At 44.5% G+C, this 57,987-nt stretch overlaps 1 protein-coding gene across 3 annotated transcripts; it reads right to left on the minus strand.

Moving 5' to 3' along the window:
* Positions 1-17,327: 17,327 nt before the first annotated feature.
* PAXX (PAXX non-homologous end joining factor) lies at positions 17,328-57,522 on the minus strand. Of its 3 annotated transcripts, none has more exons than XM_029612195.1 (8): positions 57,419-57,522; positions 46,236-46,396; positions 42,562-42,622; positions 36,922-36,971; positions 32,047-32,237; positions 30,087-30,158; positions 26,806-26,896; positions 17,328-18,804 (listed from the first exon to the last, which is right to left on the minus strand). In XM_029612195.1, exons 2-8 carry the CDS (start codon positions 46,322-46,324, stop codon positions 18,765-18,767), a joined length of 594 nt encoding a protein of 197 aa, XP_029468055.1. In that variant the 5' UTR covers positions 46,325-46,396; positions 57,419-57,522; the 3' UTR covers positions 17,328-18,764. The 3 variants fall into 3 exon arrangements, with proteins under 3 accessions (XP_029468055.1, XP_029468056.1, XP_029468057.1); XM_029612196.1 differs by lacking the exon at positions 57,419-57,522 and adding an exon at positions 47,447-47,632; XM_029612197.1 differs by lacking the exon at positions 57,419-57,522 and having other exon boundaries at positions 42,562-42,642; positions 46,236-46,388.
* Between the last annotated feature and the right edge of the window lie 465 nt (positions 57,523-57,987).

Genomic DNA, 57,987 nt, shown 5'->3' on the forward strand with positions numbered 1-57,987 from the left:
CAGTTATAGATATAAATGCAAATTTCCATGAATAGCAAGGGAATCATTAACCACCAAACCCCAATTTAAAAACCAGATCATTCCTAAATGGGCTGTTGAATGCTAATACATTTTTTTTTTTTTGCTCCCGAACAGTTGAGGGAATTCCTAAATGCCAGAGTTATGAATCTACCAAAACAAAGACCCAAATGTATAGCAAGTGTTAGAAACACAGAATATATAATACTTGCTAGGCAGGATATCTCTATTGAGGAATTAGTCAACCTTCATAGGATACCAAATAAATTGGTTATCGTGCTGATAAGCCCTTGTGATTAAAAGGCCTTGTAATCATTAGGTGACTTAATATTGTGTGATTGTTCCAGGAAAAGTTATTCTTAAGTAAGGTTATCCTTGCACTTATCTTTAAATCCACTTTCATTGATTGATATCGCCATCCAGTTTCAGAGCGTGTAGCCCCTTCTTCAAGGACATGGCGTTAAGTGTGGTGGTCGGTGGATGCAAGGTAATTTAAGGTGCCGAGCGGCTACCGGCGCTAGGAAGGTGCATGTTTGAAGAAGGGGCTACACGCTCCGAAACTGGACAGCGATATCTATCAATGAAAGTGGATTTAAAGATAAGTGCAAGGATAACCTTACTTAAGAATAACTTTTCCTGGAACAATCACACAATATTAAGTCATCTAATGATTACAAGGCCTTTTAATCACTTATCAGCACGATAACCAATTTATTTGGTATCTTGTGAAGGTTGACTAATTCCTCAATAGAGATATCCTGCCTAGCAAGTATTATATATTCAGAGTTGTGAATCTTGCATCCAACCCAGAGTCTTCCTAAGTTTTATCTGAGATATAATTCAGGGGTGGATAGTTCTCATGTTATCAGCCTTCCATGATATTTCTTTGTTTCCTTTGTACTCTTAAATTTCTGAGCCCTCCTTCACTTTTGTTGGTATTTTGGAGAGAGCAAGACAGATACGTTATATTATTATTGTTGTAAACATTTATATTTTGTGTGTTTTGTCTCTTTTGTGGTTACTGTGTAGTTTCATCTTTGTATGTATTTGAAAAATTCTAATAAACAGATATGTTAAAAAAAAAACCAACCCAACAAAAAACCAGATCAAACTAAACATCAAAAACAGCTTAGCTCAAATTTATTAAAACAGCATAGTTGATAAGGAATGTGAAACACAACACAAAAGGTAAAACAACTCTCAGACATGAAGCAGAGAGAGACTCTCGGAGAAGATTTATGCAGCAAACTACTTTCCCAATCTTAGAAACTACAAAACAAACCCTAAAATGCAGGGGGGAATCAGAATACATGCAGAAAAAACTTGTCTAAAATAGGAGGCCATAGATAATTTCTTCTGGGGCATGTGAACGGACTTAAAACCAAACCATAATTAGCAGTCCAAAATAAAAAAAATATATATGAGCTCAGCACTTCCAGCACCTAAATCAAAGATCAAACCTGAAGATTGCACACAAATCACCCATACACCAAAGACAAATTAAATCTGCCTGAAAAGGGCAATGAGAGAATATCAACCAGCACTTGACTTCCCTATAACAATATAGGAAAAGAAAGAATGCCTCTCGAATGTTAAGCCCAGAAAAGGATGGGCTCCAGTAGGATACCAAAGGAAATGCTGAAAGCCAGGAAGCATGAGGAAAGCTATTTAACCTGATTCTACATTCTGGCCACTTCCCTAAGACATTTGTTAGAAGGGTTAATTACACCAATCTATAAACAGTAACACTAACCTAAATTATAAATAAATAAATGGGATCTGTGTGAACAGCAATGTTAGCAAACTGTTCTGTTATTGTCCTCAAATTCCTAAAGAATTGCAAAAGTCTGCACAAAAGTTAGATTGGGTTCTTTTCAAAATACCAAACCGCTGACCACACTTTCGTGTTACAGAGACTGATCAGGGAGAATATTCACATGTTTTATAGACTTTACAAAAGCCTCTCTTTCTATCTGCCAGCCTGGCCTCAACCTTAAACTATTACAAACTGGAATTAGGGGGGGGGGGGGGGGGGGGAACCTATGATATAATTAAATCCTGTATTCATCCAGACAGATAGCTTCAGAAAGCTGAGAGGGGTGACAGAAGGATGTAGCATGAGCCTCACCCTTCTCAATATCTACATCACTGATCTCCCCATAGTACTGGAGAGATCCTCAGTTGCCGAACTAAATAACTCAGAAATCAAATGCCTGCCTCGTTTAGATGAGCTGCTCATTAAATCCTCTACTTCAGAAGGTCTATAAGAGAACCTAAACCTAACGAGACTTATTGCAAATCACGGTTCCTCCAAGCATAGTAAATCAGAAAAAGAAAAACATCTGATTTTCTAGAAAAGACTGAAAAATCAGCATAAATTCAAATTCTTCCGAAAAGGTGAGCATACTCTAGTAACTATACATATATTGAACTGAGGTAGGGAGGATAACTTTAAAACGAGTGAGTGCACGAGCACACAAGCGAGCGCACCTTATGTTCTTATGTTCTTATATTAAGTCGGAGGGTGTACACTTTCCTGGTGCTGGCAGAAATTAACGCCTACCTTTGGGTAGGCGCTAATTTCTGAAAGTAAAATGTGCGGCTTGGCTGCACATTTTGCTTACCGAATTGCGTGGGAAGAACTAAAAGGGCCATTTTCAATGCACTATTACCCCTTACTGAATAAGGGGTAAAGCTAGCGCGTCGAAAACGCGCGGCCAAACGCGGGTTAACAGTGCGCTCCGTTAAGTCAAAATTTATTGGACAAGTGGCTCACATCTGCTATGTATACGTATTTGTGCTCCTAATTTGAATCATTTACACAAGGAAATTTAATTTGTGTATTTTCCTTAGCACTTGGCTTTTACGTGTGTAAATCATCCAATTTTATTACATGCACATGAAGGAAATTATATTTTACCAATTTGTCCACCTGTTTGACCAGTCTATCTCTAGGACATCAAGACCTCCTACCCCCTGGTTCTTCAGCCTAAACACTCCCTGGTTTACCCAGATCTCTCATGCAGTCAGTGTTTGCTTATAAATAGTTTTATTCTGACTTAACACCAGATAATTAGCAGGTGTAAATGTGTGCAGGTAACAGCTGTACGCGTTTCGCTTTCGCAGGTTATAAAATAGCACCTTATACACATAAATGTTGGCACTGCTCCAAAACACTCTTGGCCCACTCCTAGCCCCCCCCCCCCTTTTTATATGTGCAAATGTATTTGTGCACCATTACGTGCACGTTTATGTCTGAGGTTTATAAAATAGCACTTATTTGCATATGTGCTATTTGCACATACAGGATGTTCTCATTTTTATGTGCGCAAATCTGTTAAAATTCACCTTTAAGGGCATCTGGGAGTTTTAAACGCTTCTCTACCATCCATCAAGGAACACACCATAGTCCCTTTTCCCCCCACAATTAAAAAATATGATATTCTAGATCTGGAATAAAAGCCGCATTCCCTACTAGAGCGAGATCTGGAGAAACAGAAGATGGAAGACAAAACTATTTCCTATCAAAATCCCATACCCACTGAGTAGATTTTCCATTTTATTATATTCCATTTATTAAATCAAGGAAGACCCTAAAATCTTCCTCCAGGTCCATAGCCAGCAGTGACGCTGCTCAGCTTGACAATCCAGTTTCACTAATAAGTACCCCATGGTGGGAAGGATCCAAGATTGTAGAAAGCTGCTAGGTTGCTGAGCTCCCAATTCTTGCAGTATTTATGTTACTTGTTCACTTTCTTCTGTTATGGGCTAAAAAAGAAAGATGCACTTTGGAGCTTTCCCTGCAGCTCTGACTGCTCTGTTAACGTCTCAGGGATCAATGGATACTCATGTATTCCGGGGTGCTTTGCAGTAGGTGGGAGAGCTGGGAAGGACAGTGTATCCCCATCTACCCCAGGCTTGTACGTGTCATGAAATCTGGCTGCCAGAACGCCTCCTCGGGATCCTACATTCAGTAGAGCTTCCACACTGCTATTAGGAGGGTCGCTAGCTGATAATGTTGCAGTAACACCTCCGAGTGCAGGGAATGCTGTATGAAGCATTGCTGCTGAGGAGACCAGCAGGTTGGTTGGTTCAGATATCATCGCAGACCGACGAGTTTTCCAGATGCAGGGTAAAGATCTTGGAGGTATTCCAGGGTCAGTTTCTTTGACCAACCTAGTTTCCTCTATGGCAACTCCAGATTTGCAGAGTGCCTTCAAGTTGGTGAGCCCTGCTGAATTTACTTTAGAATCTATCTGGAATACTATAGAAGGGTTGGGGAATGTTATTATTCCTCCAAGTATCTTCATTAGCTGAAAAATGTTGTGCTTTGGATACATATTTCTTCTCTGGTAGAAGAAGCAGAGCATAGGCCCTCGCGAATGATAACTTGTTTAAACTAAATAGAAGCTGCTTGTGGAATAAATTATCACTTTATTCACTTTCTGTTCACTATCATATGAATAAACAATGTTTTCTTGAAAAGGTTTTGTATAACTTGAAAGTGTTTCAGAGAAACATCCCAGGTTTACGGAGTGACATGGTGGAATAGGTGTAGTCAGACAGACCTGTTTTACCAGAAAGTATCTGCAGATCAGGTGGTGCAGTGAGGCAGCTGTGCCAGCACGGACTGGGAAAGGAAGCAATTATCCTTTCCCAAGGGGGCTACCTCAGCTAGTTGTAAACAGTCCCCAAGATGCCAGTTCCCTGCACTTTCAGGATTATTTTCAGGCACTGCAGCAGCTCCGACCTCACTGATAAACAGCTTTGTTACTCCAGCACCAATTATCAAATTCAGCTTTAGGTTCAGAGCTAACAGCAGCTGCTCAGCTTGGATCAGCATTTCTCCCTCTGCTCTACTACTGTGGCTTACAATACAAACTGGTTTCTGAGGTAGGCTGCCTCCTTTGCTCACCTTCAGGTTTCCAGCATTTTACACCTTATGATCCATCCATGTCTGCAACCTGAGCTCTGATACAGCAGTAATCACCCGACCAAGGCACACATGACCCCAGTTCCTTGCAGCGTCCCTTAGCAGATCACGCAGTGGGTGTTGCTCTACAGTGGCATCCAGGAAACTTCCTCCAACTCATGGTCTGCACACACATTTTACTGGCATTTATTCTTTCTACCTGTTCCACTTCTTTAGCTTCTGTTCAGTCCTAGAGCTGATAAAACTCTCATAAGTGAGACTGAGAACAGTCAGACTGAAGGAAAAAATGAAAGGAACAAAAAAAAGACCTAAGAAGATCTAGTTATTCTGGCTTTTGGTTTAACTGAAGATCTGTCCTGTGACATGCTCCCACATCAATCCGCCTGTGGTGTGAAGGCACTAACACAAGACAGCATGGATCATGGTAGCAACAGTAGGAGGATCCTTATGGAAACCTGTAGCATTATGTTCTTAACAAGAAAATTTGAATTAAAACAAGATAGGAACGTAATATCCCATTCTGGGGAAGTGTGAATGCCTTTAACTGAAAGTCATGCCCCTCTTTTTCACCTTCAAAATAGCATTTTAAAAAGTGATCACCTTACCTAGCCAAAGCAGCTGTTCCAGATGTTAATTGTTAAACTAAATCTAGATTTAAAATAATGTTTTCTTTAAACAATCAAAATAGTGAGAAAACACCAATCCTAGCACATATTCATACCTGGGAATCTCCTGGCACCAACGCGTCAATCAAGGTGAGAGAGAGAGAACTATAAGAAGGTAAACACGATGACTATATATACACACCACAGTAAGAGCACACTTTCAACTCAAGGTGGGTGGGTTGGGCAGGGTTTCATTGGTCTGCCTGATGAATCTATGATTAATATTATATATTGATACTGATTATATTGATTGAATAATAGTGAATTGAATAATAGTGATGAATTGGTGATTAAAATAATGATTATGAATATATGAATGATAATTAATGATGTGATAAATCCCCCCCCCTCACTAATCTTGAGAAATCTCAGAGTGAGCAGGAATCAAAAGTTCCCAGGTATGCACATACTGCAAGAGGAACTGAGTCCCATTACATCATCAGTGATACCTCATAAAAGTGCAAGATCTGTAGTGCACCCTCAATCCTAAGCACCAGCTCAGTGAGTGCTGGGGTACCCTGAACTCTTGCTGATTGGGAACTGAGAGCTCTATGCAGAAGGGGCAAAAGAGGTAGTAGGCAGAAAGTATTTGCATTATCTTCTGCTACTGTCCTGCCTTCCTCTGTAGCCTATTGGCTGGCTGTGGAATGTCTGACCAATGGGCTTCAGGGAGACCAGAGAATATCAGCAATGTAGGTCAGACAGGTGTCCTGTCTTTGGCCTGCCTAGAGGTGCTAGTAGAGATACCAAGGGCTGCTGATAGAGGGATAGAAGGGGGTGGGTGTGTGTGAGAAGAAAGGGATTGAAGCATAAATGCCAACTCTATGGGTGCTTAAGCACCCCCAATATTGTCTCCTACATTCCTGTAGATTGGGAGCTGAAAGCTCTATGCTGCAGGGCTGTGGGAGAGGGCAGTAGGAAGTGCTTCTGTCTCCTTGCTATTGCTCCTGCTTTCTCCTGCAGCCCATTGGCTGGCTGTGAAATATCTAACCAATGAGCTGCAAGGGAAGGCAGGGACCATACTTCTGACTCCCAGTTACTGCTCCTACCTTTTCATGCAGCTTATTAGCTGGTAGTATAATGTTCAACCAATGGGCTGCAGAGTGACCAGAGAGTAGCAGCAGTATAGGGCAGACAGTCTTCCTGAGGAGCAGTGGAGATGGGGGGGGGGGGAGGGGTTCTGATAGAGGGTCTTGGAAAGGTAAAGAGACAGAGTAGCTATAAGGAGTATGAAAAAGGCTGAGAGAACTGCTAGAAGATGGTTTAAAAGGGAATACTGACTGACAGAGAAAATGCTGCAGTGAGGGTCTGAGAGAGGAACTGAAAGAAGGAATTCTGGCTGGGAGAGGAAGAGGCAAGAAACTGGGAGGGGAAGAGAGACTGGGAGAGGATTTGTTGGAGATGGGAGGAGTAGACACAGGCTGTGAAGCCAGAAGAAGCTGAGAAAGGGGACCTGGGCTATGAGAAGGGGACAATAGCTGAGAGAAGGGAAAAGAGGACACAAGCTGGGAGAAGACAGGGTCTGTGATAAGAAGAGGAACAGGGCTGAGTAATTAGGTGAAGGAAACTTAAGAAGGAACGAGATGTGAAGGTGATTGGAAAAGAAGCTGTGTGAACAGAGAAGAGGTGGCTCTAAGGGAGATAAACATAAGAGCCATGTTTGAGGGAGGAGGTTAGGAGAGAGATGAAAGTAGCAGGAGGGGGAGCCTAGGAGGAGGTAAGAGAAGATAATGAGCTGTGGAGAGACAGCTGGTGGATAGAAAAAGATATACACATGGAGGAAAAGAAATGAAAGGAAGATCAGAAACTAGGCTTTAAAAGAAAAAAAGGCTTGAGGAGGCAGAAAGGAAGCTAAGAAAAATCTAAGTGCAATCAGAAACAGAAGATAGAATCAAACTACAGACACAAAGGTTGGAAAATTGTTTATTCAAACGGGCCGATTCAGTAAAGTCTGTGGAAGAGCATCTCCCGGCGCGCACACAGGCCACTCACCTGTGCGCGCGATTCAGTATTTAAATGAGGCCCGGTGGTAGAAACGGGCAAAAGGAGGTGCTAGGGACACTAGCGCGTCCCTAGCATCTCCTTTTGGTCCGGAGCGGCGGCTGTCAGTGGGTTTGACAGCCGACGCTCAATTTTGCCGGCATCGGTTCTCAAGCCCGCTGACAGCCATGGGCTCGGAAACCAGATGCTGGCAAAATTGAGTGTCCACTTTCGACCCTAAGCCGCTGGCCGACTTCAAATTATTATTTTTTTTTTTTACTTTTGGAAGGTTTCGGGACCTCCGACTTAATATCACCATAATATTAAGTCAGAGGGTGCATAGAAAAGCAATTTTTAGTACTGCTTTTCTGTGCACTTTCCCGGTGCCCAAAGAAATTAGGTAGGCGCTAATTTCTGAAAGCAAAATGTGCGGCTTGGCTGCACATTTTGTTTTCTGAATCGCGCGGGAATACCTAATAGGGATGAGGGCGCTATTAGGTTCGGCGGGTTGGACGCGCGTTTTCGGCCCCTTACTGAATATAAGGGGTAAGGGAAAACATGGCAGGTTAACAGTGCGCTCCATCCGAGTGCACTGTACTGTATCGGCCCGAAAGTTTGGTGAAGATTTCTGTGCTAGCTGGGCAAAGTCAAGGGAGGGGTACAGGTGATACCTTTTCCTCCAGCCCTGTAGTCACCAGGATAAGTAAGGTATTTTACTGAAAAGATGGGGAAAGGAGGAAGTTGTGGTGGCATGGGATATCATAGGCTCAAAATCTATTTTTAAAATTGGCAGCTCCAGTATTGTGAGGGGCTGTGGTGTGGGTTTGAACTGAGGGGGAATTTAGGGGAACATCATTCCCCTTGTTCACAAAAATAAATAAAACTTCCCTGTTATATCCCATAAGACAGTACTTATCTCTGAGGACAGGAAGCACCACATGCTGGGGAGATACTGACTGCTGATCTGCTAAGGCTCAGGACATGCAGCTGGTGGAGTATCTTAATGTGGACTCTGCAGGAATAGGACTGGCTCTGGCATGAATCTGTGAGTGCCGGGAAGACTGGGGAGATAGGAGAAGTTCCAGAAAAAAAAAAAGTGCCTGGGCTCAGGGAGTGCAGAGCAGGGAAGTGTTGAGCCTGCTAATGAAAGGAAACCTAACAAGTTGATGAGGGGTGGGAATCAGTGAAGGAATGGCTGAACCAAGCCTGCAGAGGTGGACATCTGGCTAAAGGGGAGAAGGAACCTGCTGGGAGAGCAGAGGGAGGGGGAAGAGGAAATGGGAGGGGAACAGTGAAGGTCTGATCAGTGGGAAATGGGTAGCAGAGCAGGGCGCCGGCCATATGGCCATACAGCCCTGCAAAATGGTGCCGGCCGTATGGCCGGCGCCATTTTGCAATACGGCTCGAGTGCAAGAGGTTGTTCCCGGACCCCCGCTGGACTTTTGGCAAGTCTTGTGGGGGTCAGGAGGCCCCCCCAAGCTGGCCAAAAGTCCCTGGGGGTCCAGCGGGGGTCCGGGAGCGATCTCCTGCGCTCGTGACGTCGGAGGACAGGAACCAAAATGGCGCCGGCGCTACCTTTGCCCTGTCATATGAGGCGCGATACAATAGGAATGCATATGACATATGACAGGGCAAAGGTAGCGCCGGCGCCATTTCTATTAACGCAGCCATGGCCCGAGAGTGGAAGATCACACCGGGACCTCCCCACTGGACCCCAGGTAATTTAAAACATTTTGGGGGGGTTCGGAGGGTGGGGGATTTATTTTAAAGGGTCAGGGTGGGTTTTAGGGTTGTTTTAGTGTGCCGGTTTTCCCGCCCTCCCCCGATTTACGATTTAAACGATTTAAAAAAAAACAAAAACCAAAAACCGCGACAATCAGATTCCCTCCCCCCCAGCCAAAATCGATCGTTAAGACGATTGATCACATGATTCACATCTCTAGTTTCAAAGCCATCATGCTAAATCTTTTAAGCTGGGCTTGCCAGTGAGTCAATTTTTTCATATCCGACAGATATGTTCGGACGACATTGAATTTGAAGCCCAAGCCGCTGTTTTGAGCCAACGTTTTTTAGACCGAGGTTATCCCCGAAGAGCTATCTGTAAAGCATACAAAAGAGCTAAATTTTCAGATCAACAAAATTTGTTAACATAGAAACCTAAAAAGGAAAGGGCTCAATTAGTATGTGTTTTGAAAATAATGATTGCAACATCGGCTATTGCTGTTGCTGCTATTAGAAAACATTGGCATGTTTTAGCATTGCATGATATATTCAAGGAATTACCATTAATTGCCACATCCAGGGGTTCAAACATTAGAGATTTAGTTGTTCATTTTCATTTGAAACAATCTAATTATTCTACAACAGATATTGGTCACTTCAGATGTGGACACTGTTCTTTTTGTTAAGCTACAATTGAAGGTGCAGTGGGAAAGATCTGGTTACCAATTTCCTTGTTAAAAGATAACATCGTACCAATTGCACCTCAGTTGGAGTTATATATAGTATAATCTGCCCATGTCCTAAGATATATATATTGGGCAGACATTGCAAGCTATTAGAACTCACTTAGTGGAACACCGTTCGTGCTTAAAAACGAAGTGACTGCGCCGATAGTGCAACATTGTGAAGATTGTAACCACATGTTTATGGATTTACAATGGACCATTATTGAATTGATCACAATGGAATATAGTGGCGGTGACATCAAAAAATGCTTAAGATATCATGAAGCGTTTTGGATCTTCACGTTGAAAACCCAAACTCCATATGGATTAAATGAAGAATTGGATTGGATGTCGATTGTGTCATAAAATCATTTGGCATCATTAAGTAAAGTCTCTTTAAAAAAGAAGAGTAGCTGCGGTGGATAACAATGGAATGACCAAGGAGCCAGTAATAGCAGTGGTGACTCCCTCCTGAGCAAGCGCTGTTCCAATGACCTCCTCATCCGGCACCACAACCGCCGCACTGTGGAAGCTCTTTAACGCTGGCAGCAAACGTGTGTCTGAGGGGCTGAGCGACACCTGCTCCCGGGCAAGAACAGCACTCCTTTGCCAAAATCACCCATGGGGACCTCGACAGCCTGTTCTTCACTTGCAGGGACTTCAAACTTCATGATTGCACGCTATCCAGGGAGCAGGTAATCAAAATTAAACAGAGTCCAACCAGGCAGACTGAGTTCACGGAGGTTTCACGCTCCTCCTCCATAAACCGATGTTTTTATTTTTAATTATGTTTGTGAACACAAATTTGAATGTCTAAAGTGTAAAACGTGTTGACTGATTGAAAACCAGTACAGAAATAATGTGCTCTGAATTGATCCAAAGGAACATAAGGTTCAGCTTTCAGTTACCTAGTGAGATTGAGGGTGTGGCTTGGAGGCAAGAGTCAATTTATGAAAACGGCATCTGAAGTGAAATCCTTTCTGTAGAACTTCCCCGAGTTACATCTCTGAGCACACAGAGTTTACATTTGCCAGTATTGCTTGAGGAGGGTAAAATGAGGTCTGATATGCAGCGTCTACTCAGGGCTTAGCAATGGTTCAGTTGAAGTTTTGACTGCTCTCTATCTCAGTTTTAATATTGGACATCTGTTATTTGAACAGAGCTGCTTGAAAGACTGATAATTTGTGTGCATAATTAAGACATTTTGTAATGACAACTCACGGCCTCTCTTGAACTGATGATTTGGCCCTGACACAATGGGCCTTTTCAACAGCCACCTTGTCAAGTAGCTCTGCTTCCTGAAGTAGCTAAGTCTCTATAAATGTGGAATGCTCAGAATCTGATGCAGCTTCTGAAATGCCTATGAATCACAGGCTGTTATGTCAGGATCAGTTTTTGAGATGCTCAAATTTCCCTGTATGGCCATTCACAATCTTTTCCAAGAGCTTTACTGTTTTCATCTTCTAGCACTGACACTCAAGACTCCACTTCAATTAGGCACTTCCCAATGTCAATCATTTTTGAGGGTCGTGAGGGTGGTACCCGGATGCTGTGACCTCTTGATTCTTTGATGAACCCGTTGGCATATTCTGGTTATGGGATGTTATTTTTTTTGTAGTTGGGAGAGGAGGAAGAAGTGGGGAGGGAGTTTTGGGAGAGTCTGTCATAGCGAGAGACTTGGGAATCGTGTTAATTTACTTTGTTTCTACGTTAACTTTGCAAGCAGACTATCCTAACTGGAGAAGTTGCTGCTCGTTTTGGGACAAGTGGCCCAGCTGCTTGTATGTATCACTTTTTAAAATACTGTTGGTTTAAAGGTATGACAATGATTAAATTATTTCTGGAATGTTGTGGGACTGGGCACGCCCATCAAAAGGGAAAAAGGTTCTTAGTCACCTTCAGAGACTTAAATGTAACTTTACACTCTTGTAGGAAATGCATTTTTCTGATGTAGAACATCAGAAATTAAAAAGAAAGACAGTGGCTTTCAAACTGGCATGTGGGTGCACATGTGTGTGTATTCATCAGCCCACACCCAGGGATGCTGCCATTTTATAATATATGTGCATATATTCATGCATGTTATGAAATATCCTGACTGTGCACACCTGGCATTGCAATTTTAAGTGGACATGTGCCTGTGTGTGCAAATGCCGCTTCAACTGTGTAACTGGGGGGATTTTAAAAGACACGTGCGCTGACGCCATTACCAGTTTTCCCAGTTCATTCCCAGTTCACCCAGATAAGGACTAGGACTTCCATCTGCAGCAGCCATCCCTTGCTGTGGGTGGTGCTGCTTTCTACATTGCCTGCACAGGGCCGACCAGTAAGATTTTTTTTTCTAACTTTCCTTAGGAGATGGTTCTATCTTTGATGGTCTGGACTTAACTGTACCCACAATATTTTCTGAAAGATTGACTTTTGGGGGGAAATTGATGTTAAAGCTTTCAGAAAAAACTTACAGCTGTCTTTTATGTGGAAGCATTTTGTTGATTTGTGTTTTTTGTTTGTTTTATATCACATATTTATATTTTATGAATGTTAAGAGCGTAAACTGTCCTCAATACAATGAAGAAGTCGTAGAATATAAGAACTAATAAATAAATAAATGGTAGATACATTATTCTTCTGGGTGAGCTACAAGTAGCCTCACGATTTTAGTGTCTGTTTATGCCCCAATATTTTAGCTACTAATATTCTGTCTCTGGGCTCTTACACAGTTTTTTGGGAGACTTAGGCCTGGATTTTCTAAGATCGCAGACCTTAAAAAATCCGACGGAAACGGGGGGGCGGGCAAAGCGGGGGGTGGGCCTGCGAAAGCCAGAAGCCATCACACCACTGTGGTGCGCTGGCTACCAGCTTTCGCACCGAATAATTACACCATAAAAGGTGTAGTTATTCGGCGCGAAACTGGCGGCAATAAGGATCCTTACCTTTCGCCACCAGCGATGTCTCCACAGAGTCGGCCCCAGTTCCGCCCCGACTCCTCCTCTTCTGGTGCCGACTCCGCCCCCATATAGTGATCACACACAAAAAGGGATTTTTCGTGTGCGGTCTCTTTTCGCGTGCAATCGCTTTTGAAAATGACCCCCTTAAATTGTATAGTAGACTCAGAACTGAAAAGGATGGCCTGTGGGAAGGTAAAAGCACTGAGTAATCAAAAGGCAGTTAATTTTTTATGTAATCTTTTGAGTTTAATTGATGCACAGAGAACCCTTAATCCTTTTGTGAAAAATTTTATCCATCAGGCTAGAGCTATATACACACACACACACAAATAGACTACATCCAAAAGGCAGATGAAATTTGTTGAAATCTTTTTATTATCAGCATAATAATAATAATAACATTAACATTAACAAAGAACTCCAATAGCACAAATTGTAGAGAAGCAAAATTGCAACCTGTTGGTTTTGATTCTTAACACAACAGGAGCATAAAATACACAAAATAAGGTGGAAACAGTTGGAATAACAATGGAGATGAAACCCCCAAACCCACCCTCTCCACTAATCATAGGTGTGAGTCCTATTTTCAGCAAAGGTCCATCAAAAAGTATTCAAAAGTAAACTTCTAGTCTGTGTAGGTAAAGAATCCAAATAAGGGGACCATATGTTCAGGATTCTCTGCTTCTTGGTAGGGGACTTTGTCTACCCAGCATTAATTCCATGATTAACAGACAATGGATAGCGTTTCTCCAAAAATTAAATGAAGGGTCCACTTCCTGTCTCCAATTGTGCAGAACAGTGCTGTGGGCAACCACTAAAGCCTTAGAAACCTACAGCATTTGCTCATCCGTATAAGCTCTGGTCAAAGGAATGAACACAAATACAACAAGTTGTACAGAAAAGAGCAAATGGATTGACAGATTATTTATTTATTTATAAATCTTATATACCATCGTTTGGAGCATGCCGTCACAATGGTTTACAATGATAAAAAATAAACACAAGAAAATCATGGACTGTAAAACAAAACTCGCTATCAAAAAAATTAATTAAACATCAAGCTATAAAAATAAGATGATAAAAATTATTGAGCATTAAATAAATAAATACATAAAAAGATAAAATAAAATATACTAAATATTAAATACAAGCCTTCAAAATCATATGAACCTTATAAATAATTACTAAGATAGAAATAAAATCAAATTAGATGGTTCGGTAAAAATAATCCTAATAAATAACATCATAAAATAGTGCAGTGTGTGTGGAATGAGGTTTAGCCAATGCCTTCATTATAACTTTGCTCGAACAGCCGTGTTTTAAGATGTTTTCTAAATAGTTTTAAATCACTCTGTAACCTTAGATTTGTTGATAATGTATTCCATAAACCTGGGCCTGCTAATGAGATTTCTCTCTCTCTTACAGTAAGTAGTAAGTCGTGCTGATGCTTCATATAGCTAAATATTTGCTTCCAATAAACTTGAACATTAGCACAGTACCAAAAAGAGTGTCCTAAGGTTTCCTCTTTGATCATACATTTGTTACATAAATCAGACTCCGTTAGACCCATTAAAAAGGTTTGCCTTTGAGAAATGTATGCTCTAGAGTAGACAATTTAAATTGCATCTCCCATAGTTGTGCATTTTGCTTGAGATTAGAAATACGCTGAAAGCAAGTCTGGAAGTCCAACAAAGGGAGAGAGGTGTGCAAGTCTTGGTTCCATTTAGACCATATAGATCCCAAGGAAATAATGCCAAGTGAGAATTTCAAAGATTTATGAAAAAATGACAACAAATATTTGGACGGATCTTCTGTATCAAACCATTCCTTGGCTGCAAGGGCATACTCATCCAAAGATCTTACATAATGTTGCAATTGTAAGTAACTAAATGTTGGGATAGTAAGATCAGGAAATGTTTGTCCCAAGGAATCTAAGGCCAGCATTCGCCCTTGTGCATCCAGAATATAGATTAATAGAAAAGCATGTAAAACTGGCCCCTAAACCAGTACCAACACCTCACCTGGAGCTATTAGCTGGCCCTCCTATAGTCCTATAAGAAAGCTCTCTAAAAAAGGTGTGGTTAAAACCATGCGATAGTATGCGTTATGCTATCGCACAGTGCGATATTGCCCCTCCCTAATCCCACCCCTTCCAAAAATTTGCATTTGCGATGTGTGATAGTATGATTATCGCATGCGTTAATGCCATAATGCATTTTGATGAATGACTCTGTTGGTTTGGTATTATTTCTCTGCTCAGCCATCTGTTACGAGTGGCATATGCAGCAGGAACAGAAACAATGGGTGATCATTGAACAGTGCTTAGTGGGAAAGATGCCCTTGTCCGCGATGCTTTGGTAGCCAAAACAGATGTGGTGGCCTATCCGTGATATGTCTCCTTGAATTAATAACACCTTACGCCTTTGGCTGCACTGGAAGGAGACGCCCATTGGTCACAGAAACTATTTTTATAGTACCTCTATTTATCATAACCATGATTATGCTCCAGGTTTGGAGACTGTACAATATAGCATCTGGATAGTTAGGGGCATCTCCTCTCTTGAGCAGGTTTGGGAGGGTAGCTGATTATTATCATGGAAAGAGTTTGAAAGCAAATTTGCCTTAGATAATAAACATTTTGTGTGTTATGTTCAATTACACCACTTTTTAATCACGCCAGATGGACATCAAGATCTTGTTCCGGGGAGAACTCTTTTAGAGGGCTACTGCTGCATGGCCAATAAACTTACAGGTGCGATCTCCAAAATATATAATTTATTACATAAAGAGTTGAAGGAAAAACCTTCCCATATAATGGCCTGGGTGAGGGATGTTACATCTCTCTCCAAGCACGATTGGGACTTGATTTTTTTATACACAGCTAAGAGTTCCATCTCGATGGTTATTTTAGAAAACCCTTATTCCGATGGTATTTAATGCTAGAGCGACTTCCATCGTATGTACCCCAAAACTAGCAATAGTTGTTGGAGGTTATGTGGTGCGATGGGGGTCTTACTACACATTTTGAATAATCTAGGGGTTAGCTCTCAGCAAGGGTTCCCATTCCATGCGGCTCCTGTATAACCAATGAATTACTTTAAGCCACTTTCATTTAACCTTTAAATATAATTCCTTACAGCCAACCTAGTGGCTCAGTAGCAAATGCTGCCCAATGCCATGCCGAGGACCTGTGTATATTTCCAGAGTTCACTGGGGCTGCGGAGGCAGCATTCACAGCCCCAGGGGCTCTGTTGTTGCTCAACCCTTAGAGGTAGATTTTCAAAATGTTCGCGCAGCAGGCGCGAACAAAAGTATGCTGGATTTTATAAGATCCGCGCGTAGCTTATAAAATCCGGGGTCGGCGCGCAAGGCTGCGCAAAATCGGCGGCCTGCGCGCGCTGCGCCGCACAGCCTGCCTTCATTCCCTCCGCCCTCCCCCCACCTTCCCCTACCTATCCCACCCCCCCAGCCCTATCTAAACCCCACCCCTAACTTTGCGCGCGTCGGCCGGCAGCCCCGATCCGTCCTCCAGTCCCGGGGGCTGGTCCGGAGGCCTCGACCACGCCCCCGGGCCGACACCACGCCCCCCGTGCCCGCCCCCGAAACGCCACGGCACGCCCCCCGGACACACCCCCTCCCGCCCCTTTTCGAAAGCCCCGGGACTTACGCGCGTCCTGGGGCTTTACGCGCACCGGCGGCCTATGCAAAATAGGCGCGCCGGCGCGCACGGGCCTTTTAAAATCCACCCCTCAGTGTTCAGACTTGGGTTCTATGTTAACTGGTTTCTGGAGGAAGCCGTGGGGTTTGTGGCCCCTGGTCCAGGACTGTCACAATGGCTGGGCTGACGTGTGAGGAGGATAGTGAGATCGGGGGGGAATTGCTGGGGTTGTGAAAGCTCATGGCACTGTAACCTAACAGAAGGCTGAATTATTTATATTCCACCTTTCAGTCATTTCAAAGCAGATTACATTCAGGCACTGTGGGTATTTCCCTGTCCCCAGAGGGCTCACTAAGTTTGTACCTGAGGCAATGGAGGGTGAAGTGACTTGCCCAAAGTCACAAAAAGTGGCAGCAGGATTTGAATCCTGGCTTTCTGGATTGAGCTGGAAGCCCAAAAAAGCAGAAAGAAACTGCCGGGCAAAACCAAAAAAACCAACCGTGCTTTACAGTAGTACTCATGTCCTGTGCACTTTGAAGCATGTGATACACACAATGTACGTTAGCACACATCATGTGTGCAGCACACTTATCAAATGTATTAAAAGCATGCACGCAGTATGATTTCTCAAGGGATTAGGAAAGGTGACACAAGAAAGAAAAAAACAGACCCACAGCGCTGTAAACAAATTTAAATTTTATTTAGAATAAGTTATAGGGCATAAGATTTAGCAGGAAAAACATTAAAAACGCACACAAATTTAGTCATAAAAGCAAAAAAGGGGAGCAACTAAGATAATACATTTGGGACGTCATAGAGGCTATATGGTTTGATGTGTTTGGGTGATAAAATTACTTTAATGATACAGAATATGCATGCAGGCTGCACTCTCAAATGTACTCCATTACAGATTAAAAACCATTTCTTAGTGGACAGAAAACACTGAGCATGTTCTCTCCTGGCTCCATGTCACACAATATAAGCACTGTCCATATTAAAAAAAACACATCCTGAGCATAGTATTCTATTTTAACCATGCAGTGGCAAATTGTAAATAAAAGGAGCACTAGAAACCAATTACGGTAAGTAGCGCAGATTCTATAGCAGAGATAAGGGCCTGAAGCCTCTCTAAGGGGAATGAAAAAATAGACTTGAACAGCTGCGGTTCATCTTCTCTGTCCCCCAGAGATAAAAAGTAAAGAGAGTTTCTACAAAGATAAGCCCTGGAGAAAAGAGGAGTTTTGTTGACCAGCTGCCACCTGCAGCACACTTAAGCTTTTAGGTGAATGAATGAGACGAGAATTTCATGCTACAGACTTAAAAAACGGTACTGTCCCGTCTGTAACTATTTCTGAGACTGTTCAACGTGGCCAGGACAGCATCAGGGACCAAGCCTCCCAATCAGCCAGGAGTATCCCCAACTTACCATGGCAGTCAAGGTCTCTCACCACTCATTACAACTTACAGGCACTCAACCTCTAAAATAAGGAACACCGCTAAAAGAAACAGAGTGGCCTCATACTATTTTCTGAGCACTTTTCCACCACACAACCCAGTGAAGGATACTAAGCCACAGAGACCGGTGCTGGTCAGAGATAGCGTGTGAAAGGCAAGCACCTCTCTTGCAGCTAAGGAACTGCCATTTGAGTGACACAAACAGTGCTTCCCAATCCTATCCGGGGGGTGGAGAAGAAGACACATCCACCCAGTATCAGTCGAATTTTCAAGATATCTAATGAATATGGATGAGATAAAAACTGCACTGGAGACCCAGCGTGTGGAAATCTATTTCATGCATATTCATTGTGGATATCCCAAAAAGCAGACTGGCTGGGTGTTCCAAGGTTTGGGAAGTCCTGCTCTATGGTATATCCCTCACCTCTCACCCAACCAGATATTCAAAGAGCACAGTTAACTAGGCCATGAACCTCGATTCCCAGATTTCATTCTCTAACTGTGACAGGATACCATCCTCCCAGTACAAAAACTCTCTTTTTCCAATATCTGTGGCAGAAAAAAAAATTCCTGAAATAAAAACAAAGTTCATTGAAGTCTGCTTAAAACCTTCATTTAAAAAAAAAGTCTTCATGTTCCTTCTCTTCCTCATAGCCTTTGTCAGGAGTCCTCGAAGTCTACTCCTGAAGCTGCCTTTTTACTGGAAGGGTCAGAGAAAAAAAGATTATCAGAATTTACAGAATAAGGAGTTAGAGCTGTGGATGATTCTGACATCTTCATTAGTAACTGGCATTTGAGAGCATATGGCTTTTAGGAGAGAGAGAGCGCACAGAGAAACATCCCACGGCACTCAGAGGAGGAAGGATAAGAAGGACTGCTGGGATACATAGAGGAAGACATGGGAGGCAGAATAAGCCTTTCATATAAACCAGGGCAAACAGTGTCTGTGTGATACTCATCAGCCCAAAAGGATGGCGGGTACAATTAAAAATGCTTTATCATATGTAGCAGAAACATAAATATAAACAGTAAAACAAAACTTTAAATACATACAAAAAGGGAAATAACCCTAAAGAGATCCCACCATGCTCATGTTTTGGCAAAGTTAGCTGCTTTTGAAGCATTTCTGAGAGGACGACAGTGCACTATTTATATTGTCCCTTCAGTGCTCCATCTGCTTATCCCATCCTGCAATTCAGGATTATATTTTGCCGATTTGTATTTGTCATTCAGTTTTGTTTTTTTTTTCTATTTTTGTCAGGGAGGGTAACTATCAAACAACTACACACACAAGTACATAGCCACGTGGAGCTCTAGTACAGTATTGCATATAACTTGCACGTATCAAATACATGCAGATTATAAATACACAAGTCTACCCCCTACCATATGAGCATGAGTTTCCTTATGCATGACTATCTACACAGCATTAAAAATGCATATTTTTCCTACCCATTTTAAAATGTGTGTGTGTATTTTATTCACAAAAAAAAAAAAAAGATTGACTTGCCTACGTTGCCTTATTTTTATGTGCTGAAGTTGGTAGGTTTTTTATTTTTACTTTCATTTTTCTTTTTATTCAGAACTTGCTTGTTAGAGAATGATATGGGTAATTTAGAGTCAATCACATCTGGGTGCTTTTTGTGTACAGTGAATATACCACAAGAGAGGGTGCCTTTTGTGTACTCCATCTGGGCTACTTCAGCCTTATACAACTTCTCTACTGGGTTACCCCAAAGATAGTTCCTTGTTTTGCAAGTTAGAAGATGCAACCCTACAAACAATGGGCTTCAGAGCAACTGTCAGCTTTCACCCATGGTCTAGTTTTAAAGCTGCTCTATCGCCTTTTTAAAATGTTAGCACCAGCAGCTTGATTCCATTCTGGTTAAAGTGGAACCCATCCTGTTAGAACAGGCTTCCCTTTCCACAGAATGTTCCCCAATTCTTAACAAATCTAAAAGCCTCTTCCCTGAACCATTGTCTCATCCTCACATTGAAACTCTGGAGCTCAGCTTGCCGCTAGGGTCTTGCAATCCCTTGGAATAGGGATCATTTCTCAGAATGCAACCCTGAAGGTTCTGGATTTCAGTTTCCTCCTTACGTGCCTAACTTCCAGAACCTCTCTCCTGCACCTTCCTGTCACTGGCACCCATATATACCACATGGGTCACAGTTGGCTCCTCCTCAGCACTCTCTAAAATCTTATCTAAGTGGCACATGAGATTTGCTACATTCACACCAGTCAAGCAAGTTATCCTCATGCCCACCAGCTACCAACATTCCTAATTTATTAAATCACCCACTAATATTGCCATCTTAACCCTTTCTCCCAAATGAATATAGCCATAAATTATTTGCCACTTTAGTTAATACCCTATATACTACATATCATGGGGACCCCTTTTCTTGATGGGAGATCTTGTGTACAAGATCCCCAATCGGATAAATACCCAGTTCCCGCCAAAATCCGGAATCTGAAAGGCAAACGTTTTGAGTTTCTTTGCCAGAAACTACAATCATGGGATGTTCGGAGGACTCTTCATCCCGGGGTCAAGGAATTCACACATATCTCATGTGCCCATGACACCTTATCCAGAATAGATAACATCTTAATTTCCCGGGGATGTTTTCTAATATTGTTATGGCAGATATAGGAAATCTAATCATTTCAGATCTCTCGCTGCTTTGGATAAATTGGAAAGGTGGAGACACAGAATTTAAGGAAAACTTATGGAAGTTTCTTAATTGGTTATGAAATGATGTTGTGTTTCTTTGTCAAAAATGGAAAGATTTTGAATGCAATAATGCTCAGCATAAAGACACGCCAGCGCTTTTTTGGGAAACTAGCAAGGTGGTGATGCAGGGGGAAATAATTGCTTATTTTATTGCAAGGAACAAGCAGCTGAATACATCTGTTATTCAGTTAGAACAACTGGCAATGGTAAAAGATAGAGGAGTATGAAATGGCTGTACATTGGCTAAAATTGAATATAGGAACATCTTGGAAAATTTAAATACTCTGATCCCAAAGAACATTGAAAATGTTAAATAAGTCAGAGCATAATCTTTTCTATTTTGGCAATAAGGCAGGCAAATCCTTAGCCAACGTAGCTCGTGTATGGAGGGAGAAATCATTTATAGAATGGGTAAAAAATGCTCAAAATTTTATAGTGACCAGAGAGTTTGACATCTGTGCGGTCTTCTGACATTTTTATGAACACCTAATATTCCTCCACAGACATAAAGGAAGAAAAATTTTTTCAAAATGTGGTTTTGCCCCAATTAACAGAACAAATTCATTTGCTGAATAAGCCTATTCAAGCATTTGAGGTTTCCCAAGTAATTAAGGGCAGTAAATTCTGCAAAGCTCCAGGTCCTGATGGGTTTTCATATGACTACTACTACTACTACAAATTGTTAAGCCCACAAGTTTCTGTCCCCATGGAGAGCTATTTTAGACAGGCCCTTCAGGATGATTCTTTTCCTTCACATTTTAACAATGCCCATATAACGATACTAGCCAAACCAGGGAAAGACCTGTTGCCCCCAGCTTTGTACCCACCCATATCATTTTTAAACTGTGATTTAAAAATATTAACCAAAGTCCTGGCAGATTGTCTAAGTCGGGTCATTTCTTCCCTCATCTCCAACAATAAGGTGGACTTTGTGAAGGGTAAAGTAGCCTGCTCCCATATAGTTAGGCTAATAACTACTGTGTCACTATGTAAAACGAATCCTACCACAAACCACCTTAACCACAAAAATGTATACAATTATAGAAAGACCGTCATAATAGGCTTCATCAGTAAAGTGTAAACACCTTGGTAGCTGAAGGCTAAATAAGGCTACCAAGGTGTTTAATACGCTTTACTGTTGAAGCCTATTATGACTGTCTTTCAATAATTGTATACATTTTTGTGGTTGAGGTGGTTTGTGGTAGGATTATTTTGGTTTCCACGCACATTAATTAATATCTGGGGACGTTGATTGTTTTAACTATGTAAAACTAAACATATCCCTGCTGTAGCCATAGGGTTTGATTCTGAAAAAGCCTTTGATAGAGTCTCCTGGCCCTACTTATTCTTGGTATTGGATCTCTTTGGTTTCAAGAGCTCTTTTCTATAATATCTCAATCTTTTATACTGATCTCCATGTTCTAATATTATTGCCGATGGTTTTAAGTCAGATGCTTTCCAATTGCAAAGGAGGGTCAGGCAAGGTTCCCCTTTACTGTATATCTTGACCACTGACCCATTGTTTTGGAAAATTAAAGCAGAGGATCTATAAAAGGGCTTGGGGAGAAGGGCATGAATTCAAAATAATGGCCCTTTGCCGATAACTTCTTAATTTTTCTTTCGACACCAAAGGAATCTTTGGAGAAGGTCCTTCAAGTCCAGACTCTCTTTGGGGTATTTTCAGGCTTGAAAATTAATAGGGACAAGTCAGAAGTCTTAGACATTTCAGGTACCTTGAAGAGTTCATGGGATGGGACTTTCCCGTTAAAGTGGATAACTGGAGACATGAGGTATTTGGGGATCAAAATCCCAGGGGATATTAATTGAGTATATGAGACAAATGTTCAACCCTTATTGAAAAATGTGAGAGCTTCTCTCCAACATTGGCACGATCTTCCACTCTCCATCATGGGTGGAATACAACTTGTGAAAATGATGGAAGTGCCTAAATGGTTATATGCCTTACAAATGCTACCCATCTGGTTGCACAAACAAGATCTCCAGGAGTTACACCAGGCTTTTAGGGCTTTTATTTGGAAAAGAAAGAGAGAAAGGATCTCTATGAAACATTTGATGGGCACGGAGCACGGAGGGTTGAAGTGTCCCAATATGCAATTTTATAACTTAGCATGTATGCTACGACACATGTTTGATGGGATATTTGAAACTTCTAATTTCTTTTCTCAGACCACTTTGTACCACTGGTTGGATCCCCTCTAATTGAACTCTTTGATTCAAGTTTCTGGGATACATATTCCAGGGGAACTTAAGGGACATTTATTTATTAGATCCTAGCCTGGGCATATTTGTGCAAGACGCTATTACACAGCGACACATGCTCCTCATTTCTTACTGTTAGGGATAACCCGCAGTTCTTGCCAGGCCTGACCAATCTGATCTTTCGAAATTGGTGCGAAAAGAGTCTTCAGTATTTGCATTAGTTTTTCATGCCGGACTTTAGCATGATGTTGAGCTTTCACGACTTACAATCTAAATTTTAGTTGTCTTCTAAAGAATTTTATGCATACCTGCAAGTGAGACACTATCTATCAGGTATTTTTAAAATACACCCAAATTTCAGGATGCTGGGGCCCCTTGAGGAAGTATTAGTTGAGAGTAAAAGAAACTACCCAACTTATACTAAATGTATGTGCAGATTGCTGCTTATTCCACAGGAGAATATCCTTCTTTCTATCTTTAATAAGTGGGCAGAATGGCCTGAATTTCAATTGACATGACAGGAATTTTAGTCTTGTTTTTCCAAAATAAGTAAAATCACAGAAAATGTTACTTTACGGGAAACGCAATACAGATTTTTGCAACAATCTTACTTAGCGCTAGATAGGGCTTATAAAACTAAACTTAACACGTCTCCAATTTGTGGGAAATGTGGAGGGGTCACAGGGACCTACCTACATTGTTTCTTGAGTTGCCCCAAAATTTATCACTTTTGGACTCAAATACGACAGCCAAATTCACTTCAGACTCCAAAATAGAACACTTCAGGGTTTGGCAGGATTACATTGACTCGCTATCTCCTTTACCCAGAAATACAATCTTCAATTTGTGATGAAACTCCGACTTGATCCCTAGACATGTTTCAGTGCTGCATCCCTTTCGAATAGGTTCTCTGGGTAAATTTAGTGTCAAATGTTGCCCCCCCAAGAGAGGACTCTGGACCTTGCTGGTATGTTTCATTTAATTTTTGTGTTTCTATGCCCTCTCTTGTCTATTATAATATGTGACAGAGGTTTGCCATTCACTATATGTACCTGTCTACAATTTCTACCATAGAATGCCTGGGAACATGGGGGGAGGGTGGGATTAATGCATCAAAGAGACTCATTCAACTGCTTATTGACTAATGTATTGTCTCGCTGCAATTTTCTTCAAATTGTCTTTTTCATTCATTCAAGAGACTGTAACTGTTGACCTGTTTATTGCACTGCTTTGTATAAGTAGTACTGTTTATGGTCTCTCTGATGGGAAAAATCAATAAACATGTTTAACACAAAAAAACCAAAATCATAAGCAAATAAAATAGCAATAATTAAACAGAAACCCAATAAAACAGAAAAACACTAACACAGGGTCAAACACTAAAAATCAAAACTAGAGGCTTCAACGAACTAGCTTAGCCCAACCAAACATAATTCATATCCTCATGCAACAAGGGATGAGTCACTAAAAGCCTGATTAAAAAGCCACATCTTAATAGCTTTGCAGAACCTGAGATATTTCGTTTCGCGATGACATAACTCCTCACCCCTCCCATTCCTCTTCCCCCATCCCCTGGAGGAAATACTGCCAAAAACCATCTGAAAGGTCACACTGTTCATCGTTAGATCCAACAAAGGCAAATAGTAGTCAAACTAGGAACCCAAATCATATACAAAGAGTGAATGTTTTTGGTTAAAGAGACTAATTTTGAGATTACATAGCAATTATACTGACAAAACCTTATAAAGGTTGCACTTCCTTGCCGGACACTTCCTTCCTTTTGTCTTTCTTACTCATACTAGATCTGCAATACAGATAACTGTATTTCATTTTTCCTTGGAGTGTGCCAGAGTGCCATAATTTATCTGCCTCCTCCCAGGCACTGATTCACACCCACAAGCTCTCACCCAGGTTGCCATTGACATCCACACACACAAGCTCTCACCCAGGCTTCCATTCACATCCACACACAAGCTCTCACGCAAGCACCCATTCACACACAGACACACCAGCTCTCACCCAGGCACTCATTCACACACAGACACACCAGCTCTCACCCAGGCACTCATTCACACACAGACACACAAGCTCTCACCCAGGCACTCATTCACACACAGACACACCAGCTCTCACCCATTCACACACAGACACACAAGCTCTCACCCAGGCACTCATTCACACACAGACACACCAGCTCTCACCCATTCACACACAGACACACCAGCTCTCACCCAGGCACTCATTCACACACAGACACACAAGCTCTCACCCAGGCACTCATTCACACACAGACACACCAGCTCTCACCCATTCACACACAGACACACAAGCTCTCACCCAGGCACTCATTCACACACAGACACACCAGCTCTCACCCATTCACACACAGACACACCAGCTCTCACCCAGGCACTCATTCACACACAGACACACAAGCTCTCACCCAGGCACTCATTCACACCCACACCCACAAACCCTCACCAAAAACTTCTTCCTTCACTGCAGGGATGGGCTCCAGTTCTGCCGTGGCTTTACTCCAGCGGGCTGCCTTTTTTTGCCGTCACGGGGATGGGCTCCCGTGGTGGCCTCCGTCTGGGTCAGATTTCCTCTTCACCGCCACGGGGATGAGCTCCCTTGGCGGCCTTGCTTCGTTGGGGCTCGATACTGCCATTCCTCCCACCCCACCTCCGGGCTATGCGATGCCTGCCTCACCGACCAATCAAAGGCTTCCTCCCTTCTTCCTACTCCCACTGGCAGGTAGAAGGGAGGAGGCTTCTGACTGGCCTGTGCGGGGGGCAAGCAGAATGAAGGACGCTTCCCATTGGGCAGTGGGGGTAGGAAGAAACGAGGCTTCCAATTGGCCCGCAGGGGCTGGAAAAAGGGAGAAGGATAGTACAACGGGGTAGAGGGACACCGGGAGACGCGACACACCTGCCGGTGTTTGGCGACACACCGGTTGAGAAGCGGTGCTTTAGATTGGGCCTGGAATCTGGGTCAACACCCCTTTCCAGATCTCAGTGTCCAGGTTCTCAGAGCTGTGGCTGCTCAAAAACTACCAGCACTAATGAGAGAGCAGCCTCGCGGGAAGCACATCACTCCAGCAGTACTTCTCCCGCTGAATACCAACATAGAGTGAAGGAGACAGCAACACAGTGAGGATTTTCTGCCCCTGAGTAGTCTGGCATGGCACTGCTGCTGTTTAGCACACTGGAATGTGTTTTATTTTATTATGTTTGATCTGGCCTGTGTTTTCTTGGCTAGAGATCCCAGGTACCACCCACATTTTCAATCAGAATTTCTGTGTCTTATAACACTCACCATAAGGACTTTGCCCTCCCTCAGGGCCCTCAGCAGTTCCCAAACATTCTAACAGATATGAAGATTGGAGTCTCAAACTGATGAGGTGGGGGCGGTGCTGACAGAAGACCGTTCATGCGAAGATTCCAGTAGGGCAAGCAGAGGGTGCCACAGGGCAGGACTGAGTTGTGGTGTCAGTACTGGAATAGCAGAGTGCGGTACTGAGATGCATTGGTAGAGCTGGGTGGAAGAAGTCTGCACACGACCTCTCTTACCTTGTCCAGTCTCTAATGTTATATGCCTGAAGCATGAAAGTATGACTAGTTGTATAAAATCATCAGTAGAGGCTTCCTCCTGGCAGTACAGAGTTCATGGGAAGCTCTAGGGTCTTCAGCATCAGCAGAAAAATTGTCATTTCCCTCTCAGAGGATTGGGGCTTAGACCTTTACCTTTTGAAGCCAGGGTTAATTAGGGACTCCCCTGGGATTCTCTTGCTGACTTTAGCTGACCCTCCTCTGCTGATTTTTCTGAAATCCAAAGCTGAGAAAAAAATAAAAAATAAAGTAGTGGACATAGATGAAATTAAAAGACCCTGCAGGAGAGGGGGAGGAGGGGGAAAAACACACATCTGTAAAGGGACATCTATCGCCATCTGTGCTGGAAAGCAGCAGACATGGACACGTATGCAACAACTTTCAGTTTGCATTTTTGCCTGTAGAGAAAAACTGTTGTTTTTTTTACCCAGTAGCTTCCTCCTGCAACTTTGTATCTCCATCTCAATCAGAACCATGAGCCTTCATTAACAATTACCTGGAGATTTCTCTATTTTATATTCTCTCCTAACAGATGTTAATCTAATCATCACAGTGACAGTGCTCAGCCAGGGGCCAGGCACCAGGGCTTCTTCCAGAACCTTGCAATCATGAGTCCCAAATCTGGCCACTAGATGTCACCATTGTGCAGAGTCTGGAATCCCTTTCCCCTGGGCTGCGAATGCTGCCACTGCAGCCCCCCCAGCCAGCTATGCCTTGGCCCAGGAAAAGAATCCAGGCCCTCCACACAGTAGTGAGCAGCATTGCCACCAAAAAAAGGCCAAACAGCTGGAGCAAGAGGTGTAAAGTCAGAGTTTCCCTCTCCACACAGGACAGCTTTTCCAACCCTAGGTTTTCTTGCTTAACTAAAGGCCTAGAACCAGCATTTGTGGAGTTATGAAGAAAGAGTTTTCTGTCAAACTTTCTTAGCTTCAGCCCTCCCAATTCTGCTCTTCTTCTTGGTTCACCTTCCTTTTTAATCCAAGAGTTTTATTTTGGGGTTTTTTGAGCTGCACTGGGGGAACCTCATAGAACTTCATAGGCTGGGTGCAAGAACTTTATACCTATTCTAAATTAAGGAGGATTAGAGGATTATGATAATCCACATGACACAGCAACTAATGTAGGGGCATTTCTGAAGGGAGACTTTAGCCCAGTCTTGGCTTTCTGACATCACCTTGCTGAAGCACGCTAGCACCTGTGGTGCAGATTTCAAAATGGAAGATATAGGACTAGGCATCCAACAAAGCACTGGGATGCAGGCTCTAAAGACAAGGGTAGCTGAGCACCTCTTTTCGACTGCTGGATCACCTGCGCAACTCCTGTGTATCTGGGAACAGGTTCCTGGTGAAGGGCGGAATAGCAGCACTGCAGTGTGCCAGCACTAGTGAGCCAGTCCCACTGTGATGTAACAGCTTTCCCAAAACATCACACACTTGCTTCATTCATGAGGCCACAGACATCAGAAAGTCAGGGATGGGCTGGCCTAGTAGCTTGCTGTGATCTGTCAGAGGGACCCAGATTCAACTCCCAGGTCAGATCTTCCATTCCCCAGGCCAGGGCTGAAAATGTTGTGGAGGCAGCGTTCACAGACCCTGGGGAGAGGGAGGGCAGAGGAGTCCCAGTCATCATGCAACAATGACTCTTATGGACCGGGTTGAGGGCCCATGAATGCGGGGTTCTGGGAGGAGCCCTGATGCATAGCCCCGGGCCAAAGACTGAAATGAGTGGATTAAGTGAGTTGGGAGTGCACACGAAGGCCCATGGCACCATAGCCCAATAGGGACCAGTGCTGACTGAGCTGGAAGCCTAAAGAAGCAGGAGGAAACTGCAGGGCCAAGAATGGGGAAATCTTAGTGATCTGTGGTTTGTTCCAAGATCATCAAAAGCAGCAGACACACCCTATGCTGCTCAAAATGCTTACCCACCCATTGCTCAGCACTCTTACCATGGCTCCCATTATGGCTTTATTTCTGATGTTCATGTTTACCTATTCATATACAATTTTTCTGGTCATTTGGCCATTCAAAGTGAACAATTAAAAAAAAGTCAGTTACAATAAATTCAAAAACAAAAATTAAAAAGCATAATGACTACAGAATAATAAATCTAAAGTTTAAAGATTAAGCATGGCACCAAGCTACTATCCAGATGCTCTCTGAGATTTTGACAATTTCATCCCAAAAAAGGGTGTGCACCGATCATCCCCTGTCCACACTACATTCAGGCCTGGCATGGATCAGTGTGATACCTCCATGGGGATCAGTACACCAGCACCTTGATTGAATTAGATTTAATAACTGGGAGCGGCTGAGGAAGCGCTTTCAAAGACTAAGAAACATCTCCTCCAAAATAAACCAGGACAGAAAAATAGGGCGATGAATGATTCCTTTTCTTTCAGTGCTAAATAAAGTATCTTAAAACTCTAAAAGCCAGATAAACTTATCCAGCTAATTTAGCCGGGATATTCAGCAGCACAGCCACACCACTGAATATATCTGGGTAAGTTTAAAAATTGAGCCCGATAAGTTTATCCAGTTAACTTTAGACCTGTTCGATAGCCAGATAAGTTGGATCTGCTAACTTGGCTGGATAAAGTCCTAATATCAGCATTTATCTGGCAAAGGCCTAGATTCATCATTCCACTATAAAATATAGTGGAATGTTCACCTGTGGCCAAAAAAGGGGCAGGGGAAGAAAGTGTACAGCCGACCCCATCGTGGTGGTGCGGTATCGCATGCCGCAGTTACAGCCACGCTGAGCGCCCGTAGCGCCAGCAGTAAAGCTGTAGTTATTTCCAGTGTGTGAAACATCATCACCCGCAGTGCTACCGGTCCCTCCTTATTCAAAACCCTGCCCAAACTCCTCCCTGTTTTATTTTAATTTCAAATTTAAATATTCAAAGCATGATGCGGTAATGTATTATTTCCCCCCCCCCCCCCCCTTAGTTAGGTGGATAAGTAGCTCCTCCCTGTTATGCCCTCATCCCACCCACCACTTAGCCGGCTATGCAGTAGCCGCTTGGTCCGATCAGATATTCAGCCGCCACCACTTAGCCAGGTAAGTGGCAGTGAACATCAGTCATCTCCGCCCCATCATTTTTTCTCCCACCATATTCTGCTGCCACTATTTTAATCGGTTCTACAGATTCTTGCCATGGGAGACAGAAGTACATTATACATCTGAACACTAACCCAGCTGAATTTTCAGCCACTCAAACACTCGGCTTTTTACTATGAAGCACCAACTCAGGGTGGAATGTGCCAGCACCTTGATAGAAAAACATGCAATTCCTCTGCATTACAGTAACATGCTCTGGATGATTTGGCATGTGTGACTTCTATGTCTTAATTCACTAGAGAAGCTGAGGATTAGAGCAGGAGGGAGAGCAGAACGTGGGCATAGTAGAAACCAGGTACCTGGTATCAGAAGCCTCTGGCTGCTCAGAGAGTTCTTCCCAGGACTGCAGGAAGCATCAGCACCATCCGCAGCTAGACAGGAAGACATAAGACATTTCTCAACACACGTCCAGGCTCAACACAGTGCCACAGGTTTTAAACTGGGTGGAAGAGGGGGACAGGGGAATGTCATTCTCCTTCTAACCCTGTCAGAAGAAACCACAGGCTCAGCGGAAGCTGGTACTGCGAGCAGAGGAGGGAGCACGAGTGGGTGGTGAATGCACGAGAGGCTCTTTCAACATCTTTGCAGTGTACATTGCTGGCCCTGCATTCTGCCAATCGCATGGACTGGCTCAGAACCTCAAGGAGTGAGACTGAGGGTTAAAAAGCAGAGAGAGATGAAGGCGATTTGAGAATCAGAGAGATCTAGGGATGATATGGAGGACTTGCTTAGAGAAACAGGTGAGAGAGAGAGAAAGAAAGAAAGAAAGACTGCTGGGGGGGTGTAACTAGTTTGAGAAAGAGAATGGTAGGGGTGTGACTGGTGTATGTGAGAGAGAGAAAGTGTGTGGAGTAGAACAAAAACACAAATCAGTTGTTTACTCTTACAAAAAGTACAAAGACCAGGGATACAAGTAGACAAGTACTGACCACGCCATTCTTCAGTATTCTGGATCTGAACCTGCAATGTTTTGACTCAAATCAGCAGCTTAAAGATTTCTACTTTTCTTTTGCCTTTGAGCTTATCGGTTAAGTATTGTTCTTTTAAACAATATTTTTTTATGTACATGACATGTATATCATATGGTTATTGTGGGCCAGATTCTATAATATGCGCACGGGCGTAGATTTGTTCGCGCAACCCGGCGCAAACAAATCTACGCTCGATTTTATAACATGCGCGCGCATGTTATAAAATCCAGGGTCAGCGCGCTCAAGGGGGTGCACAATTGTGCAACTTGTGCGCGCTGAGCCAAGCAGCCGTCCTCCGTTCCCTCCGAAATCTGAGCAGCCTCGGAGGGAACTTTCCTTCCGCCGCCCCCCCCCCCCCCCCCCCGCACCTTCCCTTCCCTTATCTAACCCACCCCCAGACCTAACTAAACCCCCCCCCCCCCCCCCCCGACCTTTGTAGAAGAAGTTACGCCTGCCGGCTCTCCATTCCCCGGCCTGGTGGCTGTTCCGGAGGCCTCAGACCCGCCCCTGGAACTCCCCCGGGCCGGCTCCCTGCCCCCAGCCCCACCCCCGGCACGCCCATTTTTTCAAGCCCCGGGACTTACACGCGCCGCCGAGCCTATGCAAGATAGGCTCGTCGCACACAGGGGGAGGGGCAGGGGTAGGTTTTCGGGGGTTACGCGCGTAACCCTTTGAAAATCTACCCCTGTATGTTTTAAACCTTTAATCTGCCCTGAACTACTTGGATAGATAGAATATATTTTATTTATTTATTTATTTATTTATTTATTTATTTATTATTTTTGTTATACCGAGTTTCATGATAGGGATCACATCAACCCGGTTTACAAATAACAATGTGTGCAAAGTATAGCGTAACGTAATAAATATTTCCAATACAAATTTGAACTTTAAATACAGAGAATCAATTAAAAGGTGTGAGAAAGTTACAATATAACAGGGAAAATTAACTTGGAACTGGAAGAGGGGAGAGGTTAAACAATGCAATATTTACATTTAACACAATTAAAGTGATAGTGCAGCAGAGTAAGTAAATAAGCCTATTTGCATGAATGTGACGGTACATAAATATGAGCGGTAATATAAACAAGAGAATCAATATGACACAGTAGAGTATGGTGATGATATAATATAATATTATAAAAGTGAGGATTCCACAATGGAGTAAAAGCAGTGGCTGTCCCAGCTAAGATTACAGAGGTCACAGATCTCAATCTGCTTTAGCCCCAGTAATTCCATGGTTGGGCTCATTTACTCCCTTCCTCCTTGTTTTCAAGGACCCAGATACCTTTGAGACGTTTCTCCAAGTTAGTGACTTGATCCACCAGGTCAAACATCAGAGTTTGGAGCCGCACCCTGCTTTCAGAGAGGGGTAACTTGTACAGGTCAAAGGTTGAGTTCCAGGAGTCGTCCTTGATCTTCAGGATCACCCGGCTGTCCTGCAGCACCAAACTAGTTGGACTACGCCCCAAGGCTTCTCTAAAGGAGATTAGATACCAAGATAATAATCTCACTTATAAACTCTGGGATTCTGATCAAGAGGGGCTCAATACAGCAGAAATCACCAATGGCATGTGAAATACACAAAGAAATGTCAAAGTAGCGAGGAGAAATTGTTTAGTGTATTTGAAATTGCGCCCTTCTTAGCTTCACCGCTATTTCATGCAAGCATCACATGGATACAGCATGAATAAAGGAGAAGTGGAATGAGTTTTTATAACCCCTCATTTCCAGATGGTATGGGCCAGGTGACATGGGAATCCCTCAGCAGCCTTGGAAGGGGTAAGGGATGGGGCCAGAAAAAGTGCTCTTCAGGGCCAACCCTCAGTGCCGTTCCTTTGATACATCCAAGTTCTGCTCTCTCCTTGGGTCTCTCACGGGTAAGAGACCCAAGGGAAAAGGGGACAGGAAGGTTTTTGCACAGTGGACATAACCACAATAAAAAAAACCCAAAAAACTAACCAATACAAAAACCTAATGATTTAAGATATGTTGGGAATGAGTTAGATACGAGCTTAGCTAAGGAATTAAAAGAGAGAGTCATGAACCGGAAATGCTGCTATTCTGGAAAAAAAAAACATTTTGTGGCATTATGAGGGATGATAGCAATATATACGCAAAAACACAGTGCTTCTATTAGAGTGGGCTCACCACAGCAGCCATCACCTCTTGTGCAGGGTTTATACTTAAATAAGACAGATTTTTGTCCATTCTGTGCCTAGAGAATAAAATCTTTATTGAATAAGGCCCTAAGAATCTTTGGCATACAAGGCACCAATATTACAATAAGTGTGAGAGGTGCAACAGGGCAAAAGACATTTGAGGTCACCGATCAGGGTCTATACTGCAAGCAGGGAGACAGAAAATTAGAGATGTGAATAATGTGACTGCTACAGGTATAGAAGCAATAGTATGGTCAGATCATGCTCCTATTTGGATGAACATTGTTTTTACCAACTCTGATAAGGGACATAAAATCCTGCACTTAAATTAGTCCTTGTTGCTAGATCAGGATTTTAATTTTTCTCTAGCTAAAGACATTAAGGATCTTTTTGCTCGTAATGACAATGGGGATGTTTCGTCTGTTGTCATCTGGAATTGTTTTAAGGCTTATGTTCAGGGCTTACTAATTTCTAGAGCATCTTATGTTAAAAAAAAGCAGAGGGACAAAGAGAGTGATGCTTTGAGGCATACTATTCACTCACTATCGGTGGATCACCTCGCATTCTGTTAAAGTTAATTAAGGCATGCAAGGACTTGAAGAGTCTCGAAGTGTCTAAACTTGCTCACTCTCTTAATTTGATTAAACAAGACTATTTTGAAGGGGGCAACAAGGCAGGGAAATTATTGGCCAATAAATTAAAATAGGTTTCCTCACAAAATCATGTGTTAAAAATTAAGGATGATAATCCATTTATTTATTTATTTTATAATTTGTTTATTTATTTATTTTTTATTTTTATATACCGATGTTCCTGTATAATATACATATCACACCTGAGGATATATTATTTAATCCTAGTGATATTTGCAATAGATTCCTCCAGTTGCGATGGAGAAGGTACAGAGAAGGGTGACCAAAATGATAAAGGGGATGGAACAGCTCCCCTATGAGGAAAGACTAAAGAGGTTAGAACTGTTCAGCTTGGAGAAGAGACGGCTGAGGGGGGATATGATAGAGGTCTTTAAGATCATGAGAGGTCTAGAACGAGTAAATGTGAATCAGTTATTTACTCTTTCGGGGGCACTCCATGAAGTTAGCATGTGGCACATCTAAAACTAATTGGAGAAAAGTTATTTTTCACTCAACGCACAATTAAACTCTGGAACTTGTTGCCAGGGGATGTGGTTAGTGCAGTTAGTGTAGCTGGGTTTAAAAAAGGATTGGATAAGTTCTTGGAGGAGAAGTCCATTACCTGCTATTAAGTTGATTTAGAAAATAGCCACTGCTATTACTAGCAACAGTAACATGGAATAGACTTAGTTTTTGGGTACTTGCCAGGTTCATTTGGCCTGGATTGGCCACTGTTGGAAACAGGATGCTGGGCTTGATGGACCCTTGGTCTGACCCAGTATGGCATGTTCTTATGTTATGATATTTCCCGAATGTTCACTCCTTGAAATGCTTACTTCTGGTTTTGATGTCTTAATGTGCCAAAGTGTGTCATATTATGTACTAAGAGATTACAGCACCTGAGTATAATCATGACTTGTGTTGGGGGGGGGATTCTATGTTCATTAAGTCAGTGTTCTTATTGATTTTTGTGTAAATTTGATTTGACAACAATAAAGAGTTAATTGTGAAATGATATGGAAACACCAACAAAAGCTTCCTGTTTTGTGTTCCCATACACCATCCAAACCGAGGCAAGACGAAATTGTGTGCCCCTATACCATTTTAGCATGCGCTATTTGCAAAAATATAGTGCATGCTACAACAACCAAAAATATGATAAATAAAACAAAAAAAATAAATGTAACAATTTTTTCCATGCACACCTCTAACAAAAACTGATTGAGGCTACTGAACAAGGCATGCTTAGTTCTGGGTAGGTTATTTATTTGAAACTTTTGAAATAAGTTGCTTTGGAAGACCTTCTACATGTTCTGCACACAGAACAAAAGGGTTTTAGGAAAGATCAAATCAGGAAAAAAACCAGTAGTTATAAATCCTTGCTTGAAAACACAAAAAGAAAGATGTAGTTTGGACATGTAACAAGACGGCCCTTACTATCTCCTTCCTGCAGGGAGCTGTGGATGGACAAAGAAAACAAAGATCTAGGAGAAGCTAGACCACCAATATTAAAGATTGGAAGGAATTATAATTGATTGTATAAGGATTGCAAAAGAACAGAAAGAACAGAAGAAAGCAATTGTTACATTTAAAGTGCCCTAATGGTTAATATAGCCACAAGATTGACTGGACGATTATAGGTTTTTCCCAAAATAAAATTTAGTAGGCATGTGATTTGGTTTGAAACTATGAAGGAAATTTTATTTTCACAATGAAACCAAAGAAAAACAAAAAGGTGGTATTTATTCTTACCTGATCATTTCCTTTCCTTGAGTCCTGCTATACCTGTCCTTACTTCACGGATTTCCCTCCTCCTCAACTGCTGGAGACAGAACACACCACTTTTTCTCCCTCGTGACAACCAGCTACAAAGGGAGTTGTCACTTCAGACAATTGCACAAGAAAGGGACAACTACCTTACAAGGATTTGAGATTTAAAAAAAAAAGACAAAACCAAGCCTGTTCCAGAGAGAGGCATGCCCCGATTCTCTCCGGGTGGTTCCATAACAAAAATATAGCAACTTCTATGCCTTGCATATTATACTTTGTGTTTTTTGAAAGACAAGGATGAAGTCTGGAGCTTTTATTCCTTCTTTGGATAGAGAAATAAAGTAGTATATAAACTGAACTTGCATTAATTCATAGCTGTACCCTCTTCCTGGGTGGGTGTCTGAACTGGTCTAGCAGGAGTCAAGGAAAGCAAATGATCAAGTAAGATTACATTTCACCTCTCTATATTCTGCTAGATTATTTATTACTTCAGGGAATTACCAAAACAGTTAATTCCTCAGGAATGCCACCATTAGGTCACCTGTACCAAAGGATGAATCAGCATTCGCCAACATGTCCAGTCTATAATGCTTAGTAAACGAATGTAATGAAGACTTGCAAATTTCTTCTGGGTCCAAAGAGACCTCCACCCATGACGCTAATCTGAACTCCGGTCAAATGCGCCCAGAGCCCTGCCAGTACCCATTTTCCATTGAGGATATATGCAGAGGTGATTGCCTCCTGCCAATCTGTCCCTAAAGGCTAGAAGTGAAATGGGGACATCACTTTGTGAAGAAAGGAGGGAACCAGTCAGAAGGCAACTGAATCCGCCATAAGTGTCAGGTACAGGTCTCTGAAGGATAGAGCTTGTATCTCTGAAATCTGTCTAGTCAAGCAGATGGCTACCAAAAAGGCTGCCTTCATGGAGATATCCTTTAAAGATGCCTGCCTTATTGGCTTGAAAGGCTCTGCCAGGGCCCGAAGCACCACGTTGAGGTTCCATTGTAAGGCTACTGGTGTAGAGTGGTTTGATATGGTTTTGCCCCCTTGAGGACACGGTCAGTGTCCGAGAGTGTGACTATGTATAAGTGCTTAATTAATTTTTTCATGTTACTCTCTTTGAAAAAAAAAAATGTTCATTCTAAATAAACAAAAACAAAACATTTTCTAGCACACACCCCTAAAATTTGCCCATCTGAGGGTACATTCTATTCCAGTTTTGTCTTAGCATGGCTCTGGCAATTAATCACAATACTTCAGTGCCGCATCTTAAGAGCAAACACTCATAATGTTGCTGAAAATACACAGCCAGGTCTCAGGGTGAACATACACAGTAGAGGCAGAGAAAGGGTGGGGGGCGGGGTGTGGTGTTTTGGGAGAGGAACACCTTCTCTGAAGAGGTTTACAGGGTGGTATTACCGATTCTGGGGCACTTTTGTCTATCAGACAAGCATTTGAAGTAATACACTCCAACAATGAATTACTTTCAATAAAAATGCCTGCTTCTGCTTTGGAGATGGTGCCTGAAACAGGCTTGAAGCAGATACTTGGCTAATCTGAGGAGCAACCTGCCTGTGGTTCCTTCTGCACAGAGCTTACCTGATCTTTTCACTGTAATTCTCCGAGGCGCTCATCCCACTCTTGTGTTTCTAGAACAGATGTAACAACCAAGGTGTTCATTAAATAGAAATATTCATAATGTAGTGTGGGTAACCTACCCACAACTTTGCACCAATTTTCAAAGCAAAAAATCCCCTTGCCATGGATACAAAGTACATGTGATCGCCTGCACTTGCTTTTTCCTGGGAAAGCTGTGCAAAGATGCAACATGCCATCTGCCCGCATGCTTTTCCTCCCCGGACCTAAACAAGCCCTGGGAACGCCTCCTCTCAACATGGTTAACAGTGCACGCGCTGTTCCACAATATGCACACTTTTAAGCACACTGAGGGAGAGCAATTTTAAGGCGGCTGATTAACATGGCTAAGGGGCTTTTTATTCATTTGAAATTGCTTTTAAAAAATTTCACCAGTAGGTTTAGCAAATTGGTAATTGGGTGGAAAAAACAAAACAAAACAGCAAGGTTTGGACAAATTGCCCTCTCCTTAGCAGTAACATGCAACCTAAAGCAGACCAGGGATCAGGGTGAAACTAGAGGGACATGAAGTGGCTTCCAAACGCCCAGCACTAGTTGGATTGCTCACCATGAGGACCTGCCCATTTCTTGACTTCTTGCTATTATAGGTTTTTTTCTTCAATACCACTATATTTTATTTAACTCTAGCTAGCACTGCTGCCTTCTAGCCTTTAAAGTTACCTCCCATGCCAAGTTATATAGACAGATAAAGATGTAGATATATACATATAAATATAAGAGAGAGAGAAAGATATTTATATCTATATGTACACACACACACAAAACCAAGGCTTATTTGGCACCTATGGCAAAGTGAAAAAATGCACCCTCACCCTGTGCACAATATATGGCACCATGAGCTAGAACAGTGTTTCCCAACCCATGTGCCATCAGGCCTGATCAGGTATGCCATGGAAAAGTCATCACTGCCTGATGCTTAGCACCTTGCAACAAAAAGGGACACCAGCCATGTCTGACTGCCGGGTGGAGTGAGATGGGGGAGAGCATGCACTGAGCACTGGATGTCACTCACTCTTGAGTGTTGAGCAGCAGCAGTGGAGGTGCTCTGTCAGTCACATGCAGCAGCCAAGGTAACTAGCAGCATCTGTCTGCATCACACTGATTTCTCCCTTCTCCTTTTGATTCATGTGCATCTTCGATCCCTCTTCCTTTGTTTTAAAATTTGGAAGAGAGACTGGTGAAACTTTCCATGCTTCCCTAGATCTTTTTTTGGTTATATAAGTCCTCCTCATGTCTGGACTGTCTGCTTCTGTGGTGGCTGGTGAACTACACAATATATTTGTGCCTCAAGCTTGAAAAAGTTGGGAAAAATTGAGCTAGAATACTCTGTTAAATGTTCTTTTTTTCTTTACAACATAACACTATTACTATTATAATCTGTAAGTAGATACAAGTATGACCTTGGTCCCAAAAATGTGACACCAGGCCCTAAAACACCAATAAACTTCTTATTGAGAGAACAGGACAAACCAGGCTGCTATAGATCTTTACACAGAAACTACATGTTGGCAGAATACGTCACCTCTGTCACACAGGCAGACTCTCAAATACAGAATAAAGAGACCATAAAGTATAAACAGATATGTGTAGGCAAAAACTAAATAGGACACCGCAACAAGCCACACACTGCATGCAGTGCAACAACAGAAACATTACCATCTCTCAGAAAACAAAAACAATACAATCAAGAAATATAAATCAATAATTGTAAAACCATACCAATAACAATAAAATTTTTCAACACACCTGATGAACAGAACATTGAATAATTAAAAACTCATGTTAAAAAAAAAAATTCACCGCTCTCCATATCTTGGAACTTGATTGCGGTCATCCTGAGATTGTTGTGGATTACTGGGAAGATCTGTTGTGTTTTTCCCTCTCTCATATGCATACATGTGCTCTTACACACTCTCACTCTCTGTCAAAATTTTCTCCTTTCTCAAAGCGTGGGGGGGGGGGGGGAGGGGGGGAAGGGCAGCAGCATCAATCTCCTCCTTCAGTCCCCATGGCTGACAGGACAACTTTGGTCCACAGGGGTCAACCCTGATCTGAACTCCTGCTCCTTCCAGAAGCACAGGATGCCCTGCTCCAGCATTCAAGGCCCTGGTGGCCATGCAGTTTCTGTTGCTGAGGTCCTGCCAACCTAGCAATGTTGTCAACCCTATCACCAGGGATGTGGGAGCAAGGTGCAAGTGGGAATGGGGAAGAATTCACAAACATAGGTAGAGCTATGATGCCTATGTCCAAGGCCATAATAGCCACAGGCATTCTCTGGCTCTGTACACAAGTTTTGGTAACAAATATTCAGGTTTGGCCTCAGTTATTTTATTTAAGAAGATGACATTCACTTGTTAGAACCATTGAAATGATATGCAGAGCAAGTTACTGTTTGGAAGCCATTGCCAACTGTATGATTCAGAATAAAATGAATGAGGCAAAATATGAGGTATTATGGGTAGACTGATTATTGATTCCGATGCTAAAGGGGATGCTAATGATTGACTGTGTGGTTTGTGAATTTTCAAGCAAGCATGTAACCTAGGTGCTATACCGGATCTCAGCTTTACTTGTGAACCACATAGCCAAGAGATCGCAAGAATGCCTCCCTCAAGCTGCATCTGGTGTGCCAGCTCGGACTAATCTCAAGACGATCATGCAAGTGTTGGTAATGTCTGAAATAGGTTACTGTGTTCGTGGGTTTGCCTAGTAAACACCTGCACAGGCTGCAAACCATACAGAACGCAGTAGCCACGATTATCATGGGCAGATTCCAGAGGAAGAAAGTTTCTCCTTTATTACACAAACTGCACTGTCTGGCAGCGATGGCGTGCAGTAGATTTAATTTATTTTTTATTTATTTATTTAAGTTTTTTTATATACCAACATTCAAGACAATAGTCCCATCATGCTGGTTCACATGAAACAGGAGTGCAAAATAAACTTAAACTTGAACAAATGGTGCGGAAAAAGCAGTTACATTTAACAAGGAAAAATAGAACTTGGAGTAAGAAGGAAAAGGAAGACCAGATAATTACATATAATTACATTGTAAGAGGTAACTAATAATGATGTTGCTGGTGAAGTGTATTGATTGTTAGGAGTTAGATAGTATTGGAGTTAGGAAAGGCCTGCAAGAACAGCCAGGTCTTGAGTCTTTTCTTGAAGGTTGAGAGGCTGGGTTCCATTCTAAGGTCTGGGGGGATGGAGTTCCATAGGGTTGGACCGGCTGTGGAGAAGGCCCGATTTCTTAGTGTAATGTGTCTAGTAGTTTTGGCTGGGGGTACTTGAAGTGATCCTTTGTAAGCATCTCTTGTCGGTCTTGTTGAGGTGTGTAGTCGGAGGGGGAAAAGAAGGTCAATTGGGGCAAGTTGATGGATGTTTTTGTATATGGTGAGGATGGCCTTGTAGATTATTCTGAAGTGGATGGGTAGCCAGTGGAGGCCCATTAGGATGGGGGTTATATGGTCTCTTCTCCTAGTGTTAGTGAGTATACGGGCAGAGGCATTTTGAACCATTTGCAGTGGTTTGGTGTATGATGAGGGGAGACCAAGCAAGATGGTGTTACAATAGTCCAGCTTTGCGAAGATGATTGATTGTAGAATCGTCCTAAAGTCATGGGTGTGGAACAGAGGTCTTATTCTTTTCAGCACTTGGAGTTTATAAAAGCAGTCTCTGGTGGTTTTGTTGATGTTGGCTTTCAGGTTCAGGCGATTGTCAATTAGAACTCCTAGGTCTCTCACTTGTGTAGTTTTTGGTATGGCTGTATGAGTGGGGGTGAAAGAGCTGTTCTCTGGTGTGATGAGTAGTAGTTCCGTTTTGGATGAATTAAGTACCAGGTTGAGGCTTGTGAGAAGTTGTTTGATATTTTGGAGGCATGTTTCCCAGTGAGACAGTGTTTTTGCGAGTGACTTCTTTAAGATTTAAGATTCTACCCTTGACCTGCTAGGCTCTGACTTCCTCTCAGGTGGCCTCATTATGCATCTTTTCTGTACAGGATACCCAATAAGTACGGACACAGAACTCAGTCCTTCTTTACCACAGCACCACACTTACAGAAATTACTCCCAATTAATTATCAGCTAGAAAAAGGATTACATGTCTTGGGGGTGTAGGGAGGGGAGGAGGCTGTATAGATGTAATTCTTTAATAAAATTGTTTAGTAGATCTGAAAGATAAAACTGAGAAGTTTTTCAGATTCGTCCCATGGAGCCATTTTAAGGTAGACTTTATGATACTTTGTCTAGCTGTTTGTTATCAAGAGGTCCATATTCAAAAGGGATTTGTCAGTCACCCGTACAAAAACCTGTAACTGAACATTCCTCTCACAGGCTAAGTTTTACCTGGGTAAAATGTAGCCAGGCAAAGAGAAGAGGGCAGGGCATTCCAGGCTTAAGTTTAACAAATATTGACCGCAACCCAGATAAGCTCACTCAGTAAGTCTGGTCAGCAAAAATCACCCGGGTAACTTCAGGCGAGTGTAGTCAGTGGCAGACTTATCCAGGTAAGCCTCTCTGAATCTCTCACCAGAACTTAGGCAGGTAAATTACTGCTCCTCACGCTTCTGAATAGGGACCTCTATATTATCACTATTACAGATATTATTAAATGATCCGTTAACAGGTAGCCTTCCTATCAGGTGATCTATAATTCACCTTGGTCAGCAGCACCATAAAGGCAATTCATAAATATAATTTCATTAAATGCTGAAATATTTCATCTCATACGTATGATGCCTTAAATCACCATTTAAAGATCACAGGGTGGTAGCCTAATGCATAGGCATTGGTGATCTCAATGCAGTCCAAAATGACAGAGATTGGGCCCCAGCCATGATAAATATCCTGTCAAAACAAATTCTTTTTCGGTCACACCACAGCCAGAAAGTAAGTTTAGCTGGGATTTCAAAGCTGTGAACAGAGACCGGCTCACTTTCGCATCTTTTACTTTCACTTCTTGTGTGGGCAGCAGCAAATCCAAGCACATTTAAGGACAAGATCAACCCATCCCATCGAGCACCATTTAACACTCAGAACCTATGAACAAGACCTTAACTTATTTAATTAAAAAAACAAGAACACAAGGCAAAAGAACCTCTAAAGCAGGCTTCCCAAACCTGTCCAGGGGATCCCACCATGAATATGCATGTGATAAGTCTGCATATAACAAGTCTCCATGGGATGCAAATTTATCTCATGCATATTCATTGAGGATATCCTGAAAACCCAACTGGCTGTGGGGTCCCCAGAACAGGTATGGGAATCCCTGTTCTAAAGTGCATAACATTGGGTCAACCCTTTGTAAAAATTCCTCTTTTCAACCACCCGGATCCTCAGAGCCATAGCAGCCAACTTTTCAAGATGATTAAGGATGCTAAACTCAATGCAAATTGCCCTTCACTGGACAATTGAGGGTGCTCAAGCTGCTGCCTATGCTCATATCATCTCTCTAACAAAATATTCTTTACAAGTTATGCAGGTTGAAAAGTTGACATGCAACGGAGAGGACGCTGATTTGAGGGATTTGAATACCAAACCTCAATATTAAAAAGAAAAAAAACCAAACCCTCCAACCCCCACTTACATATTCTTCCAGCTTCTCTTCCGTGAAGTCGGTGCTCCACATCTCGCTGGCATCTGTTACGCTGAAGAACAAAGCACAGAGCTGAACCAGAAATGAAGAAAAGCCTTTTAGCGCGGTGCACAGAAAAGCCACCATTCATGCAGGCTGTTGCAATATTGGTGCGTGTTAAATGGGCGCTCATGATTGAGCGCGCGCTTTCTTAATGCGTGCCAATCCAACTCTCCCAGGCACCTGATTTAATATTTAAAATCATCCGCTGCGGTAAAAAGGAGGCACTAGGGAAAATTATGCGTCCCTAATGCCTCCTCAGCATCGGACACCCAGGAAAGGTGGCTGTCAGCGGGTCAAGAAAATGGATGCTCGTTAATTGAGCATGTTTTTTTATTTTATTTTTTTTATGGTTATCCTTTTTTTCGTTTTCTCTGACTTAATATTATTAAGTCAGAGGAACTACAGAAAAGCAGTATTTTGGAATAGTGTGGGTACCCACAGGAGGCTCCCACCTTCTACCTCTGATACATAGAGGTATGGTGACTGCCATTTAAAAACAACAACCCCATTTATCTTTAAAATAGCAAGATGCAGAAACATCTTTTTAAACAGGTAAAAGCCATGGGATTAAATTGCAGCAGATGCTATTGTAGCACATAATTAGGGACAACTTCTTAACTGTAAAAGGTAAATAAGCACTGGAATATTTACTTGGGGAGATGGCAGAATCTCTGACACTGGACTTTTTAAAGAACTTATCTGTCTACAGTGGATCCTGCCTGAGGATAAACTGGATGACTGAGCTCCCTCCCAACCTCCTGTTTTCAAGTAGCCAACTGAAAGTTATTTTCTCTATGGTATCGGGTGGGGAGATTATGATGCACCAAGAGATAAATACCTCCTGACCCCATCACCGCACTCCCACTGGTGGAAGAGCCATGCCCGTCCAGAACATCTCAGGAAGTCACACGCTCCCACTGCAGCTCCCCAACAGGATTAACAGGGCAAAAGGGCCTGGAGGCCAGCCAGCTGCATGGCGCCCAGAAACAAACTACAGGGAAAATAAACCTTACACCGAAATGTACAGAACTACAGCTTAGTAGCATAGACCCCCCTCTCGAAGTAGTAGTGCCTACCAAGCTGATATCCTGCAAACAGGCCGATACTTTAAAGTGCGCGGGAACACGAGTGCTCAGTGCTGAGCGCCCGCTTTCCTAACGCGCACCCAGCCACCTCTCCTGGGCACGCAATACCATATTTAAATGAGGGATCGCGCTGAAAAGGAAGCGTTAGGGGCAATAGCACACCCCTAACACCTCCTTAGCAGCAGAAGCCCAGGATGGATGGTTGTCAGTGGGTTTGGAAAACGGATGCTCAATTTTACGAGCATCTGTTTTCCTAACCTGTGCACAGCCACGGGTTAGGAAAGTAGACGCTCATAACACTGAGCATCCGTTTGCCTAACCTGACCTGTTGGCACTTTTTTTAACTTTTGGTTCCTCCGACTTAATATTGCCATGATATTTTGGATGCGCTAAACCCCTTATTGTATAAGGGGTAGTGGATGTGCTTCCAAAACGCGTGTCCGACCATGGGTAAAACAGTGCGCTCATCTGAGCGCACTTTACTATAAATCGGCCTGAAAGCTTTTACACCGATCCCTTAATATGAGCTACAGATGGTAGATTATTTTATATTTATTTAAAAGCATTTATTTACTGCCTATGACCAATCCGAGCTAAGCGGTGTACAAAACAATATAAATCAGTTTCACAGTAAATTCTTAGTATAATATAAAATTCAACTTATACAGCTAAATCATTTAAATATCTAACTCAATCTTTATTTTAATGCTGCTGACAAAGAATTTACATTTGTTCTGCTATGGCACTTTATTGCTATGCAGTATAGTGACTTCTATGACACTGCTTAAAAAGATTTCATGTTTATTAACATAGTCAACTTGTTTTCAAATCTATAAAAAGTCAGCTTGGGTACCACGGTCTGGCCAGGCCATGCTGAGATGGCAGCACAGGAATCCTTAGAAGACCGTACCTTCTGAAAACACACAAATGCAAGAGACATAAAAGGCATGACGCAGAAGCCGAATTTTTTTTTTTTTAATGCAAATAGGTTTCTCTCAAATTGCATCACACTTCTCTTAATCATATTATAAAAACTAAGTAAAGCATTTCTATATTAACACTAAAAAAAGCAGAAGAGCCATCGAGAAAGCAGTACACTTGTGCTATCATATCCTTGAGAGCCTTAAGCCAGGGAATAGAAATACATGAACCCTGAATAGTAAAATAATCAGAGGAAGACATTCAAGATAGGGTTGCTGAAAATGCAATAGCTACTAGCTGGTGTCAAAATAAAGTACAGAACAATGCCTGCAGCAACTGCTTCTAGATCCCTTCCAAACACTAACAAAATTAACTGGGAAGATTGGATGTGCCAATTACCCTTTATCTGGTCATCTCCTGCATTACTTATGTACAAGGGACAGATCCTAAATTCTTAATGGCAATTTACTGAATTAGAACAAATCTGAAAGATCAAAGAGAGTAAAGAAATATTTAGATTTTTTTTTTTTACTCTAAATCTTGATCCAGCTTTCCAATGGAGAATTTTACGCACTCCACATAGTTCTGTAGAAGATTACAAAAGTCAAAAACTTGTATAATATGGGCTGATGCCATGGATCGACAGAGGCTAGCAGGGCTGGGTAACGGGTACAGAGCAGTGGGGATATCAAGGAATGCCATCTGGAGCTTTGGATATGTGCTTGCACCAGGACAGTAAAGAGTACAAAAGTAAAATTGCCACCTCACCCCAGGTTTTGCCTCACTGCATGTATGGCATTGTAGTTCTGATTTTCTTAGGGAAATCAATGGGAAAATTCAGAACTACAAATCCATCGATGTAATGGGACAAAACTAGGCCTGGTTAAACCTCTTCAGCTGACCTGGGGTGAGGTAGTACTACAACATTGGGTATAGGTAGCAGCACTATAAAAAGGAGTCATAATAATAGGAGGCAGCAAAAACAAAACAAAAAAAAAAGTGAAGTTTAAGAAGAAAAATACTTGCAATGCAAGACTGTCATCTACAGTCTCATTTTACAATTTCCTTTTAAGTTTTAACTCGCCATTCTCCATCTCTAAATTTAAAGCTCTACACTTCAAGGCAGACACGGAAAAGGTAATGAAAAGGGAGCGCGCAGCCTTCCCGTCCACAAGAGGCAGCTGCTGCTTCTCTGCCACAGGAAGCCTGAGATCAAGGACATCCCCGGCTTCCTGAACCAGGAAGGGGCCGTTGGCGGCGGCAGCAGCTACAGCTGCTTTTAGGTTATAACCGGGGGGGGCCTGCACCTCTATACCACCACCCTCCGCTTTCTCCTAAACCCTGGGACCGTGGAGGATTTTGTGCTGAACCCTGATCAAGGACAAGAATGTATTTTAGAAACCCTGTGGACATTGACCCCTTTTGAAAATAGTGTTTTGGTTACCAGAATAACCAGATTAAGCGCAGTATGAGAGATTGATTTAATATGTAACATCTGCAAAGATAAACCAACATTTTGCACTTGTAAATATCAATATTCCCCCAGCAGCCGTAATGTGTTTTTTTTTTGGCCAAGCGATGGTGATTTAAAACAGTGAAAGGTTTGCTTGTACTTACAAAACATTGAAGCTGGAGCCCTCTCTGCTACTGTAGCATAGATACCGGTGGTCTCCGTGCAGGAGGATGTGAAAAGGTCCCAGTTCCATGCTCGGTGTTGTTCCTGGGCGTTTCGCCTTCCAAGCCCCGCCCTCGGCACATTGCAGAACAAGGAGGTGGGACTATGCAGCAGGGGACGGGGACAGAAGACGTGAAGAGCGTAAAGCCGGCTTGTTTTGAGTTGTTTTAATGCAAATGATTTCTCTATAAGGTTATATATGCGCATAACCAAAAACAAATACTTGGAACTTTTAGGATCCCCCCACATCACTTTAGCAGATCCATTGAAACAAAGGTCAACAAAGAAGCTGTAGCTACAATTTTAAAAACTAAAAAGATCTTGATTACATTTCAAAAAGAACAATAACAGTTGATACAATCATAAAAGTTAACAAAGTTCAATGTAATGACCAAGTACAAAAATCCACCATTTGAACCAGGAAGAAAGTAGTGGACTCTAGAAAGTGGGCAGTATAAAGGAGATAGGTTTGGACAGGTTTTTGCCCTTTCCTCCCCCATATATGTAATTGTCTGGTGTACCCAGCCTGAGAGGCACAGGGACCCTCCAAAGAGGGTGGGAACCTGGAGGGGCTCTCCCCCTCAAGGGGAGAGGCCTGAGGCTGAAAAGAAGTGGGGTGGAGCCATGGTTGGACTGGAACAGAGAAGTACCTGAGTGGCAAGGAATGGGGGGTGGGGGGTTCCCCCCCCCGAAGGGAACTACCATACAGCCAAAAGGAGAAGTGCAGAAGTGAAGTAGTTATCTAATATGGACTGATGCCATGGATCGACAGAGGCTAGCAGGGCTGGGTAAGGGGTACAGAGCAGTGGGGATATCAAGGAATGCCATCTGGAGCTTTGGATATGTGCTTGCATCAGGACAGTAAAGAGTACAAAAGTAAAATTGCCACCTCACTCCAGGTTTTGCCCCACTGCATGTATGGCATTGTAGTTCTAATTTTCTTAGGGAAATCAATGGGAAAATTCAGAACTACAAATCCATCGATGTAATGGGACAAAACTAGGCCTGGTTAAACCTCTTCAGCTGACCTGGGGTGAGGTAGTACTACAACATTGCGTATAGGTAGCAGCACTATAAAAAGGAGTCATAATAATAGGAGGCAGCAAAAACAAAACAAAAAAAAAAAGTGAAGTTTAAGAAGAAAAATACTTACAATGCAAGACTGTCATCTACAGTCTCATTTTACAATTTCCTTTTAAGTTTTAACTCGCCATTCTCCATCTCTAAATTTAAAGGAGGCCCTGCCTCTTGAGGCAAGGGCCGTATAACTGGGCAGACGTGCTGTAGCCAAGGAGGAGGGGGGGGGGAGGCACAGCCCAGGGGCGCTGGGCTAGGTGGGGGATGGGCGGACAATAGGATTAGTGGGGCCAGTTCAAACCTGAGCATGAGACAAAGAAGGCGGCATCTCGGAGCTCAGGTACATACAGGTAGGGCAGTGTTGCCAACCTCGCTTATTTACCTCGAGATTGGGCTTCTTTTTGTAGTCATTCGTGGGTTGCTTTTAATTGGGCTATTTTTTCTGCCAGTCACGGTTTTTTGGGCTTGTTGGGCGGGACTTGTGCTCTGATTCATGTTACAGTGATCTGCTGCTGCGATGAAGCCTGTCCATAGCAGGCGCACCCTATCCCTATATTGCAGCAGTAAGCCAATCAGAGCAGAATGCAAGCCTTGTTGATGCAGACGTCAGGAGCACATTTTGTGGGCAGACTCAGCCAGCACAGCATCGCACGTGGGCGGAACGGGAAGGCCAGCAGCACAGCATTGGAGCGCAACAGCAAAGGAATCCAGAGTGTGCAGCTACAGCCAGGTATCAGGAGGGGAGGAATTAGTATGTTGGGAGGGGGGAATGAGAGTGTGGGGGCTGGGGAGGGGGGAATGAGAGTGTGGGGGCTGGGGAGGGGGGAATGAGAGTGTGGGGGCCAGAGATGTGCTCGGAGGGGAAGGGGGAGAGGAGAATGAGAGTGTGGGGGCCAGAGATGTGCTCGGAGGGGAAGGGGGAGAGGGGACTGAGAGTGTGGGGGCCAGAGATGTGCTCGGAGAGGTTAGGGAGGGGGGAATGAGAGTGTGGGGGCCAGAGATGTGCTCGGAGGGGTTAGGGAGGGAGGAATGAGAGTGTGGGGGCCAGAGATGTGCTCGGAGAGGTTAGGGAGGGGGGAATGAGAGTGTGGGGGCCAGAGATGTGCTCGGAGAGGTTAGGGAGGGGGGAATGAGAGTGTTTGGGGGCCAGAGATGTGCTCGGAGAGGTTAGGGAGGGGGGAATGAGAGTGTGGGGGCTGGGGAGGGGGGAATGAGAGTGTGGGGGCCAGAGATGTGCTCGGAGGGGAAGGGGGAGAGGGGACTGAGAGTGTGGGGGCCAGAGATGTGCTCGGAGAGGTTAGGGAGAGGGGAATGAGAGTGTGGGGGCCAGAGATGTGCTCGGAGGGGTTAGGGAGGGAGGAATGAGAGTGTGGGGGCCAGAGATGTGCTCGGAGGGGTTAGGGAGGGAGGAATGAGAGTGTGGGGGCCAGAGATGTGCTCGGAGAGGTTAGGGAGGGGGGAATGAGAGTGTGGGGGCCAGAGATGTGCTCGGAGAGGTTAGGGAGGGGGGAATGAGAGTGTGGGGGCCAGAGATGTGCTCGGAGAGGTTAGGGAGGGGGGAATGAGAGTGTGGGGGCCAGAGATGTGCTCGGAGAGGTTAGGGAGGGGGGAATGAGAGTGTGGGGGGTCAGAGATGTGCTCGGAGAGGTTAGGGAGGGGGGAATGAGAGTGTGGGGGCCAGAGATGTGCTCGGAGAGGTTAGGGAGGGGGGAATGAGAGTGTGGGGGCCAGAGATGTGCTTGGAGGGGGGTGGGGTGAGGGGAATGAGTATGTGAGTGCCAGAGATGTGCTTGGAGGGGGGAATGAGAGTGTGGGGGCCAGAGATGTGCTCGGAGGGGTTAGGGAGGGGGGAATGAGTGTGTGGGGGCCAGAGATGTGCTCGGAGGGGTTAGGGAGGGGGGAATGAGTGTGTGGGGGCCAGAGATGTGCTCGGAGGGGTTAGGGAGGGGGGAATGAGTGTGTGGGGGCCAGAGATGTGCTCGGAGGGGTTAGGGAGGGGGGAATGAGTGTGTGGGGGCCAGAGATGTGCTCGGAGGGGGGTGGGGAGAGGGAAATGAGTATGCGAGGGCGTTAAATGCTATAAAAAATAAAAAGTTTCCATCTCATGTGTTTTGGGCTTTTTTTGGGCTTGTTTTTTTGGGGAAAAGTGCTTGCTCTTTCATGAAAACCTGGCAACACTGGTCGGGGTGGGGGGAGCACATTTGCAGCCTGGAATCGATAGCAACTAAGCTACAGGGAAGAGGAAGCAGAGCTCCTCGTGGCGATCCCAGTACAGAGAAGCAGGCAGAAGAAATCCTCACTCCGATCCACCGAAACCGAGTCCAGTGCAGAAGAAGCAGCGGCATAGGATACGAGATCGAGTCCAGCGCAGGAGAAGCAGAGACAGAGGATACTCTGATTGCAGCTTCCAAGCGAACTACCAGTGCTGAAAACTTTGCTCGCAGAGTTACCAGGAAAGCTGTGCATGCTTTCCGCAGTCGATATGCCCTGCTCCGTTTCTCCCCCTTTTCCTTCCCTCTTTTCTTCCCCCCCCCCCCCCCCTTTCAATATAATTATTCCTGGCAGGCCCACCTCCTTCCCCAATGCAGCATCCCCCGAGCCATGCGGCCTCCGAATCCCTCTGCCCTGCCTTCCAGCCTGGCCCTTTCTGGGAGCCGGCTGGCCTTCCTCCCCCCTCCCATGGGGCCAGCCCCCCCCCCCGCAAATTCCTCCGCTCCGATCCGCCCCCCCCCGGCCCGCCAGCCCCCCCCCCCCGCTGCTGCCCCAGAACCCGTCGGCATCCCCTGAGCCATGCGGCCGCTCTATCTCGCTGCCCTGCCCCTGGCCAGGCCCCTTCCCGGAGCCGGCCGGCCATGCTTCCCTCACCCCGTGGCCTGCCCTCCCTCGCTAGAGCCCCCCTTTCCCTCCCCTCCTGCAAATATTCGCCGCGCCGGCCTGCCCCCCCTCCCCCCCCCCACAAATATCGCCGCTCCAGCCTGCCTCTCCGGCCCCCCCCCCCCCCGCAATTTCCGCCGTGCCGACCTGCCTCCCCGGCACCCCTCGCTGAAAATCTCGCCGCGCCGAACTTCCTCCCCGGCCCCCCCCCGAGAATCTCCCCGCGCCATCTTCAAACATCGCCCCTCCGGTCCCGCCGCGCCCAGCTCCTGCCCCGACTCCAGGTTTCCCTCTGCGCCCCTGTTTCTGCCCCCCTCCCCGCCACGGCCCCATCAATATATCCCGTTGCGGCCCATGCTCGCCTGGAGCCCCGCCCGGCACCGTTTCGCTGCGGCATCGCTGCCCGCGTGGCTCTCGGCCCCCCCGCCGCCGCCGCGAGATTTTCCTCCCCTGCGCATTGAGCCTCAGCCTGCGCCTGGGCAGCCAGGCATATATTATATATATAATGATCGTTTGTGGGGGCTGTTTTCTTTTGGTCATGTGTGCATTGAGCCTGAGCCTGGGCAGTCAGATATATATATATATATATATATATATATATATATATATATATATATATATATATATAGCGAATTAAACGCCGCCGCGCCTACACCCCCCCCTAAAGCTTTTGCCCACCGGTGTTGCGGCCCAGGCCCACCCCCCCCGAGCACAGGGTCCGTCCTCCTGCTTCCAGGTCTTTGTGCCGGGTGCCTTTGCAAAGCCCCGTGCTCTCCCTGGATGCCTCCTGGTAGGGCTCCTCCCCAGTCCCCTGCCAGGTGTGCTAGGTGCTGGGGGGGAAGAAGGAGGAGCATTCCTCAGGGCCCCGCCCAGCACGTATTTCTCCACGTTGCCGCTCCTCCTACGGGCCACGAGAGCGGCCCTGCCGCCGCGCCTGCACCTCCTCCGCCCTAGAGCCCAGGCCCACCCCCCGCTGTTACCGAGTCCAGCTTACACCCCCCCACCAACATGCCGCCCCCCCCCCCACCTCATCCTATCCCTGCCCCCCCCCTCAGCCTGCCCTCAACAGCACACATCCACTGCATTGCAAACTGGAGGCATGCAATCACCAACCCCTCCCCACCTACTATACGATGGGTTACCAATTCATCTGCCCCCCCCTCCTCCCAGTTTGGGATCTAACCATGTTATATGTCTACACAGCATGTCAGCCATTCAGTTTTCTATGGCTACCGGCCCGGCCGCACCTATGCCGGACCAGGCTCAGGCTCCAGCAGCCAAGCGAGCACGTCGGAAGCCCAGCAAACTGCAAGAAAACTTCGCGGCCAACACCAGAGGGCAACAAACGTAAAACCAAGACACAGAAGAATAAGAAAAAGAAAACAGCGACCAGACGACAACCACATAGCATCAGCCATTTGGGCTGCTATGTCCCGGAACAGCACCCTCTACGGGGCATCACCCCTACAAGCACAGCCACAACAGGTCTACAACACAGGAGCCGAAAGAGAGCTACGTCAGCTCATGGACCAAACCTTGGCAGCGGCCGCTATCCATGGCACTGACAGGGTGAAGTCACTGCTGGCTGGGTTAACGCAGGCCGTTAGCCCGTCCCCCCACCCCAGCAGTATGGTTCAGTACCTGTCGGTCCACAACAAGGTTCAGCGGGCAGCACCCAGCCACCATCACATCACGAGACCGCTAACATGCTAAACTGGCACCCGCAAGAAGGACAGAACTGTGAGTACCCTGCTGTAAACACGGGCCAGGCTAATGCGCAGGTTCCCCAAACACAGCCCAGTTACCCACCGCTAACGAATGGCAGCGAAGTGTGGCTGGGACCACAAGGCGCTCCAAGCGATATTTTCTCTGCTATGAAAGCATTTTTCGATAACTTTCATGGACAGGGTAATTTTAACACAAGACCACCACAAAACCCTGTTACACAGGAGCCAGGGCAGTCAGGACAACACATGGGGGAGGCCTTAACGGTAACACAAACCCAAGCTACAGCTGGTGGAACAACGGAGGGTCAGTTGGGGACAAATGGGCATAATCTCACTGGTAGCTCAGCCACGAAAGTGAATAACGCTACACATGTACCGTGGGCTCCCTAACCGCGCATGTTTCAGAAGCAATAAAAGAGAAAATATGGCGCAGCGAATATGTAGATATATTCGAGTTGCTCAGGAGAGATGGGGAGGGATCCGATCCAAAATGCCACAAAGCCTGCAAACTATCAGCTAGGGAGAAACCCTTCATCGCTAGAACGCTAGCGAACTGGTCAGCAGGTTTTAGAATTCTGTCAACTATCATAGGTCAGAAATACCCTGAAAAGTGTTGCTCCCTATTCGCTTACCAGGACGTCATTTGCGGTGCATATCGCACTTACGGGGGTACGGCTTGGTTAGAGTATGATGAGCAGTTCAGAAGGAATATGGCGGTGAACCCTAGTTTAGACTGGGACCGCAAAGATATTGATCTCTGGCTCTCAAAAATCACCCCGTACAGACCAGTTCAGGAGGTCATCCCTGACTTCGCTAGTAATGCATACCATCCGAGTTACATGGTCAGCACCTCGCCAACACACTTTTCCTGGAAGGTTCCCATTTCGGCAAGGTCAGCCATTTCGGCAAGGGCATAGGTTCGGTCAACCCACTAGATTCAGGGGCGGGGGGGCTCCCATCTGTCAGCTGTTCAACTCCGGTTTTTGCAGATTCGCTGCTGCCTGCAAATTCAGACACTCCTGCATGGTATGCGGTGCAGGCCACCCTCAAACAAAATGCACAAGGGGCGGTAACATCCCACATACAGAGCACCACTAGATTCAGTAGAGCTCCTACCCCCATTAATATACACAGCTTATATAACTGTTTAAAGGGTTATCCGCCCAAGGAGGCAAGATGGCTATACGAAGGTTTTTCCCAAGGTTTCCGCATACCGTTCATGGGGCCAGAGACCGCCACTGAGGCTAAGAATCTGTTATCTGCAAGGAGTAAAGAAGAGGTCATAGCGCAAAAAATTAAAAAAGAAGGTGACATGGGTAGGGTGGAAGGCCCATTCAATGACAAACCACTACCCCATTTTAGGATTTTCCCTCTTGGGGTTGTACCCAAAAAAGAGCCAGGGGAATTCCGAATGATTCACCATTTATCCTTCCCAGAGGGTGGTTCAGTTAATGATTACTTGGACCCCGACGCATGCTCTGTCGCCTACGCATCATTCGACCAGGCATTAGACATGGTGAGGCATTGGGGACAAGGTGCATGGTTGGCCAAAGCGGACATTGAATCAGCCTTCCGCTTGCTTCCAATACATCCAAGCTGCTTTCGTCTGTTAGGGTTTCAATTCCGAGGTAAATATTACTTCGATAAATGCCTCCCGATGGGCTGCTCTATATCTTGTGCCTACTTTGAAAGGTTTAGCACATTTGTGCAATGGGCGGTAGAGCAGGACATCGGGAGGGGAAAAATCATACACTATTTGGATGATTTTTTGTTTACCGGCCATAGGGACACACAGGCCTGTGCGCAAGCCCTTGAAGCATTCACCCGGAAAGTGGACGAATTAGGTATTCCGCTAGCCAAGCACAAATCAGAAGGACCGTCACAAAAATTGTCATTTCTCGGAATCGAAATAGATACCCTGCAAATGGTCACACGCCTACCGCCCACAAAGCTTGAAGCATTACGCGCCACCATATCTATTACCGAACACTCACGCAAAATCACGCTAAAACAGATGCAGTCACTCATTGGTCATCTCAATTTCGCTTGCAAGATCATGCCCATGGGTCGCCCCTTCATTAGAAGAATGTCCCAAGCCACAGCAGGTATCCGTAAAAGCCATCATTTCATTAGAATCACCAAGGAGCTCAGGGAGGACCTCATAGTATGGAAGACATTCCTGGGCAAATATAATGGGCGGACGGTTTGGAGGGACCCACTCATGACCAATAGGGAGTTACAGCTCTACACCGACGCAGCGGGTAGCGTTGGATTTGGGGCCTATCTGGCTGGGAAATGGTGTGCGGAACGATGGCCGGTACAGTGGGAAGCCAAGGGCGTGCTCAGAGACATCACTTTTCTCGAATTGTTCCCCATTGTTGCAGCGATACACATGTGGAAAACATGTTTCCAGAATAGGAGAGTGGTTTTCTGGTCGGACAACATGGCGGTTGTACAGGCTATAAATTCTCTCACCGCTCACTCCCCCAGGGTCATTAGGCTATTGCGGGATTTAGTACTGCTCTGCCTGCGCATTAACCTGGTCTTTAAGGCTAAGTATGTACCGGGGGAGGTTAACTGCATCGCTGATGCATTGTCTCGTTGTCAGTGGTCTCGTTTCAGATTCCTGGCCCCGGAAGCAGAACATCAACCATATCGCATCCCACCTTGGATTTGGGAATTAGGGTGCCCGGGATCGACTCCATACTGAGATCGGCTCTGGCAGAGAGTACTTGGAGAGCATATTCACGCGGATGGAGCTTATTCCAAAATTTTTGCCAAACAAAAAACACACAATTTCAGGGGATAATGACAGAGAGAAATGTAACAGAGTTCTTACTCTACCTCAAGAACTCGGGCATATCCAGAGCACAGGCAGGGCAGCACTTAGCAGCTATTGTTTTCGTCACCAAATTATGGGGTATAGGCACCATTAGCAACTCCTTTCTCATAAAAAAGATATTAGAGGGTTGGCGGAGACAAGAACCAGGTAGAATGGACTCCAGAAAGCCTATCACACCGATGCTGCTTCAAGCACTGGTAAAGGAGCTCCCTAGCTTAGTTTGGGACAATTATGAGGTAAAGCTATGGACCGTGGCCTTTTCACTAATGTTCTTTGGTGCATTTAGAAACAGCGAGCTGATCCCGAGGAAAAAGGTGACCACCAGGCCATCTGATGGGGGTCTCCCGATAGAAAACATAAGGATGGTTAAGGAGGCAGTACAGATTTTTATTAGGCGAGCAAAAAACGATCAACGGGCAATAGGTCGTTGGATTATGTTATACCCTGCTCATATGGGGGATATATGCCCTGTAAGGGCCGCGAGGGAATACCTTAAGGTACGCCCACCGGGGGGGGTCCGTTACTAAAACACAAGGATGGCAACGCGCTATCGCGTTACCAGTTTATCAGTATACTGCGCAAAGGATTAGAAAAGATAGGGGAAGACGCGGGAGATTATCACACTCATTCATTCAGAATAGGCGCAGCACCCTTTGCCAGCAGCAGTGGTTTAAGCGAAGATCAAATTAAAGCAGTAGGGCGGTGGAAATCCGGTAAATTCAGATCATACATACGGCCCAATGAACAGTTTCACTAGGAAATCTAAACGGCATATATTTACATATCCTCTGCCCCATAACCGTTCCTATTTTTATCTATCATAGACTCGTCAGCTGGGAGCGCGAAAGTGATATGGATCATGGGGCACTCGTACATTTATTGGGCTCACTTTAGAACCAAGAAAAAAACCTCCAGCGATCAGATGGGCATACCTCGTAGCAAGGCCAGCATATTCTGGCTGGGCAACCGAGGGATGAGGTGGGTCCAACTAATGCCTTGCATCCTCCAATACGCCAGGCAATTACCACGGCCGGACATTATCATCTGTCATTTAGGAGGTAATGATTTGGTCGCAGTCAAAAACATTGACCTAATAATCACTATCAAGAAGGACTTGACTGCAATTAAGGCTATATGGCCATCCATGGTATTGGTGTGGTCCCACATTATCCCCCGATTGGTATGGCGGGACGCGAGGTCGCATAAAGCCATTGAAAAAGGCAGGCACAAATTAAATAAGGAAGTGGGGACTTGGTTGAGGGCGATAGGGGGCCACGTCATCAAACATGATGATATTTCGCCCACATGTCCAGGCATGTATAGACCAGACGGGGTTCACTTATCAGATGTGGGGGTAGATATCTTCATTCTCGCCCTGCAAACGGCCACAGCAGCTTTAGTTAATTAGTGGGGGTAGGAAACAAATAAGGTTTTACTGTTTCCTACTTTGGCAGGGGCCCTCACCGGAGCATAAGGAGATGTCGCTGCATAGGGGGAAGTTTTTGGTGTTGGGGGAAGGTGAGGAGCAGAGCACCAAGGACTTTGCATAGGGGGAAAGCGGGGGCATGGATATAACTAAGCATGGCGGAGACCGAGATAACGGCCGGTCTGGGGGTGGCCCAATGAAGGCCTGGCATAAGCAATAACCGCGGCCCGCAAGGCCAGGGGTGGGAGGAGGCGGCAGAATACTGCATGGAGCGGCAGTAGCCACAGAGGCGTTCACGGAGCGGGATGCCAGTGGCGGGTGTTCCACCTTCACGGAGCAGAAGGCGGGATTGGCATTCATGGAGCGGGGTGCCAATGGATTACCACCTTCACGGAGCGGAAGGATGGAGGGCTGCCGTCTCCAAAAAACAGAGGGGTGGGTAAGAACAAGGAAGTGTACCGGTGAGGGCGTTGGCTATAGGTAATGCCAATTGTGTTTAAGCTGCTTCAATATTAGTGGATCTTTAAGGTTTAAGTAATGTTATAATGTTATTTCTGGCTGTGGCCGTTTCTTCCACTCAATAAAGGATATCATGGTTTACCTTACTCTGCTGTCATGTGGTCAAGGGTAGGAGGGGCGGTCGTCCGTAAGCTACGGTGTGCCCAAGTTAAGCTCTACACTTCAAGGCAGACACGGAAAAGGTACTGAAAAGGGAGCGCGCAGCCTTCCCGTCCACAAGAGGCAGCTGCTGCTTCTCTGCCACAGGAAGCCTGAGATCAAGGACATCCCCGGCTTCCTGAACCAGGAAGGGGCCGTTGGCGGCGGCGGCAGCTACAGCTGCTTTTAGGTTATAACCGGAGGGGCTGCACCTCTATACCACCACCCTCCGCTTTCTCCTAAACCCTGGGACCGTGGAGGATTTTGTGCTGAACCCCGATCAAGGACAAGAATGTATTTTAGAAACCCTGTGGGCATTGACCCCTTTTGAAAACAGTGTTTCGGTTACCAGAATAACCAGATTAAGCGCAGTATGAGAGATTGATTTAATATGTAACATCTGCAAAGATAAACCAACATTTTGCACTTGTAAATATCAATATTCCCCCAGCAGCCGTAATGTGTTTTTTTTTTGGCCAAGCGATGGTGATTTAAAACAGTGAAAGGTTTGCTTGTACTTACAAAACATTGAAGCTGGAGCCCTCTCTGCTACTGTAGCATAGATACCGGTGGTCTCCGTGCAGGAGGATGTGAAAAGGTCCCAGTTCCATGCTCGGTGTTGTTCCTGGGCGTTTTGCCTTCCAAGCCCCGCCCCCGGCACATTGCAGAACAAGGAGGCGGGACTATGCAGCAGGGGACGGGGACAGAAGACGCGAGGAGCGTAAAGCCGGCTTGTTTTGAGTTGTTTTAATGCAAATGATTTCTCTATAAGGTTATATATGCGCATAACAAAAAACAAATACTTGGGACTTTTAGGATCCCCCCACATCACTTTAGCAGATCCATTGAAATAAAGGTCAACAAAGAAGCTGTAGCTACAATTTTAAAAACTAAAAAGATCTTGATTACATTTCAAAAAGAACAATAACAGTTGATACAATCATAAAAGTTAACAAAGTTCAATGTAATGACTAAGTATCAAAATCCACCATTTGAACCAGGAAGAAAGTAGTGGACTCTAGAAAGTGGGCAGTATAAAGGAGATAGGTTTTGACAGGTTTTTGCCCTTTCCTCCCCCATATATGTAATTG

This window comes from Rhinatrema bivittatum, chromosome 8 (genome assembly GCF_901001135.1).
Source record: "Rhinatrema bivittatum chromosome 8, aRhiBiv1.1, whole genome shotgun sequence".
NCBI lineage: Eukaryota > Metazoa > Chordata > Amphibia > Gymnophiona > Rhinatrematidae > Rhinatrema > Rhinatrema bivittatum.

What these genes read in the sequence shown, in the direction of transcription:
- PAXX (XM_029612195.1), bottom strand. Translation starts at nt 46,324, where the DNA reads ATGGAACTGGGACCTTTTCACATCCTCCTGCACGGAGACCACCGGTAT. An exon ending in AATTACAGTGAAAAGATCAG is followed by an intron (nt 32,238 to 36,921) that starts GTAAGCTCTGTG and finishes AATCTCCTTTAG; the next exon opens with AGAAGCCTTGGGGCGTAGTC. An exon ending in CCAGAGGCTTCTGATACCAG is followed by an intron (nt 26,897 to 30,086) that starts GTACCTGGTTTC and finishes TTTTTTTCTCAG; the next exon opens with CTTTGGATTTCAGAAAAATC.